Raw genomic sequence first — 71,903 nt, 5'->3', positions numbered from 1 at the left:
TCCTGATATCTGATGTCCTTCCTGATGCCTTTGTCTTCGCCTCTGCCTCCATGCCTTGGTTCCTTGATGTCTACTTTCCTGGCGTGCCATTGTCGTGGTCCGTGACCAGCCCACGGGCGGGCTGTGTAGGGTGCCTCACGGTACAAAGGCCATCTTCTCCGCAGTGCAAACCTCCAGAAGACTTCTGCTTCAGTCCTAAGTCTTGAATCCTTGAGAATCTTGAATCCTGTGCTTGAAACTTGTCCCAGTCTTCGGAGCTCCTTGCATTCGCATCCGTCCATGCCAAAGACTCTGTTCGAACCTGCTCCGCTCCAACATGGTCCGTGACCAGTCCTGTGGGTGGACTGTGTAGGGCGCGCCCCGGTGCAGGCCTCTTCAGTATCTTCGCCATGTTCCAGTATCAGCTTCAGTTTTCACTCCTAGAGTCTGCTTCTAGCCCAGCGTGGTCCACGACCAGTCCCGCGGTTGGACTGTGTAGGGCATGCTGCGTCGCAGTCTCAACCCAGCGCTTTGACCCTTTGCCTATGTCTACAGTGCCTTGATCCTTGCCTTCATCTATAGTGTCCTCACCTGAGTCTTCATCTACAGTGTCCTCGCCTGAGTCTTCGTCCAAAGTCTTCTGTGTTCTAAGGACTCCGTCTGCCCTTGTCCTCTGTCCGGCCTGCCGCCTTTTGACGTTACCCAGCGGCAGGTCTGAAAGGGCTTGGAATGGTCGGAGGACTGTTCAACGATCAACATTGTGTTGTTGGTCATCCTGGGGCGTGCAGGTCCGGTAGAGGGTCAGACCTTGTATCTTTGTCTTCACTTCAGCCTTGTCCTGCTCCTCGTTACCCATGCTTCCACCAGCTCACCTCCCGTGGTGTGTCTTGGCGCTCTTCCCTGAGTCATGCCGTGGCTCAAGGGCTTACAACACCCGCTTCAGAAACGACCGCGCTTCCGTGCTCATAACAGTAGCTGAAGGCCTCCAAGCCCTCGGTTCGTAACAATAATGACTGATAGTAACTGGGATGATGGAGATGTGACTGATGATAGTAATAAGATTTCAGTTTTATTAGCATTGAATTTTAGGTGACGATGAGTGGAGCCAGAATTTGACGGAGTTAATACAGAGAATTACCATCTTTATGGTATGAGGCCAAGAAATAGAATAAGGAATTAAAAAAAACCCTGAATATCATCTGCATAGACATTAATGTTAACTCCAAGGCATGCTAGAATTTTACACAGGAGTGCCAGATATATATTAAAGAGCTGAGAGGAAAGTACAGATCCTTGAGGTACACCATATGAAATGTTGAACCAGGTGGAATATGAACCTTCAAACTGTATTCTTTATGTGCAATCTGTTAAATATAATATGAACCCATTCAAAACTGATCCAGTAATGCCAATGGAATGTAGATGAGTAATGAGAATGGAATGAACTACAGCGTGGAAGGCAGATGTGATATCTAGGAGCAGTATAATGTAGTCGGTGTTAGCATCATAGCCATATAATAAGATATCAAAGGTGGAAAGTAGAATTTTTTCTGTGCTGAAACCTTTTCTAAACCCTACCTTCTTCAATGTAGTTAGCAAGCTGATGTAGGACAATTATTTCAATTTCTTTCTAAAGGAAGGGCAAAGAGGAAATTGGACATAGGTTGGAGAGATTACTGTGAGCCACTGAATTTTTCTTAGGTATCAGAGTGACAGGAGCTTGTTTTAAAGAACTGGGCAATATATCAGAAGATAGTGATAAATTAACCAAGGGTAATAAGTGAATGGATATATTGCCAACAGCATGTTTGAAGTTGGCTATAGGGCATCTTGAGGACAGATGAAACTTTTCATTCTGGTAATAACACGTTTTATGGTGTCTGTATTTACAGGTAAGAAGGATTCCCATTTGGCATCGGGGGAAGAGAAGTGGGGTACATGGGCATCAGAAGATGAGAGAAGCTATTGTAAATTTTTGCATTTTTTCCTATGAAGAAAGAGCCAATTTGATTACAATAATCAGCATTTACTGGAAGTCTGTAGTTGGAGCACTTATTTGTATGGGATTTGTATGGGCCATCCAGTGCTCCTACCATGTGACAGGGGCCGGCCAATGGCATGGATACCCTGTCACATGGTAAGGGCAAAGGCCATCGGCGCCATTTTTATTAGTGGCAGCCGACGGCCCGAGAGCGGGAGATCGCTCCCGGGACCCCCACTGGACCATAGGTACCTGCAAAAAGTTTGGGGGGGGTCGGGAGGGTGGGGGAAGCTAAGGGATTAGTTTTAAAGGGTTGGGGTGGGTTTTTTGTTTATCGGCTCGGGCGCAGCTGATAAACAAAACCACGATCAGGCCAGACGAAAAAAAACCAACACGATGTGAATCGGAACCGGAATCAGAACCAATTCCGGTTCCAATTCACATCTCTAATAATTTATATAAGGTTATCCACAGTGTATAAGGTTATACACAGTCCCTTACTGAGTGTATAATTTGCAATGCTGCTTATTATGTTCTTCTGTTTTCCATCAGGTACTGTTCCTTTTCTCCTCTTCTTGTTTTTCCCTCTCTTCTCTCGCCCCTTCTCTCTTCCTACCTGCTCCCTCTCCCCCACTCTGGTTTTTTGAAATTTCCTCCTTCAGTTATATTGTAAACCAGCATGATGTACCCACGAATGTCAATATATAAAAGTTAATAAATAAATAAATAAATAAATAAATAAATATTGAATTGTGCACAGTTCTTGGCAGATTGGATTTTTTTTTTCTGGAAATCCTTTCATGTGGTGTTTATTTTATTTCGATAATTATGTAATTACACTTTCCTTTCAGACAATGGATTTTTTTTTCTCATCTTTTCCATCATTTTTATGTGCTAAACATCTTTTTTTGTGTGGATGTTTGGGTCAGTGTGCTTTTTTAAACTCCTGATGCGTTAGCACACTATTAGCTTACTGCATCAAGAGTTAACTCTCTCATTGTCGTGCGTGAGTGAGTAAAGAGCATACGTGCTGAAGTTCAGTGCACTTATTTCATTCACATCTTATTCCCAGGGGCAGGTTCTGTTGGGCTGGAAGCCTGAAACAGCAGGATGAAACCATCAGACAATTAAAAAAAAACCTCATGAGGTGGACTCAAGATGGCGGCGGGACCCTAACACTGCGCTGCTCGGCGTTTTTGTTTTCTTGAAAATTTTCTTCTAAATAATCGAAATGCCGGCGAAAAGGAAGGGGAAAACAAAGATCTATCCCTCCGAATCCCCTACCTTAACCGGGCAGCCGACCATCAAGCAGTGTTTGGAGATAGCCATTAAGCAAGGGCCAGGAGGTCCGGCTGTCGAAGGCAACGGAGGAGAGTTACCTTCGACCTCGGAAGATGTTTCCCTGAGCCCAGACGTCAGACCTCCGCCACAAGAGCGAGAATCTCAGCAGAAGTCAGCCAGCCAAAGCCCTGAAATGGTGACCGCGGATTTGGTTTTGGAGGGAGCAACTGCTGAGAATGACCCCGCTCAAAAAATGCTGGAATCCTCAGCCGGAGAGAGAGATGGGAGAATGGCTGAGGAGACAACTGTGTGCGGAGGAGAAGGTGAGACGCTGAAAATTCAGCCAGCCTTTACTATGATCCCAAAACCAGCAAATGTTACCCTAGACTCTATTTGGGATGTGTTGAAGAACATGGGTAATGCTGTAAATGACTGCTCAATGAAAATAACTACATTGTCTCAGCAAATGGAAACAATTTCTAATAAAAATAATGTTCAAATACAAGAAAATCAGGAAAAATTCGCGAAAATGGAGGAGGATATAAAGGTAATAAAAGGAGTGCAAAGTTCCCTTATTCAGGATGGTGACTTCTTGAGTAAGAGAGTGGAATTCATAGAGAATAGACTGAGACATTTAAACCTGCGTTTTTTAAACTTTCCCAAGGTGGTGGGGGAATTACCACGTATCACGTTGAGGAGATATCTCCTAGAAATTTTGGAATTTGCTTCTGAACAAACCCCACCTATGGACAAGGTTTATTTTTTGCCAACTAACGCAAAATCTCAAGTACAAATACAACCGATGGATCTTGAGAATCTCACAGATTACCTTGAATCATCCCATTATGAAATCATCGAAAGAGCCACATTGTTGGTTACTTTTTTGACAGAAATCGACCTTAGTTCAGTTATGAAGAAATACTTCAAAAAAGCGAATATCCCATTTATGGGACAGCCAATAAGAATATTCCCTGATTTGTGCAAAATTACACAACAAAGAAGGAAAGGCTTTTTAGCCCTGAGACAAGAAACCCTAAATATTGGGGCTTCCTTTTTTTTAAGATATCCAGCTAAATGTTTAGTTAAAATAGGAGGAGATAATTTTGTCTTTACAGCCCCAGAACAGCTGAAAAAACTTATAGAATCTAGGAAACAGGGAATATCAGTTGGAATCAATGAAAAGACATAAGTATTTTAAAAATGGCTATGTAACCCGCTAGGTTATTTTTTCTTTAATTGTTTCTTGTTTATCTCCTTAAAAATTTTCTCCACCCCTAATGCTTTGGGGTCTAATGGATACTAAGATAAAAGTTGTATGGTTTCTTGAAATATGTTTCTAGTTTCTTGTTAACTTCGTATTGTATCATGTTTCTCAAGCAAAGTTGTATCTTTGTGGAATTATTTGAAATCAATAAAATATAAATAAAAAAAAAAAAACAAAAAACCTCATGAAATAGTAATAATATTTTTGCTTTAATTATCTGTTAAAACCATACAAATGTAGTAATAATTATGGAAATCTAGACATATCTAATGTTTAAATTAGTGAGATCTCATAAGTTCAAAATTACACATATGTAATCAACAATTAAAACCATTTTGAGTTCAATAAACAATAGAAGGCTTTTTCTTAGTGTTTACTGTTTGTATAGGTCTGTTTACATTCAAGGCAAGGTTTTGCAACAAAACATTGAACAATCACTGAAACAGACTATTTTGAATTCAACTCACTTAGATCTTCAAATATATGTAACATTTTATTGGGTATCTGACTTTCCCATGACATATGTGACTAATAGGATTATTTAAAAGAATTGAATTATGTATAGTTACAGGTATTCACCTCCTGTCAACAATGGCAAAGCATTACAGAGAAAAATCAGTTCTTAATATTAAGTTTCAATTTTCACTTTGTGAAAGTTTTCAAAAAGAAGCCAAAAACATATATATACCTTAATACATTCTTCCTTTGTAGAACAACTAAGTGCAACCAGTGACCTCTATCTAGTGTCATCCAAGACATTAACATTGCCAGCTGAGGCTACTTCAAACCAACCCAGACCATGAAAATGTTACATAAAACTGTATATTTCCTAAGTATTCACAATATAAGCACGTTATATGTGTGTAAAGCCTACCCACACCCCTGAAATTCCTGTATCCACAAAGTCCAGCTGAATAATTTTGAGATTTTTCTTTCTTTCTGGGAATATATACAGAAATCTCATGGTGCTGGAGGTGCCTACTTACACACTCTAATGGTGATCTCAGAAATCATCACCTAGGTGGCCCATGATGATTCAGACAGATCAATAAAGATTGAAGAGTTGGGGGTAGGCAGATATTGAGGATCATGGGGGTGCACTGTACCTCCTGGCCCAGTACTGTTATCTCTGCTGTGCTTCTACAACTCCTGCTGGCATTCGCATAGTCTCTGATGATGGACATAGGGCACCTGGAAGCACAGGGCCTGGGGCAGTCTGCCTGATTGCCCCCCCCCCCCCCCATTTCTAATGATGGCCCAGATTGCTGGCATGTCCTCACGCTCTCTTAACTGAAGGACAGTGGCCAGTGAAGGACAGTGGCCAGTGAAACCTCATCTGTCGCACGCACCAGGGCTCCCATCACCGAATCGCCTAGCCCGCATCCTCGTCATTCAAGCCAGAACGCAAGGGACGCTGGCTTCATACATCCCGCTGACGCCTTCTACCCCAAAGCCAGCATACGTACTGCCTGGTGACTTCCAAACCTGAATGCCAGGAGTGCCCGCTGCCCTCACTGCTCTGAATAGGTTTGCATGTCAGTAATCATGGAGGAACTACTCTGTGCCATATAAACAACTACCAGGCACAGGTGGAGGCCAAGGACAGACTTGCCACTCCCTGTTCCTGCCCCTTCTCTCACAAAAGAGCACAAGATGCCTGCCAGTTAGTTGTGTAGTACAAAACAGCCATGGCCCCTTTAAAACAGTGGTGGGCAAAACTTTTATTTTTTAACCGGGGCCACATTATTGGCTCTCATCTATACCAAGGGCAAAAAGGCCGGTGGGGGGTGTCCCCCCAGAGCTCTATGAGCATGGGGGGAGAGAGGGTCGCCTTCGGAGCTCCACAAATGAGAAGAAGAAGACCAAAGCATGACATTGCCGCTCTTTTCATGCTTTCTTCTTTTCTCTGCCCAACTTCTAGTTTTCCCAACCGACTCACATCTGTGTGTCTGCATGTCTCTTTCTGGCCGGCCACCACTGTCCTCCCGCAGCCTGCTCGGCGTAACCAGCAATCGTCCACAACGATGCGCTGATGCGTGTGACGTTGGGTGGTCGCCGATGAGGTTGGGCGGGCTGCAGGAGGATGGCAGTGGTGCAGCGGCAGGCTGGAGACATCAGAGAATTGCACGTAGGATGGCGGGACACCCCTTTGGTTAGCACCAGGACTTACACACGTCCCGGGGGTTTACGCGCGTGGCTGGGCCCTTTGAAAATTAGCCCGGCACGCCTAAGGCCCAACCACACACATAAACCTCTGGGTTTTACACGTGTAAGTTTTGAAAATCCGGCCGTTCGGGAATAGCTATGTTATGATTCTGGCTGCTGTGCAGCCTCCTCACCACCAGAGGCCCCCCATGAGCACTCTTCCCTGGCTGGCCCGGCTTTCCTTCCCTATCTGTGCCATATCCAGAATTCACTGTTTAACCCCAACTAGCCCATGCTGCGGCATCGAGTTCCTTTGGGCTCCCTGCTTTACTCATCTGTTCCTTGCCTTGCGCACCTTCGGGCATCCTGGTTTCCTGCCTTGCCATGCTCTGTGGCCTACAGGACTCCTGGTTCTTTGTTGATCTTGCTCTGTGGTCTGCAGGCATTCTAGTTTTTTCTTGCCTTCTTGCCCCCTCTCTCCCTGAATCCCTTTGTAGCTGTGCTATTACTCTTCTGTTTGCCACTGCTTCCCTTTGGGCTTCTTTGCCTTGCTGCCTTCAGGCATTTTGTGTTTTCATGTTCAGTGTAGTCCTTGTTCTGGTTTGACTAGTCCTGTCATTGTCTGTGTTCCTTGCTCTGGTTCCCCTCCTCCAGTTCACGCTCACCTGCACGCTATTCTGATTTCACCCATACCTGCACTTAGTTCCAGTGTAACAGTCCACGCGTACCTGCATTCACATCTATGCATACCCATATTCTGTTCCAGTGTTTCCTGAAGTTCACCCTTACCACCACGCACCCAGCTCCAGAGACTCCTCTTCAGCCAGCCCCAAGCTCCAGAGACCCTTCTCAGCCTGCACCCAGCACCAGAGATTCCTCTCAATCTGCTCCCGGCTCCAGAGACTCCTCTCAGCCAGCACCCAGCACCAGAGACTCCTCTCAGCCTGCACCCAGCACCAGAGACTCCTCTCAGCCTGCACCCGGCTCCAGAGACTCCTCTCAATCTGCACCCAGCACCAGAGATTCCTCTCAATCTGCTCCCGGCTCCAGAGATTCCTCTCAATCTGCTCCCGGCTCCAGAGACTCCTCTCAGCCAGCACCCAGCACCAGAGACTCCTCTCAGCCTGCACCCAGCACCAGAGACTCCTCTCAGCCTGCACCCGGCTCCAGAGACTCCTCTCAATCTGCTCCCGGCTCCAGAGACTCCTCTCAGCCAGCACCCAGCACCAGAGACTCCTCTCAGCCTGCACCCGGCTCCAGAGACTCCTCTCAATCTGCACCCGGCTCCAGAGACTCCTCTCAATCTGCACCCCGCTCCAGAGATTCTACTCAGCCTCACCAGATCACCTGCAATTGCTCCCGTCCTCCTGTCCTGTGTCACTCCTGAAGGTGGTGTTCACCACACCAGGCTACAGCTCAAAACCGTAACAAGCTACTGCTGGCATCAGTAGCGCGGGATCTTCTTGGTGTTTGGGTACTTGCCAGGTACTTGTAGCCTGGTTTGGCCACTGTTGGAAACAGGATGCTGGGCTTGATGGACCCTTGGTCTGACCCAGTATGGAAATGTCTTATGTTCTTAAGTGAGAGTAGATCTTCTTTCTATGCTACTGTTTAATTTGGAACCTGGTGGGTTTAGTCCATTAGTTAGTCTCTTCTCTTTTCCAGACCAACCCCATTTGCAAACATTGTTCCTGAGTTCATTCATTGCTAATTTCTGCTGTACTTATACCCACCTGTGTGATGCCAGCATGGAGTTCTCATAAAGAACATCACAGCAGTGCTCCAGGATCCTTAGACTCACAGTAGTGGGAACTGGCTGAGTAGTAGAAGCTTTAAAAATTTTTAAAGACCTACATGTAAATGAGGGGTCGTGCTAAAAGGAGGCTCTAGGGACGATGACGCGCCCCTAGCACCTCCTTGGCCCAGGAGAGGTGGCTCTGTCAGCGGGTTCAGGAAACAGATGCTCAATTTTACGAGCGTCGGTTTTCCGAACCCGCCGACAGCCATCGATTAGGAAAACGAATGCCAGTAAAACTGAGCGTCCGCTCTCCTAACCGGACTGGCTGGCACTTTTTTTTTTATAATGTTTTTGGTTCCTCCGACTTAATATTTTCTGCTTTTCTGTTACTTTTTTGGGATTGGCCGCACATTTTACTTTCAGTATTACGGGTGACTAACTAATAGCCTCATGAAAATGCATTTGCATGTGATGAGCGCTATTAATTTCCAGGGGGTCTGGCCGTGCATTTTCGACACGCTGAACTCCTTACAGTATAAGGGGTGAAAGACGCATGACAAAAACACACGGCCAACTGCGTGTTAAACAGTGCACACGGCCGAGCGCACTTTACAGAATTGGCCCGTATGATTGCAAAACACGCTATGCGCTGGTTTAAGTGCGTCCCATGGCTATCCCTAGGCAGGGCTATCCTGGGAGGTGGAAGTGCCAGTCGGAGTTTTGAGAAGGGGGGGTCCCGTGGTGCTGTGATAGCCCTCCTCCCTCCCCATGTCTAACTTCACTTTCTGTTCCTTGGGAACGCCAGTGGGGTCAAAACTGCTGGGCCCCAGTTATAATACCCCCCTCCTCCTATTCTTCAAGGGGTGCCATCTGGATATCTGGATCTGAATTGCTCTGGACCTCGCACTGCCCTGGGTCAGCCCTGCCCCCAGGACACAATCTTGTTTGGAATTAAAGTAACATAGATTAAGAGTTTACATTTGACCTCAGTATATACAAGGATTCCAGTTTAAAATAAGAAAGTCCACCGATGATGGGTAATTTGAGAAATGCTGTTAGATGCAAAGGTTGATGATTCTGTTTTCTTTTTTCTTCCTTTTTGGACTGGAAAACCTTATTTCATTTCTAGCTTTTAAATAGATGTACGTATCCTGAAAATGTGGTTGCTGCAGGCTGAATGGTTCGTGAGATAATGTCTGCCCAGACAGAGAGAGCAAATACATATCTGATTTTTTTTTTCCAGAAACAAGTAAGAAAAGAACTGCAGAAAAATTTTACGGGTGTGTTTTTCCTATAAAACTTAGTATTGGCAAGAACAGAATTAAAGTTTGGGTACCTATAGGCAACGGGGGCAGGGTTTCCCACCCCAGAAGTAATTGGTGCACCTTAAGAAGAGATCAGTGAAGAGTGTGTGTGATCGATGCACTCATATTTCTGTAACATTGTGAAAAATTAGTAATGTACCCATAATACACATCTGCATACACAATTAAGGGAATGATTGCAGATTATGATCCATCATTCTTATGGTATTTCAGATTCATGAATGTATCACTCGTCATTGATAGCCCTGTTAATTCTGTTGATCCATTGGTTCTGGGGATGTTAGAAAAGAAGGGATAGAGAGACGAGAGAGAGAAGGCAGGTTCAGTGGCAGAGGTAGCAGATTTATGCAAATAAAGGGAGGGTCAGGTGTCGCTCCCCAGTCCTCAAGTGTCCAGTTCTGGTCTGTGGAAAGGTTGGCAACCCATGGGCACTATTCTCTCTAAGTTGTGTGCATTTGTTGTTGTATAAAACTTTTTTTTCATGGCTGTGCACAGCTTTTACCCCCCCTCCGCAGGAATTGGATCGTGCAGGGATAAACTAAAGCCCTGCCCGATCTGATCAGTGGCATCATACCTCTTTCCGGGCAGCAGGAGTCACGTTTATCCAACGTTATCTCCTGCTGCTGCGGGACCAATCTCTCAGCTCGTACCGCAAGATCAGCCCCACAGCTGTAGGAGATTACATTCAGATAAATGCAACTCCTGCCGCTGCCCACCCCTCAACTTGGGAGGCCACCATGGGGCCTGTCCCACGGTGGCTGAAGAGAGAGGATGCAATGGCTGCCAGCAGACCCCCATCCCGCTGATGGCTGAAGATAAGGCCCAGGCCCTGTGTGTGTGGGAATCTGCTTGTGTTACGTTTAGGCAGTGGTCAGATGTAGAGAACACCACCTGCAGGGGTGCCCCTGGGGTGGAGAGAAGCAGGAGTGAATAGTACTGGGTGATGATTGGAACCTGTGGAGCAGGGTACTGGCTGGCAAGGAGGCTGGGGCTGGCTGGAACCTGTGGAGCTGGATTGTAGCTGGGTGCTGGCTGGAACCTGTGGAGCTGGATTGTGGCTGAGTGCTGGCTGGAACCTGTGGAGCTGGATTGTAGCTGGGTGCTGGCTGGAACCTGTGGAGCTGGATTGTAGCTGGGTGCTGGTTAGAGGGAATTCTATGCAGGCTGAGGGAGTCTCTGATACAAGGTGCATGGAGGTAAGGGTGAGCTTGATACACATAAGCAGCATGGAGGTATGTATGGAAGTGAGTTCGGGTAAAGATGGTCAGAACACAGAAGCAGAGTGCAGGTAAGAGTGGATACAGGTTAGTGTGCAGGTAAGAGTGATATAGACTGTGAGTATGTGTGAACTGAAACTGAGGGAACCTGGGAAAGACAGACTGACAATGAACAGACAGACAAACCAGGACAGCACTAACACTGAACACAAAACACATAAGCCCGAAGTTTACACAACAAGGCAGAAGCCCGAAGGCAACACGGCTAGGTAGCAAGGTAGAAGCCCTAAAGCTACACAGCAAAGCAGAAGCCCTAAGGCAGGGCGGCAGGGCAGCAAGGCAGAAGCCCAAAGGCAAGGTAGCAGGAGAGGCTAGGGCAGGGAGCCCAAACGAGCTCGATGCTGAAGCACTGGAGTCTTGGGTAGGCAGGATTATAAAGACGGTCCGGGACATAGAGCAGCTGACTAGGGCAGATTGGACCAGCCAGGAGAGCAAGCTCTTGAGGAACCCCTGGTGGTGAGGTGGTTGCACAGCAGCCATAGCCTTAACAGTACCCCCCCCCCCTCCTTTAAGGCCTCCCCCTCCTCCTGGGTCCCAACTCTGCAGGGGGTACTGAATGACAACAAGGTTAGATCTCTCCTGGGGTGGCATGGCAATTTTCAGCCCCTCCTGAATTACAGTGGTGGGTTCATTCCTCTCCTGGGGCAACCAAACAGTCTCAAACTCCTCCTGAGGTGACCGAATAGTCTCAAACCCCTCCTGAGGCAATGTGACGAATTGTACCCCTTCCTGGGGCGGCGAAACGGTCTCAATCCCCTCCTGGGGTGACCAAATAGTCTCAAACCCCTCCTGGGGTGATGTGATGAATTGTACCCCTTCCTGGGGTGGCAAAACAGACCATAACCCCTCCTGGGGCAAGGCGGCAGGCTCAGACCCCTCCTGGTGTTGCACGGCAGGCTTGGACCCCTCTCGAGGCAATGCAGCAGGCTCGGACCCCTCCTGGGGTTGCACGGCAGGCTCGGACCCCTCTTGGTGTTGCATGGCAGGTTCGGATCCCTCTCGAGGCAATGCGGCAGGTTCAGATCCCTCCTGGGATTGCACGGCAGGCTCGGATCCCTCCTGGAGTTGCATGACAGGCTCAGACCCCTCTCGAGGTCATGCAACAGGCTCGGACCCCTCCTGGGGTTGCACAGCAGGCTCGGATCCCTCTCAAGGCAATGCAGCAGGCTCAGATCCTTCCTGGGGTTGCACGGCAGGCTCGGATCCCTCTTGGGGTTGCACGGCAGGCTCGGACCCCTCTTGGGGCAATGCAGCAGACTCTGACTCCTCTTGGGGTGAAGTAGCAGGCTCGGATCCCTCTCGAGGCAATGTAGCAGGCTCGAACCCCTCCTGGGGTTGTGCGGCAGGCTCGGAATCCTCTTGGGGTTGCACGGCAGGCTCGGGACCCCTCTTGGGGTTGCACGGCAGGCTCAGACCCCTCTTGGGGAGATGCAGCAGCCTCAGACAGCAGAGTAATGGAGTCTGGTATGGATTGTTTACCAGTTGTGGGAGGAAGTGTAATGGAGCAAAAGGAGTCTAAAGACTGGACTGCTGAGGAGTTGGAAAACAGAGATGGATTCTTAAGGCCTAAGTCATGGTTCGCTGGTCCTGAAGTGTGGATTTGCAGCTTCTTGAAGGAACAGGCAGCTCTAGAACGCCTTGAAACACAATTCGTTAACCGTGATTGACCTGCAGCTGTGGAAGACACTGAGCTCTGCTAGGTTTAATTAGCTCTTTCTGCTTTTGTTTCTGGGGTTGTAATATAGAAGTTACAGGAGCCTCCCTGAGCAGGTGAGTTTTAGGCTTTTCTATCCACAAACTACCTGTAATAACCACTTTATTAGTGGGGCCAGAAACAGAGTACTGACTAATTAAGCTGGCTGAGTTTTCCTGTGAAACAGCTGGACCTGTAGCAGAGCAAAGAAGACAAGGTTTGCCTGGAGGTAACAGACTGGGTATACAAGGACATTTCCACCATCCTGGTCTAGGTGAGTTGCAGTTTAAACATGTTTGGTAAACTGACACATTCTTTCTATGACAGTTATTACATGCCCAGTGCTCTTGGTCAGGGAGTTGACATGCCAGACAGTTCTGATAACTTGTGTAATTCAGGGTCTGACAGAATGGACAAGAAAAAAAATTGTGGAGACTCACCGGAAAGATACAGAGTCCTATCTCTCCCTCCGGAGGTGGATGGCTTCGGTATACTGTTACATTTAGGCAGTAGTCAGATGAGGAGAACACCACCTGCAGGGGTGCCCCCGGGGTGGAGAGAAGCAGGAGTGAATAGTACTGGGTGATGATTGGAACCTGTGGAGCAGGGTACTGGCTGGCAAGGAGGCTGGGGCTGGCTGGAACCTGTGGAGCTGGATTGTAGCTGGGAGCTGGCTGGAACCTGTGGAGCTGGATTGTAGCTGGGTGCTGGCTGGAACCTGTGGAGCTGGATTGTAGCTGAGTGCTGGCTGGAACCTGTGGAGCTGGATTGTAGCTGAGTGCTGGCTGGAACCTGTGGAGCTGGATTGTAGCTGGGTGCTGGCTGGAACCTGTGGAGCTGGATTGTAGCTGAGTGCTGGCTGGAACCTGTGGAGCTGGATTGTAGCTGGGTGCTGGCTGGAACCTGTGGAGCTGGATTGTAGCTGAGTGCTGGCTGGAACCTGTGGAGCTGGATTGTAGCTGAGTGCTGGCTGGAACCTGTGGAGCTGGATTGTAGCTGGGTGCTGGCTGGAACCTGTGGAGCTGGATTGTAGCTGGGTGCTGGCTGGAACCTGTGGAGCTGGATTGTAGCTGGGTGCTGGTTAGAGGGAATTCTATGCAGGCTGAGGGAGTCTCTGATACAAGGTGCATGGAGGTAAGGGTGAGCTTGATACACATAAGCAGCATGGAGGTATGTATGGAAGTGAGTGCAGGTAAAGATGGTCAGAACACAGGAGCAGAGTGCAGGTAAGAGTGGATACAGGTTAGTGTGCAGGTAAGAGTGATATAGACTGTGAGTATGTGTGAACTGAAACTTAGGGAACCTGGGAAAGACAGACTGACAATGAACAGACAGACAAACCAGCACAGCACTAACACTGAACACAAAACACATAAGCCCGAAGGCTACACAACAAGGCAGAAGCCCGAAGGCAACACGGCTAGGTAGCAAGGTAGAAGCCCTAATGCTACGCAGCAAAGCAGAAGCCCAAAGGCAAGGTAGCAGGAGAGGCTAGGGCAGGTAGCCCAAACGAGCTTGATGCCGAAGCACTGGAGTCTTGGGTAGGCAGGATTATAAAGACGGTCCAGGACATAGAGCAGCTGACTAGGGCAGATTGTACCAGCCAGGAGAGCAAGCTCGAGGGACCCCTGGTGGTGAGGCGGTTGCAACAGCTTGTGTGTGTGTGTGTGTGTGTGTGTGTGTGTGTGTGTGTGGATAAGTACCTGAGTGTGGGGGTGAGAGCCAGGCTGTGTGTATGTGTGTGTGTGAGGGGTGACTGCCTGTGTGTGGGTGCAAATGACTACCTGGGTGGGTGAGATCCTGTGCATATGAGGTCGAGAGGCTGTGTGTGCATGTGTGTGTGAGAGGCTGTGTGTGTGTGTGTGTGTGGCTGGGTGAGATCTTGTGGGTGGGTGAGAGCCTGCGTGCGTGTGAGAGAAGCTGTGTCTGTGGAGGTGAAATTTGAGAGTCTGGGTATGTGTAGGAGTGGGTGGCTGAGTGGGAGCCTTTGTGTGTGACTGCAGTGTGTGGGTGTGGATGGATGGAGAAAGGGAAGAACACAGATGGAGAAAGGAAAAAAACAAATTAAAAAAAAGACCTTTTAAAAGGAACTGGGAAAAGACTGAGAAAGTAAACGTGGAAAAAAAAATTGGGACCAACCAATTAGAAAACTAAGATCAGATAACAAAGGTTAAAAAAACATTATTTTGAATTTTTAGTGATTGGCATATGTTATCTTTGGGAATGTGCATTACATATTTGTATTTTGTTCTTTCTTTAACATGCCACGTTTAGAGTCTGGTTTCTCAGGCTTCCCATTTAACATTGATAGGCCTTTTTTTTGCATCAAAGAAAGTGGCACTGAAAGGGTAATGAAACCATAAATGTTTGCTCAGGAGCTAAAGATTTTGCACACAGCAACCCAATCCTTACAAGGAACATTGCTCAGGGGAGATGTGGGGAAGGGTGAGAATGAAAGGTCCTAGGTGCCTGTACCCCGGATCTTTGAAGTACCTAGCAAGGCCTCTTTCTCTCCTCAGAGTGAATTCCACTTATTTATTTATTTTGAATTTTTCTATACCGGCATTCGCAATGGGAATCAACTTACACGTGTTGTCCACTCAACTATTTTCCAACCCACTCCTCCTCCTTGGGACCCACCCCTGGATTCTAAATTTATTAATGAGCTTTCCATACGAGACAGTATCAAAAACTTTGCTAAATTCAAGTTACTAGTGGTCCAATTGAATCCCTCAAAGGCTTCTTGCTTCAAATATACTTGAAAAGGTTTTTATTTGGGGCTTTTGCCTTCCAGACAAGCTTCTTTTCAAATCTCTTTTGGAATGCCTTATTAATGTTTTACACCTAACTTGCCAGTGCTTATGCCCTTTTCTGTTTGCTTCATTTGGATCCACTTTTGAGCTTTGAAAGATATTCTTTTGGTTTTAATAGTCTTTTTCTCCTCACTATTTAACCATGCTGGCAGTTGTTTGGTCTTCTTTCTAACTTTTCTAATGCATGGAATACACCTTGTCTGGGCTTCCAAGATGGCAATTTTAAACAGCGTCCATGCCTCATGCAAACTTTTAACCTTTGCAACTGCTCCTTTCAAGTTTTTTTCTAACTAATTTCATTTTCTCATAGTCTCCTTGTTTAAAATTAAATGCTACCGCAGCAGTTTTCCTTTATTTATTTATTGATTGATTGATTTTTATATACCGACGTTCATGTACACACATCACATCGGTTTACAATTGCTAACAAATGACAGTTAAGAACATTTGCGTTTCCAAAAATAAGAATAGTCATAAATACATAAAATTTATAATAAAGCATATAAAACAGACTAAAAATATAAAATTCTTAAATTGAATATTATAAATTACTAGAAGCAAAGAAATGTTAAAGAGAAATTCAATCTATGGTTATTGAAAGGTTTGCTGAAACAGCCATGTTTTAACACCTTTCTTAAAAATCCTAATGTTTGTTTCCAGCCTTAGGTTTTGTGGCAAAGAGTTCCAGGGCCGCCATCAGGGCAGTATTCTTGGGCCTGCAGTATGGGGCCCCAGGATCTACTGCCACATATGGGGGCCCGCAGCCGCTAGGCGGCAGGTGCGCTTGGGGGATGTATTAGTTCATGGCAAAGAGGCCCACTGAGGCTCTCTCCGACAGTCTGTCGCCCAGGGGCCTACTGAAACCTGGAGCCGGCCCTGGGTGCGGGCCCCAGAGAAGGGAGAGAATCAATGCTATGCGTGTCTTTTAGACACGCATAGCATTGATTTACAGAGCACCGCAGACAGAGACTCGTCCGCGCGCTCTGTCCTGCCAGCGTTCACTGTCTGACGCGGCTGTGACGTCACCGCCACGTCAGACAGTATGGGGCCTCAAAATTCCTGATGGCGGCCCTGAAGAGTTCCACAACTGAGGCCCGGCAATGGATAGGACTCTTCCTCTGACTGTATTTAGATGAGCTGATTTTGGGATGGGATTGCTAGAGTCCCAGTACCTGTTGATCTTGTTGTCCTTAGTGGGGTGTGGAAATGCAAAGTCGCAGTGAGCCATTCAGCTTTATCAATGTAGAGAGTCTTGTGTATTAAGGATAGAGCTTTATATTGGATCCGGAATGTGATAGGCAACCAGTGCAGGTCTTTCAATATCGGAGTGAAATGTTCGGTCTTTCTGGTGTTAGTTAAAATTCTCGCAGCTGAATTTTGAAGAAGCTGAAGCATTACAATAATCAGTCTTGGAGAAAATGAGGGCTTGCAAAACTGTTCTGAAATCATTTTTATATAAAAGAGGTCTTAATCTCTTTACAATGCTTAATTTAAAATATCTATTTATTATGCTGTTTGTCCATCTTTTTAAATTAATTTCACTGTCAAGGTGAATCCCAAGGTCTCTAACTTCAAAAGAGATAGGATATTTATTAGAGGCATCCAGTACCTCTGACTCTTTTTGTTGGTTCAATTTGGGACAGATATAGAGCATTTCAGTTTTCTTGGAATTAAGTGAGAGGCTCATTTGCGTTAAAACTATTAATTGCGGAGAGATAAATATTCCAGAGTTTAAGTGTGGATTCAATAGAACTTGTAATCGGAATTAAAATCTGAACATTGTCTGCATAAATAGGAGTTAAACTAAGACCTGCTAAAAGCTTTCATAATGGAAGCATATAAATATTTAAAAGAGTGGCAGACAATGAAGATCCCTGAGGGACACCATGAAGTAAATTAATTTGATCTGATTCCTTGTCATTTATTTTTACTTTATATGATCTATTAGCCAGATAAGATTTGAACCACTGAAGTGTAATATCATTTAAACCTATTTCTCTTAGTCTGTCAAGTAAGGTGTTGTGATTAACCATATCAAAGCTGCAGATATGTCGAGCATAACAATAGGTAGGTTTGTCCATTGTCTAAACCACTCAGGACAGTGTCCTGAAGGAAGACCAGGAGAGTTTCTGTGTTATAGAATTTTCGGAATCCAAACTGAGAGGGGTAAAGGATATTGTGCATTTCTAAATGTTCTGTAAGCTGTTTATTGACCACTTTTTCTAGGATTTTAGAGAGGCAAGGTAGGTTGGGGATAGGTCTAAAATTCGAAGGATCCAATGGGTTAGTTTGAGCTTTTCTCAAGATTGGCTTCACTATGACACATTTAAGGATATCCGGAAAAGAACCATGGTTTAATGAAAGGTTAATAATAACAGCTATGGGTTTGGCAATTAGATTGGGTATTGTCTTTAATAATTTGATAGAAATGGCGTCTAGAGGGTGGGTAGTGGGGTTCATATTTTTATGATGCACTCAATCTCAGTTGAAGAAATATTATCAAATGCTGACCATGACGTTTCTGGGTTTGTTGGAAGTGATATCTGGCTGGATTCCTGAATATGTATATTTTTTTAGCAAGTTGAGTGTTTTGTCTCTAAGCAATTATGTTAAATATAATTATATCATGATCAAATGCATGTCTTTAATCTAATTCTCTAATTCTCTCTGATTTGCCTCTGACAATACCATACTATATTGGATTCTACAATCCACTGGATTGTAGATAGTTCACTATTCTTTCCTTCAGCAGTCTCCATTAATTTTTCTGACCACTGACATAAGGCTAATTGGCCTGTAGTTTCCACCCTCCTCCTTATTTATTTATTTATTTATTTATTTAAAAATGTACATACCGCCTATCAACATTTGTAGGCGCTATACATAAGAATACCACTTTTATGAAGAATACCACTTTTATGAAGAAGGACTTGGCAATAGCGGCTTGAGAAACAGCCAGAAGGAATAAGGAGGCAGACTCTGACTATTTCTTTATGTGCAGTTTATTTACATTGAAAGAAAAGTCAAACAAACAAATGCAGCTCACCTTAAGTACATCACACATAGCAGGTCTTTGCATGGAATGGGTTCCTGTCTGCTCCACGGGGGGCCTCTCTAACCCTTCTAGGCCCTGAGTTCTTGTTCACCTGAGTTCTTGTTCACTTGCTACATGTACCCTCCCTGAAAACAGCCCATCTCTCCTCCACTCGCGACTGTGCCCTCTCTATTGCAGGCCCCACCCTCTGGAACTCCCTCCCCGTGCTCATGCGCCTTGAACAATGTGTGATCAAATTTAAAAAGAAACTAAAAACACTACTGTTCAAACAAGCTCATCCAGAATAGATTACCCCCTTCTCACCATCCCATGCACCACTTCTTGGTGATCACATATTCTTTATATTAAGGAGCTAATTATATTGTTAACTTATGCTTGTTCTTGTTTTTAATCTCTTCCTCCACACTGCTCCTGGTTAACCCCTCTCCCAGTTCACTTTCCCTGTTAACATGTTCAAATATAAACCGGTATGATGTCCCCATTAATACCGGTATATAAAAGTTTCTAAATAAATAAATAAATAAATAAGGGCTCCTCCCTTCATCCAGGATTCCTTGGGGTCTGGATCTTAGGGAAAACCAGGCGAGACAGCTGCACCCGGTCCCTTAAGGTGGTCTGAGGGAGTTTCCTATGGACTCCCTCACAAGTGCTATATCCACCCTTCTCCCGTCCTGCAGAACCAGGTCTCCAAAGATCTATTCAACACATCCTTCAGTGGCGCCCCCTCCGCCAGAACCTCTCTGATCTCCCTTAGTATCCTGGGCTGCATCCCACCCGGCCCCATGACTTTGCACACTTTGTTTTGCTACCGGTAGTTGCACAGACTCTTTTCCTTAAATGGTATAAGAAATGCTAGAAATGGCCTCAGTTGAAATTTCTTCAGCTTACTATGGCAAAAAGCTTTGTAAGAGTCTTGGACATCTCAACAGACAGGACTAGCTTCAGGACTTTTGTTTATTTTCTGACTGAGATTGTAGCCAAAGAGAAAAAAAGAAAATAAATTGTCTGCTTCAATAAAAGGATTTAAAAAGCATTTAAAAACCATGAAGGCTATTATACGTTTGTAACCATTTACAAGCATGAGGCACATTATTTGCACTAATATAGGTCACATATGAATGCCCTTTATCTGTCAAATTGAGACACACTTCTAGTCCCAAGTGTTTCTTCCTTCATAATCTGCAGTATTTAGAGATGTTAAACATAAATAACATGCATCACTGACCCCATGACATCTCCACTAAGCTAGCCAATAACTTACTGCCTAATTCATGAAGGCTATTGTCCCATTCTGTCGAAAAAGAGAGAGAGAGAGAGAGATCAATATGTCACTCCACTATTTAAACCACTGTAAGAGGGGGCACAGTGTACTCTATCCAGCTGGATTGCAGCTAGATAGAGAGTGCATCAAGCTAGGTAGAGAGTACACTGTACAAATCAACTTCTCCTTTACCATTTATCACTCCAAATGACAGAAAATCTTCACTGATGGCACCTTTGCTGTTCGTACCTCTGACTGTTTATGCTTTCCAAAACCTTTGCTGTTCGTACCTCTGACTGTTTATGCTTTCCAAAACCTACCCCACCACCCAAACCCAAAACGAGGTAATAGTGACCCCCCCTTATAAATAGTATAAATAGTAGTGTGTGATAAGTGTATCACGGTAGCAGGGAAATTAGCCTAACCATGTCCCTTGTATATCACGGGTGCTATTTCCGCTATATTTATAGTATTTTGATGAATCTAGGGCTAAGTTTCTGTTCCATATCTATCTCCTATTGTTATCTATTTCGTACATGAAATTTTATAAAGAATAGGATGTATTGAAGCCTACGTGATAGTCACACAATGTCTCCCTCTGTTATATTGTATTACTTCTGCGACAGGGGGACTTCCTGTTGCAGAAAGAATACAATGCTCAGGCTAATATGAGTTGTTTCACAGACACCACAGGCATAGAGTGGTTTATGCCTGAAATTTAAACGATGTCACTCTGCCATCTAGTGACCAAAGAACTGGTTTAGACTTTTATAATTTGTGGATTTTTGTTGAAGCTACAGCACCATTGATGCTCTTCAACATGTCAACTCATCTTTCTACTGCCACATCTCTGTCTTATTCATAGGTCTCCTCTTTCTCTGTTCAAATATATATATTGCTTCTTAAGGGGTAGATTTTAAAAGGTGCGCATGCATGTCCATATGCTTGCGGTTCCTGGCGCGCGCACGTGGACGCGTGGGTTTTATAACATGCCCGCGCCGGCACACGCGTGTTATAAAATCCATGGGCTGCGCGCACATGCACACTGGATTTTAAAGTGCAGGCGGCGTGTGCAGGGAGGGGGGGATTTTTAGTAAGTTATGTGCGGCGACGCAATCGGGCCTTCCCCCGTTCCCTCCCAGTCCGCTCCAATTAAGGAACGGACTGGAGGGAAACTTCCCTACCCCCCGCCTAATCTTCCTTCCCTTTCCCCTCTCCACCCTGACCCCTAACCTCTACCTAGCTACCCGCAAATCTTTTATTTTACTACTTACTGCCCCCCTGGAGCGTGCTTCCCCGGAACAGCGGCTAATGGCCGCTGTCCCAGCCGGCCTCCGGCCCACCCCTTTTTTAGGACCCGGCACTTGTGCGCGTATTGGCACTTATGTGCGTGGCTGGGCCCTTTTGAAAATGCGCATGGTGCGCACAGGGCCCAGCCGCGCGCGTACGTGCCAATTTTTACACACGTGGCCATTTTAAAATTTGGCCATATGTTTCTAGCAATAGGTTTAAAGAAATCTCCTTTCCTAAATCCACTCTCCCAGTCTTTCTGCTGGATTCGTACTTTACATTTATCAGTGTGATGTGTGAATGTGGTCTTGATGACAATCAGCACGGCAGCACCTCCAGTTCATTTGGACTGACGGTGGGAATGAATAAACAGAATGAGCTATCAAACTCCTTAAGTGCTCATCATCAGAAATGCAAAAAAGGAAAATCAGATTGAAAAAGGGAGAGTGATTGTTCTGCTGCTTGTAGCTGTCAACTTAATTATCTGTCAAGTTTTATCCTTCTTTGTGAGAAAAGGCTTATAAGATAACTCGGTGTGTGTGTGTCTCCTTCAGAACTTTGTGCTTGATGTCCTTATCCTCACCAAATGTTCAGGACATGTCAGGATGAAGGTTTGGGGGAAGACGCAGGAGGGTTCAATCAGGAATGGGGTCTTTCGTGCGCACATCTTGGAAAGTAGGTTCCATTCGTTCTGGCTAGAACTTCCTGAGATCAATATTGAGAGCTAGCCGGGTATGTAACTCAGCTGGATATAACTTATCCAGCTGCAAGGGAATGGCTCTGCCACTGAATATCTGTGCAGAAGTCGCTGCTTAAGCCAGGTAAGTAGCGCTGGCCCCAATCCGCCCACCGAATATCTGGCTTTTCAGCTGGAAAGTGGCTTATCTGGCTATCTAATGGCCGCTGAACTTAACCGGATATTCAGCGAACCCTAGATAGCCAGACAAGTCCTGGCTCCTTGAGGCTGTTATCGACCCGGTCCTCCTGCTTCTGCTTCCCACAGCAGTTTATTACCATGGCTGTGGCCCCCTCCCTCCAAAACAATTGACACCTGAAGAGATGGCCTAGTTCACCTAGAGCTTAAGCCGGGCCTGAGGTTCACGCACAGCGTTACACATGCGCTGTCCAATGAAAGGAAATCACAACCTGCAAAGAATTAAATGTAAAGGGAATGTCATGGTGACGTCTAGATTATGTCTCATGGACAAGCAACACTTCTGTTTACACTCGTTGTTCAGTTTGAGATCAGGATGTCACAGATTGGGGCAATAGTAAAAACACAATTCGATAAAACGCAGCTGCTTCTGTCTGGCCTGGCGCCCGGGCAGGAACCTGAGTTTGAATCCTGGGCCAGGACTCGGCTCCCCGGGCCAGCTGGGATTGGGGATGCCGGGGAGGGAGGTCCAGTCAGGCTTAAGATTGACACTAAGTGGCTGGATACAGGGTGGGAGGGTGTTTCGGGGAGGATGTATGGGTGAGGGCACTCTATTTTTGTCCTACCTTCGTCCATATGTGTGTGTGTGTGTGTGTATGTGTGTATGTGTGTGTGTGTGGGTGTGTGTGTATTTGTGTGTGTGTGTATTTGTGATGTGTGTGTGTGTGTGCGTGCGTGTGTGTGTATTTGTGCGTGTGTGTGTGTGTGTATGTGTGTGTGTGTGTATTTGTGTGTGTGTGTGTGTATTTGTGATGTGTGTGCGTGTGTGTGTGTGCGTGCGTGTGTGTGTGTGTGTGTATTTGTGTGTGTGTGTGTATTTGTGTGTGTGTGTGTGTATTTGTGATGTGTGTGTGTGCGTGCGTGTGTGTATTTGTGTGTGTGTGTGTGTGTGCAGCCTCCCTCACTTACACTCCCGCTATATACGGGGGCATGTTTGAGTGGGGTTGCGGGGGGGGGGGAGCGTGCATGCACTCTTTCCCCCTCACAGTCTCCATTTCTCTATCCTCCACGCTCTTCTCGTCTTCTTCCCCTCCTTTCCTCTAACTCAGCCACCTCCCCTGCTTTCTCTCCCTTCTCCCTCACCCCCCCTTCACGTCACTCCCCCTCTCCCCCACTCCTACTTCCTCCCTCCCACCTGGGGATGCTTCCTGCCCTGGGTGGAACTAGGAATTCCCACCGGCCCTTTCTATCCCCCTGCCTCTTTTGTCTTCTCTCGATAGAGTCTGGGGAAACCCCCCCCCCAACAGCTTTTCTGCTGCTGCTGCCACTGCCACCATCAATGGCCGTGCGGTGCGGGTCCCTCCGCTCCTTGCTCTGCGATGGCAGCCCATCCCCCCATCTCCGGGTGAGCGTTGCTACACACACATGCGCCGACCTAGAGTCCCCCTCGATTTTATTAAAACAGAGAGACATTAGAGAAGCAGCACGAGCATTACCTTCTGAGTTGTGGTCGCCCTAAGATTGCTGTTCGTTAGCAAGGGGGCAGGGAGGAATGTGCGTATCAGCTTCTCAGCTTTCTCTTCCAACTACCCCCCTCCTCCTCTCTCCTTGCCACCACCACTTTTCCCCTCCTCCAGGGATGACCCAACATTCTTCACTTTCCTTACTCCTTGCAGGGCCGGTGCAAGCATATTTGGCGCACTAGGCAAACCTTTGATCATTCACCCCCCATCCACCATCCTTTCTACTGGAGTCAGTGGCTCCAGCACAGCACTCCCTTCTCTGACAGTATTGGTTGTGGTATATTTTATTTACCAATTTTTATATTCTGCCACCTCTCCATTACGTTCAGCAGGATTTTGTTGCCCCCCCTGCCCCCCAAATCTGAGTGCTCTAGGCAACCGCCTAGTTTGCCTAATGGAAGCACTGGCTCTGCCGCCTTGATCCCAGCACTCTTTGCTCCCTGACTTGTGCACTCTGCCTTCAGCTGAGTTCCCTGTCCTGGAATCACCGCTGCAGATTAAGCTGCGTCCCTTGCAGCCTCCTCCAGTTTCTCCCCACATGCTGCCTGCAGTGTGTGCTCCAGGCTCACCCCTTTCATCCTATTCCCTGTGGGCTTCTTGAGAATAGGGAAAGGATTGAGTCTGGAGTAGACAATGCAGAGCAAAAAAAACCCAAAACAAACAAACCAATTATTTTGCTGCCTTCTCCTGTCCTTCCTTTCTAATTCCTTTGCAGGCTTCCTGAAGGGGAAGGGCTGGAGCAAGAAACAGAGAGGCCTGGAGGTTTCTAGTCGTCTCTATCATCAACCCCCAAAAATTCTGTATATTTTTTTAGCGTTCATGTGAGTGTATTTTTTTTATACTCATACAAAAAGTTTCCATCTCATTTCAAAAAGTGACTGAAATCAAGAATTCACTTGTACACAACCGGATATTAAATGTTTTCACCAAAAGTCCCACTCGTCTGAATACAGTCATAGAACATAACGTCCCGACACCAGCTGGTGTTTCGTAACGTTGACTGCATCGGCGGAACATTGTCACAACAACTTACCTGGAAATAGTGGTCAACTTTGGGTTGAACACCTCACATCTTACCACAACCCTGTACCATGGTGTTTCAGCAGGGAACTGGAGCAAAATCTGAATATAGTCCCTGTAGTCTAAACACTTTATTTCTCAAATGAAAATACTATTGTAGCTGGAAACTTGTTAAATTTTGAACCAGATAAGTTATAGAATTTTTTTTTTTTTTTGTTAAAAGAAATCAGTTGTTTATATACATTGTGACTCAATTTAAAATGTGTTAACTGGTTTTGTGTGAGAATTGATACTTTGCAGAAGAAAAGAATAAAGGATGCACTGGAACATCTGTCAATATCTATATTAAGTTTCGATCTGCTTTTGAGGTTATTCATGCTTTTGATAATCTGTGGCGACAGTGTGGGTTCCTTACTTCCTCAGTAACCCCAATTAAAAATTATTCATACATTTCTGCTCTTCTAGACACTCTAATGGAACTTTTTGCTGTTGCCATCATAAAAAAAATATGACTTGCTTTCTCCCATTAATACATTGCTCACCAGAAATCTTATGATGATGTTACACATGGCAATAACTTGGCAGATATACCAGCGCCAGAGCTGCAGCTCGTTCAATTCCCCAAGTGACTCCATGTTTTTAGTCACTATTAGCCAGCCACTAGCCGTAGCCAGTGTCCTGCGCCCTCCATAGAGGTTGTGGCCCTTGTCCAAGATCAGGATTTCACCTGTGCTGACATCCTCAGAGGAGGATATCGCTCCAGCTTTCTCCTTTAACTTTTGCTTTGCTATTTATCAAAGAGTGGGGGTGACGTGCTGGTAACCTCTCCCTCACTGAAGAGGATTTGCCACTACTCATCATGAAAAGCCTGATCTTCTTTTGTATCGCAGGACATTTGGGGTTTGTGGGTGTAGGGGTTTTCCAGATTAACACCTGTTTGAGCATGATGTACCACCATGCTCAAGTACTGTACAAAACAGACTGCTGGGTCTGTGGCCATATCCCTCATCCTTCTGTTGCTCATACCTTGGACACTACATGATTGTAATACTCTACAAATAATGTCCATTTCCTGGACCCAGCCTCTGGCTACTAGTGTGATTCTGATTTGGTACTTCTATGGTATTTTGATGAGGTTTGGCCTCCCTATTAGGCCTTATATGTTGCTTTGTACGTATTAAATGCTGCATGAACTTCACAGCTAAAGAAAGGCAAGGAGCATTGTTGAAACCTACACTGAGACAAGACGCGTTTAATATTGTAAGTCAAAATGGCTAGATAGATTCAGGACAGAGAACAAGAAGTTAAAGGTCTCCTGAAGATCCAAGTCTGAGGCAGAGTCATTCTAGAAAGCATGAATGGGAGGAATTATAGAAGAAAAGAATACAAGCTTTTAAGTTAGGGCAAGTGAATTAGGTGCCAGACTTCTAAATTATGGATGTACCTGTGAGTGATTGCAGGGAAAGATGTGTAGGAGTTAAAGATGTGCAAACATGCAGTGAAACAAAGACTAACATATAGTCGGTAGAGAGAGAAACTGCAAGATTTATGCTGATAGCCCTTTTCCTGACTTCTGCTAATTAGTAAGTTCCTGTTCTCCTTATCTCTGTGAGACTGAAACTGTAAGGCTAGCCAGCACCCCCATAGCTTGTTTCCTTCATGAGAGCATATAGCTGTGTGATTTGTTTTAAGCAGACTCTTCCTCCTATCTGACTAGCAGATAGAATCTCCCTGCATTTACTTGGAATTCTTATTCTTACAATAAAGATCTTGTTTCAAACTGACCTGCTTGTTATAGATGTAAGTGACCTCTGGTTTCCTTACCAGAAGGAGTGTACTAAATAGCTGGGGAGGTTCTGAGAGATTTAGTGACGAGAGGTGTGGGTTTTGCTCCCCCATGTGGGAGCTGTAGATGGTGTGCTCTAGCTGTTTATAATCAGCAGACACCATTTTCGGCTTGTGGATTTTCAGTTAGCCTTTCAAGAGGATAGGAGCTATCTTTCTCCTGTTGTCTAATTTTTGTAACTTATTTAAAGGTCTGACTGTCCATCAGCCCTATTGCTTTTTACTCTTTTAAAACAATTTTTGGGGACTTACCTTGTGAGAGCTTTGTTACCCTTTCACAGAGGATTGGACCGTCTCTGTGTAAGGTTAGATCAGAGGGTCAGGAAGATATGGCAGTGTTGTATCACACCTCCAGGGCATGTCCATGACCCAGTGCAGTGGAGTTTTTCAACTTTGAGTTGCTTGTCTTTAGTGACTATCACCTCAGCTTTGAGGCTAGGAAGTTTTTTCCACCCTTCCTGCCTCTGTTTTTCCCCTTTTAGAGTCAAAGTATATTTTTGTTCCATCTGCAACTCAGTGCCCTAGGTACCAGGGAATCAGTTTCCAGCATATTGGGAGAGAGGCGTCTTTCACTCTGAAGGAACCTGAAGTCTGGAGGAGCTCTCTGTGAGGACTGGATCACTGCACTTTGCAGAGGCGGGACGGATCTGAAGGTATCGTTTAAGGGCTGTGTATGTTGCTGACGAGTGTGCTGCATGTGAGAGGAGAGTGCCCACTGGTACTGTCATAAGGAGATCTAACATATTGAAGAAGACTTCAGGTAAAGGATGAGAATTGGGACTTCATTCTAACCATTCTACAGTGGGGAGAAGATGTATGCTAAAGCTCGGGACAGGAAGCAGGATTGAGCAATTTCAGTCTGGGTAACTGGAAGTAAAAAGGAGATCAAGTGTTAAGCAATTGGCTTCTAAAGAAAATCAAAGCGTTTACTAGAGAAGTGAGGCCACAAATTTATTAATCTTTCTTCAGCCTATTTGTTTATTGACTTTACTTAAACTTTGATTTGGGTGCTGTAAATTTTCTCCAATCAGTTAATCAACTGACAGTAAAGAAGTTGGAGACTCCATGGTCTTTCAGTGTGATTTTTCGATGCTGAAGATTGTGCTGTTCACAAAGAGGAGAAAAGGGTGTCAATGCAAAAAGGCCTTGAAGGCACGCATCCCCCCTACGGATGTGTAAAGCTATCTGTGATAGGAAAGACTAAAGAGGTTAGGACTGTTCAGCTTAGAGAAGAGATGGCTGATGGGGGATATGATAGAGGTGTTTAAAATCATGAGAGGTCTAGAACGGGTAGATGTGAATCGGTTATTTACTCTTTCAGATAATAGAAAGACTAGGGGGCACTCCATGAAGTTAGCAGGATGATATCTTTAAACTTCCAAATGGTGAGGATTGTGCCATAAGCAACTGGCATGACAGCATCTCAAGTCCCACTTGGCATCAATGAAACATGGACCATGTCAATTGTTGTAACATTTCTGCATGTGGGTAAACTGCATATAATGGCAGTTATAAACCTAAACACTTTGTTGGGAAGACTGGATGGACCATTTTGGTCTTTATCTGCTGTCATTTACTATGTTAAAATGTCTGGTCCCTTTTAATTATTACTCTAGTCCCTTTTAATTGTTTTCTTTTCAATTTGAAATGTATTGCTTGTCTTCTTTCATTTCTCAAAAAGCACCAAAGGGCCCCCCCGACCCCTCTGCCTGTCTGGAGCTCGTCGTAGGGGACACTCTCCCCTGGGCCCCTGCCTTAGCACCTGTACAGGGTATTACCTGCTCGTTGTTCTAATCTGAGCTCAGCTGCAGAGTCTCTAAATTATTCCAATAGCAGAGATAGGCAGGGCCTGGAAACCAAATTTCTCCTTCTTACAGACTGACTTGGAGAAATGTGACTTCAGATCCCTTGTGTTACAGCAGATTCAGTGATAAGCTCGAACAGCAGTAAGATAAACTTTTACACTGGGCAGTCAGAGCAAGTGGATACCGTGAAAATAGCTTTTTTTTTTTTCTTTTCATGGTGAATAATATAGACCATTCCATGGCACACATTTATTCATGACTGTAGGACACTCAAGTAAGGTCAGCTGTGTGTGTGCTGCACAGGACATGCAGATGGAGTCATCAATCACGTGGATTGCACATTATGGATTTGCAGAGGGAAAATGACAGCGCCAGCTTATAAGAATAGATGCCAGGTAGATGTATACCATCTAGCGAGAGCATAGTTTCCTCAAACCTGCCCTGGGATATCCCACAAGATAAATTTGCATGTTTTGGAGATCGAGTAGATGCAGATTTATCTCATGCATATTCACTGTGGTTTATCCTGAAAACCTGACTGGCTGTGGGGATCCCCAAGACAGGTTTGGGAAACCAGGTACTAGGGCAACCAGGTGACATACTGGACAGCATTTGAGCCAGTCCTGGTTTTGCCTCATTGTTAGAACTTGCATCAGTCGACCCCCATGGGTCTAAAATGGACCCAATTGCCTTAGCAAAATCCATACATATTAAACAGGGCAAAGCCAGTACTGGCTCCAGCTGTCCCTTGTGATTAAAGCCCTGCTAGGTAACACCCATTTACTTCTGGGGGGATTCTGGGCAATTGCGCAATGAAGAATTTTCGTAGAATTTGGCAGCACGAGAAATACTGAGAACGGTGTGATATCATCAGCACACGCGAACTGCAGCGAAGGGTCAGCACATTGTCTCGGACGGCATGGATCGGAAGAAAGAGAAGGCTGCGTCTGCATGGTCATGTGAGGGCCACAGCAGAACTGTGGAAGCTTTGGCCCAAACAGGCAGGAAATTAAGTTGGTGAAGCTGAACTGGGGAGGGAATGGAGGAGTTGGGCCTAGGAGAGAAAGAGAAAGTGGAGGTGTCAGACTTGGAAGAGCAAGAGGGAGAGCGTTGGGTCAGTCTGGAAGCAGTGATGGATTTAGGATTTTGGTGCCCCCCCCCCCCCCCCAGGCACTGTTGCCTCCTTTCTAGGGTTGCCAGGTGGCTCGAGATCCAGTCCAGGTTTTACCCCATTGCATGCTGGGACTTATTCTGATTTCCCTATTGTCTTCCCTAAGAAAAGCAAGAAGTACCTGCATGCAGGGGAGAAAAACCAGGATTGGATCAACCTGTCCTGATGTTACCCAGGTAGAGAGTCCATCAAGCTAGGTTGAGAGAACCTTGCCCAAATCTCATCTTGGAGTGAGTTACCTCACTCCGAAGGCCAGCAAATCTTCACAAGAGACCACTGTTCTGTTTGTAGGTGTCACGTAGCATGTCAAAGTGGCCCCTAACCCCCTACACTCTTACCTAATCCCCACCTTGAGTTACTAGGTGGGCCTACCATAGGGATACAAATACCTGCCTATGGACCATGATATTATGGTCTCTCTCTCAAGGCTCTGAAGTTGTCAATTCAGCTAAAATCAGACTTATGGGAGACATCGCAAATGGCGATGAAACCTTACTGCATGGTCACAAAACTAAAGTTGTTTTACACTATATTCATTAGTATAATTTATATTATTTTTATTGGAAGGCAGCGAGTCTTCAGCCAGCCTGCTGACCCCCAGATCCTGCTGCCCTAGGCACAGGCCTAGTCTGCCTATTGACAAATATAGGCCTGCCTGGAGGAGGGGGAAGGGAGAGAGCAAGCATAGGGGCCAGACCTTGGAGAGGAAGGAGGATGGGGGGAAGAGAGAGAGTAGGGTTGGGCCTAGGACTGGGTAAAACCAGAGGGATTAAGCTGGTTGGGGTGAGTGTGGAGAAAGCAGAGGGTTGGGAGGTATGGGGCAAGAAAGGAGAGAGAATGGAGAGGTAATTTTCTAAATAATAAAAAGTACCCAGTGGGCACCAGCAGCAGCCTGCGTCTTCCACTCTAGCTGCAGCGGGGAAAAGGAAGCAAGCTGAGAAAAGATCCAGGCCAGCATTGCATTGCACTTTAAATTCAATTACCCAAAGTCCATGATTTATAATTTTGTCAAACATAACGTGGGCATAATTCTGCATAATTGTTTTTATACAGAATTCCCCCAGGAGTAATATTTCCTGCCCTTTAGATAAACCCAGCACTAGTTCTGACTGCCTGAGGATATAAATAAGGATAATGTTTTTTAACACTTAATTTTTTCTTTATACAAAATAACCCGCATCTCTTACTTTATGCTCAAAGCTACCTGGCCCTTCTCCGTTAGATATTCAAGTCACAATATAATAACATAACATATTTACAGCCTTTGGGAAGGGAACAATTCACGGAGACACAGAGCAAGGCAACGTTGTCCTCATTTCTGGCAATACTTGAATTTTTTTTATCATTTTTTTTTTATTTTAAGATGTTCTTCTGACTTCAGTGATTCAGGATTCAAATGGCATCTGATAAGCGCAGTGTCCTTTCCTTCCAGGAGCAAAAATAAAATAAACGTACGGTTAGTAAGACAGAAGGACAAGAAAAAGACTTCATAGCAGCAGTAAAATGAAAAGGATGCTAAATGAACAGGTGGAGCCTAGCTAGAGGCAGGCAGTGTGGCACAAACCTGACCCCACCACATCATTAATTTCTCCTGAACCCCGCTTACTTTATGATCCTGAACAAAGTGCTTAACCTCCCCGGACTGTATGCTTTTTAAGGGCAGGGAGTTTGTGATGGGTTATGATCTACATTTACATTTATTGGATTTATGAATCTCTCAACACAAAATAGGCCTGAGCAATGAACATAGGAAACATACATAATCATAAAATTAACAAAATTAGACAAAGTTAAAAAAGAAAAGCAGACACAAAATTAAAAAAAAAACAAAACCAAAATATACAACATCACAGAATAAATATTATAATGAGATAAAAACAACAAAATAAAATTTAAGAATAAAATAATTTAAAATAAGCTAAATTAAACAAAAAGTTTTGACCTGTTAACTAAAATGTTTTATTGAATCTGATTGCCTCAAGTCAATAGGGAGTGAATTCCAAAAACTAGGTCCAGCAACAGAAAAAGCACACTCACGGGTTGTATGTAAACGTGCTATGAGTTATGTACAATTTTGAATTAATCGTGTGCATTTTTCACATTACCTTTTTATATTGTATTGAGAGAGGGTATTTTTAATTTCTTCCATCCTCTCTATGGGGAGGGAGTTGGTGTTAGTTAGGGGAGCCTCTGGGCTAGAGCATTTTCAATTATGGCTCCGGTGCTGTAGAGCTCATTACCAACTGAGTTCAGAATGGCGAGAAAGACCTAGTTATTTTCTTGGTAAGAAGGAAAACATTGGATTAGGTAAATAACAATGTATCAGCAATGTGGTCAGATAATTATGAAGTATTAGCAGTGTGATGGTTGTGGAAGGTTATCAGTGTTAGGTGTCAGATTGTGGATCACCATTGGTTCTTTATAGGTTGAATTTAATGTTTTTACGTTATGTGTGGGTTTTTCTGTAAACTGCTTTGGGTAATTCTATTCTGGGAGTTAGGGAAGCGATTAAGAAAACATTGTCAGTAGATACATATTTGTGGGAGATACAATGTTAATTATGATTTATTGGATTTTATGCTTGATTGGACATTGCATTTTTGTCTGGGTTGTAAGCCAATTCAAGTCTATCCATGATTAGGTTACTTCAATTAGTTTCAAAATAATAGAATATTCCTTTGTTCAATTTACGTCCTGTGACTTCTACCAGCGCTATTATTGAATATTATGCTCTAAAGTTGTTGTATTAGTTCATAAATGATTTTTAGTTTCATCCGAAATCAGTTATTTGTATGTAAAACATTATATTAATTTATGGTTTACTATCTGTACTGCCGGTTATCGTATATACCTGTTATCTGTAAAGCCTGTTGCTAATTTTTGTTAATTGTAAACCGCGGTGATGTATCTTTTTACGTACTGCGGTATATAAAAACCTCTAAATAAATAAGTAAGTAAGTAAATAAATAAATAAATAAATAAATAAGTAAGTCCTATTCTGGAAAAGATGGGGTATAAATGGAAATAGAAACAACTGGGTTATCATATAAAGGGCCGTGTATACAGATGGAAATATATAAACAGCAAACATTATTCAGAGTCCCGTCTGATTTCTGAATTTTGGGTCATTCATTAAAAGAAAGATCGTGTGTTGCATGTTACCTCTGAACAAACATGTACCCCTGAATAGCAAACAAAGTGTGACACAGTTCCCAAGTTTAAACAAACCTCGATTTCAGCCAAGAAACATTTCCATTATAATGAAGCCTTGACCAGCAGAACTAACCAGCAATTCCCAATGCACGTTTTGCAAAGGGCAAAGGGGGGTGTCCTGTCCACCCACTCCCGCCCTCCATTTGCAAAACATACATCAGGGTTTGCAGACTGAGACTCCAGTGCTATGGAAGGTTTTCTTAGCTGAAAAAGAAAAAAGCTTTTTGATCTTGGAAGCTGAAAACAGAGAGAATGGCTGAGAACAAGGAAATCAAGGAGATGGTATTCTCTGGATTGTTGGTAGTAACTGTATTTAAACTAAGCTTGTACCATGACTATTTTATTGTTAAATATATCAGCCACTGCAGGGGGGGGCATTACATATCCAGCAAAAAGTATGACAGACAGAAACATTGCATGTTTATTTATTTATTTCAACTTGATTTCCACTAATTCAGGGAATCCCCTCTAAGAGTTTAGAAATAAAACCACACAAAAATATCCCTTTCAACTGATGTCCCCCTTTCTAACCCATCCAAAGAACTACCTATTGATACCTTAGCTATCCCCATTAACATCCAGCTGCCCACCCACCATTTACAAAACAATTAAGTTGAGATTAAAATTAAAATCAAGTAAAATAAAAATTGTTCCCCACACCAGCTGATGACCACTACATCACCTGACCACTGGCTGGCTACTAAATTCACACTACAATCAGAACTAATTTTCAGCATGGGTTTTGGTTTACCTCATTTGCTAGAACCCCACTCTAGAATGCAGTAAGGCAGCAAGCTAATAGCTCAGGAGTAAAACAAAAAGTGCTAAATGAGGGATGAAAAACCATGCTAAGAATGTGAATTAACTTGAAAATCCACATGAAAGCAGAAAAGTGCCTTAGAAACAGGTGTGAGGGGAGGCAGGTGCTGGGAGTTGGAAGGAGTGTGACCAAAATGGCCTTGCATGTGAGCTTGGGTTGTGCATCCCAAAATAGGCACAATCTTGTACGCAAGGCCATTTGGTCAAGGCATGCCAAGCCAAATCAAAAGGTAGGCTCTCTGGGAAAGGCACCTAGAGATGAACAACATGCAAGGTGGCGTCGTGCATCCTGCCCTGGGCACAAGACTGCGCACTGTTCAGCTGTAGGTGCTTTTCCAAGGGCGTTTACCCTTTCATTTTACTTGGCATGTCTTGCCAAAATGGCCTTGCATGTGAGGTTGGCACTTGGGCACAATCTTGCCTGCAGGGCCATTGTGCCACACTGCCAGTGTGTTGAGATCAAGAAGAAAGTTTACAAAACTGTATCGGGCTTAGGTAAACGTTTACTGTTCGGGGACGCAGAGCACCAATCCCGCATGCAAGGCCACGGTGGCAAGGCATGGCAAGTAAAACTGGCGTGAGCACCCCCTGAACAGCTCCCATTTTGGCACGGTGCATCCTGACTTGGGCCCGGTTTTGTATCCAAGGCCATCTGGAAGGGAAGAGAAAAGGAAGTGAGAATAAGAGGAGAGGAAAGGGAGAAGGGGGAAGGGGAGGAAGAGAGGGAGCAAGACTATATTAAGTGGGCTGAGTGTGCACCGCACGCAGACTCCCACCATTCATCCATTCCCATTTCACTAGGCGGTGCTGGGGAAGGGTATAAGGCCAGCGGCAGGTTGCCAGCTTCCTAGAAATATTATAGTTACACATTTGGTTTTCTCTCCCCTTCCTGCGCCTGAAGCCACAAGGGTTCATGCGGGAAGGGTCCAACAACTTTATTTCATATTTTCTTGTGAACGACTGTGCTGCAGCTGGCAGAGTCTGCTCACTCGTGGTCTTAGGCCTCACTGTTCTCCAAAGTGAGAGCTGTGCTTCAGTCTTTTTGTGCTGCCCCATAGAACAGCAGTTCACTTGTCCCGGTTCTCAGTCACGGGCACTGGCAGGCCTGGGCGAATACCGCCAGCCCTTCCTGAGTACAGCTACCCCTCCGGGCCCTGCTATTGGCTGCTCCTTCCAGCCTCTTCGCACAGGGCCGGTGGAACCACTAGGCGAACTAGGCCTAGGTTGCCGATCATTAGGGGGCGCAAGCCTTATGGGGCCGCCGGCCGCGAGCGGCGGCAAGGAGAAGGAGTAGAGTTTCAGCTGCTTGTGGCCCAGCGCGATCGGGGCCGAGATCAGGGGGTCAACGCGACCAGGAGGGCGTGCGACTGGAGGGGGGGGTACGCGTGACCATGGGGGGGGGGCAGCGGGCGCAAGGCAGAGGGTGCCTAGGGCGCCTAATCCCCTTGCACTGGCCCTGCACCGCAGCATAGGTTTCCCTAACTAGGTGCAGGGACATCTCCTCCAGAGGATCCTCAGCCACCCACCCACATACAGAACTTCAGGCTTTCCTGCCTCTAATTTCCAATAAAATAGCCCTAATCTGACATTAAATACACAATAACTAACAGTGCAGCAACTTTCTAGTCATGCTCACATTTTCATGTCGCTCTCTTTCAGCTTTTCCGGTTAGACTGTGTCTTCTGAGACTCCCTGACATGCACATCTTCCCCACCCCACCAGGTCCTGCTCCTCGCATTGGCTGCATCTTGTGTCTCCTTTTCCTGCATCAGCTGAATGATAGGGAGCTAGAGGGCTGGTTATAGGAGCTAGGGGTCTTGCTCTCTGCCTGCAGTATGGGAAGCTACAGGAAGTGTAGGGGACCAGCACAGCAACAGCAGCTAATGAGTGGCAGGGGCACAACCACTCCTGCCCGGGTTGACATTATCACTGCCATCTACCTGCCAGTTCTTTGGGATCCCTACCTCCGGCCTCTCCCTCCCCCTCCCCCAGCATCTCATATAAAGACACTGAAGAGAACTGGCCCTAGTACTGACCCTTGTGGCACCCTGCTAGCCACTTCCATTTCACCTGAGTGGACCCCCTTGACCAACTCATTTTTTGAGGGCTGTGTGCAAAAAAACGTTCTCGTGTGCAGTGTAATGTTCAGAGTGCTTTCTAAACAGCATTCTATTTTCCTTTTCTTGTTCATGCCATCTTCCTATGTGCGCTTGTTTCACGACCTGTGTGCGTGTGCACAGCTTACAGGCAATATTTGCCTTGACTACCACTCTTTGAGTTCTGTTGCCCTCTGGGGATAAGGGAAATACTTACAGTACCTACATAGTAACATAGTAATGACGGCAGAAAAAGACCAAAATGGTCCATCTAGTCTACCCAGCAAGCTTCCCAAGGTAGTAACTGCCGCTCCATGCAGGTTACCCCCATGTTTCTCTTAAGGGTAGTAACTGCTGCTCCGTGCCGGTTAAGCTTTTTTATATATTCCAATCCTTTAGCCTTTTAGGGATCCACAGTGTTTATCCCATGCCTCTTTGAAATCCTTCGCAGTTTTAGTCTTCACCACTTCCTCCAGAAGGGCATTCCAGGCATCCACCACCCTCTCAGTGAAGAAATATTTCTTGACATTGGTTCTAAGTCTTCCTCCCTGGAGTTTCAAATTGTGACCCTTAGTTCTACTAAATTGTTTCCAATGGAAAAGGTTTGTTGATGACCATGGATCATTAAAACCTTTCAAGTATCTGACGGTCTGTATCATATCACCCCTGCTTCTCCTTTCCTCCAGGGTATATATATTCAGGTTCTTCAACCTCTCCTCATAAGTCATTCAATGGAGCCCACCCACCATTTTGGTCACCCTTTTCTGGACCACCTCCATCTTGTCTCTCTTTGAGATATGGTCTCCAGAACTGAACACAGATCTCCAGGTTGGGCCTCACCAAGGACCTGTACAAGGGGATTATCACTTCCCTTTTCTTACTAGATATTCCTCTCTCTATGCAGCCCAGCATTCTTCTGGCTTTGGCTATTGCCATGTCACACTGCTTCATCAACTTCAGGTCGTTAGACACTATCACCCCAAGGTCTCTCTCCTGCTCCATACACATCAGCCCTTCATCCCCCAGCGTATATAGTTCTTTTGGATTACCACACCCCAGATGCATGACTCTACATTTCTTGGCATTGAATCCCAGCTGCCATATCTTCGACCACTCTTCCAGCTTCCTTAAATCCCATCTCATTCTCTGTACTCCTTCCAGCATGTCCACTCTGTTGCAGATCTTAGTATCATCTGCAAATAGACAAACTTTACCTTCTATCCCTTCCGCAGTGTTGCTCACAAAGATGTTGAACAGAACCAATCCCAACACTGATCCCTGAGGCACTCCACTTCTCCCTTCAGAGTAGGATTCCATTTATCATCACCCGTTGTCTTCTGTCTGGTGTAATCCACTTTGAAGTGTCACAAAAAGCCAAATAGAAACATAACTAACTTCTCAACCAGTTTATACTTTTAATTCCAACTCCAAGAAGGGCTAGTTTGTTCACCAGACATCGCTGTGGATCAGTGTCAAAAACTTTACTGAAATGACAAAGTGGTTGTTGGCACTTTATGGACTGATAGATTTATTGAAACATAAGCTTTTGAGGGCAAGTTCCACATTGACAGATACAACAGATATCTTGGCCTCATTGCATCTATAAGGGAATCACCAAAATGACTCTTATTAATGACCTCGGTGTCTCCAAGGACACTGGTAGATGAAGTCAAAGAAACAAGTCTTGGTGTGTCTTATACTTGCCAATGGGAGGTGTCTCTCTAAAGTGAGTAGTTTAACAAAACCCATGAGACCACTTGGCCCGAAGATCAGTCATGTTCCTTCTTTCTCGTCTTCTGAGTGGGTGGCTGGCGGACCAAGGGAGGGGGTTTCCCAGGCTCGTAGGGTCAAAGCGTGAAATCCTGAGATATTCCAAGGAAACAGAGAAGAGGTTTCAAAGAAAATGGGAGCTAGTCCCTTTAGCCCCAGCTATCTGAGAAAGATTTCTTCAGCGTTTTGGCGAAAGCGGATCTTATTGGTGGGGAGTCCAAGGTAGAAGCTCCCGGAGAGATGCTGCTTCAGGAAAGCAGCAGCACAAGAGCTTCTGAAGTTTGCCACAGGCAATGAGTCTGCGTCCAGTTTATAGGTCCCATTGGGACGAGCACCTACTGCCAGGGAGCGCTTATTTGCCAGTGGTTGTGTCCTCGATTTTCTTCATCAACTTTAAATCTGTTAGTGTATAAAGTACCACTAACTTTGGTGTTGTTTTTGCCACTACAGACCAACACAGCTACTCTTGTGGTCATTAAATTCTTTACTGAAATACAGATGGGTCACATCTACTCGTCCTTCCCACCCCACTTCCCCACCAATCCACTACCCTGATCACAATCATCAAAGAAATCAATCAGGTTTGTTTAGAAAGATTTTTCTCTTGTGGTCGAGAAATGTTCTAGATGAGAAGGGATATGTATTTTTGGTAAAAAAAAAAAAAAAAAAAGACAAAATAAATGGTCATTGTTTTGGTCAGAAAGGCAGAATTTAACCATAGACGTTGATAATAAGGCTAAAAAAGGAAGCCTTTGTTTCTTTTATGACTATAAAGTTAAAATGAAGAAACTGCTGTAGGCTGGGGCAGACATGAGAGGAAAGGGAAGAAGCTAATGAGTAAGGCCTCAGCCGCCAGAGAGGTAGATTAGGATGATAGCCGGAGAGGTCAAGGAAGACCCAAGTCTTGCACATAATCCCCAGTGAGCAGGGGTCGGAAATTCCCCCCATCCTGTTGCCTCCTCCGAGGCTTCTTTGGTGCGTATTGTAAAGCTGTACCTGCAGATTTTGGTGGTGCACTCTAGCCCCTGGACGCAGTATGCCCCCAGGGGTTTGCTGCCAACCATCCTCCAGAATGGAGTCATCCTGGCAAAACGCTGGTGCAAACGAAGTCCCTCCTGTAGTACGCTGGGCATCCGCACAAAGGATCCTCTGCCTGATTCGGTCTCAGACAACCGCCTGTCCTGTGAGATGGGGCTTGAGAATACCTGCAGGAAGAGAGAAGAGGGGAAATCGGAAGTGGAGAAACAAAGTTCATCAAAGCAAAATAAGAAATTAGGCAGTGGATATTCGCAGACATTTACCTGGATAACTTTTAAGTTATGCAGATAAATGCTGACTTTTATTTATTTATTTATTTTATTTATATTCGATCTTTCAGTCTTTCAGGTACTGGAGGCATTTTTTGAGTATCATCGGCACGTAGCCAGATAACATTTATCTGGATAAGTGAGAGCCATTTTGGGGGGCGCTCCAGGATAGATTTGAACTTACCAAATAACTTACTCAATTAACTCTGATATTGGGAGTTAGCCGAATAAGTTATTTGGCTAACGCAAGATGTGGAAAACAGCAGGATTACAATGTTCCAGGAATGTGTTCCCAGATAACTTTAACCTTAACTGGTGTTTGGGTTTCCTACCGTATTGATGTATTCTGGTTGTTTTTATTTAATAACAAATAAAAGTTGAAAAAAAAATAAAAAAGATTTTACACTACCAATGAAGGTTTGATAAAGGAATGGTAATTCCCAAATGCTGACTGAGTAAATATTTTGAGTGCAGCTTGTTTAATTCCTGTTTTGCTCTGCGTCTTCTCTCTGGACATGACGCTTTGCGTTCTTATTGTGACAGGTTTCTGCTCAGCTGCAGGGAGGCACAGGATGCTCGCATTCCTTTCACGATCATGATTATTGAGGCTCAGAGCTGCCAACCTTACCCATGTCATCTTGAAATGGTAATATAGCTTTAATATTATTAATGATTCAGTTCATGGATCATATTTACAGAATAGCCAATGAAATTTGCAAAATTGCATACAGAGGAAATTTACAACGGGCCTGATTTTAAAAAGTGGGCTTTTGAAAATTGCTGCAATATGTGCTATTGAATTGTCCATAGGACTTACTCATGGAAGTGCGCTTTACGTGACTAATTGCCTTTTGAAAATTGCTAGGATGGTATGTTACATTTACACAGCAATTTCTTTGAAAATTACCTCTAATATAAATAAAAGTACAATATTTCTATAAAATAACAAGTACAATCAAATCATAAATAACATGGACAAAAATGTTAGTATACAAGGCATTTAATCAACATGTTTCCGAAAGAGTCAGGCTTTAACTTGCGTGTGAAAAGTACAAAGGTCAGAAATTTTCCTAAGTTCTACATGAATGAGAATTCCAAACTTTAGGCATTGCCATAGAAAACATTCTAACTCGATTTGTCTCCTGCCTATCACAATTATCTGGCACACCGAGCAGAGTTGAATGTAAAGCCCTGCTTGGCACATTTTGAGTAATCCTTTGGGCCAAGTATAGCGAATGCAGCACTTAAGAGTCCAAGTGGGAGCAATACCTATTTCGTCGATCCCCAAGCAAAGAAACATTTTTAAATTCTTTATAATCTGAAAACCACATCTTCGTTTTTAATCATAGGTCACTTATGTGGATCTTATCCAAAATTTTGTGCTAAAAGAACTCAGTGCTTCCGAAACAGTCAATTGCAATATCTCACAGTCTGTGTTATAAAAAAATACCACAAAAAACTTTTCTTAATCCCACAATAATCTTTTCCTAAAGTTTTTTTGTGGTATTTTTTTTTATAAAACAGACTTTGCTATTGCAATTGACTGTTTCGGAAGTACTGAGTTTTTTTTTGCTCAAAATTTTGGATAAGATCCACATATATGACCTAGGATTAAAATGAAGGCAATGGCACTGTTTAAGCTTTTGCCAATTAGTGTCAAGTCATCATTTTTAGATTTTAAGAATTTAAAAAGAAATACATTGTTTAATGAAAATGTTTGTTTGGAGATCAACTGAATAATATAGCGTTCCCAAGTATAGAGAAGCCAGTTCATACTGTATTTTAAATAAAAGAACTATAATTTGAATTTTCACATGACAGTATACTGGTAGCCAATGCAATTTATGGAGAACAGATATTTCAGAATCCCATACTTTGAACCTTTCTATAAATCCAGCTGCAGGGTTCTGCATTAATGGTAGGTGATTCAGCATCTTTTTTGTTAGATCAAGTAAAGTTATATTTCAGTACTCAAGCCTAGAAAGTACTAATGCCTGAACAATGGCTCTAAGATTTTCATATGGAAAATAGGCTAGAAGATGACAAATAGTCCTTAAATGAAAAAACACTTTTGACAGTAGTAGATAGCTGGGCATGCATTGATACATCAGCATTGAATAAAACCCCCAAATTACAGTCTTACTAAAGGAAAGAATCTGCTTATTTAGTTCAAGGCAAAAAACAGGATGCAACTGAGTGGTCAAACCACAACATTTCTGACTTGCTAGGGTTCAGTTTAAGATTATTCATCTTGCACCCAACATAAATTTCAGAAAGAACAAATTAATTTGTGATTGTTCTTGCAATCTATCTGACTCAATAGGAAAAATAAACTGTACATTGCCAGCATAAACAAAAAAAAATGGTTTTCCAGTTTTCATCTCAAAAATGTAAAGGGAGGGCATTAGGAAAACAAGAATGAACTATGATGGCATGCACTTAAGTTGGCAATATTAGGCATAGGCAAGATGTGTTTGCTGTCTACTTACATCTTAAAAGTGGATCGTTAAGAAAATGTTAGTCCACAAATCAAAGTAGCATTTCAGATGAGAGGGCATGTATGGGACGACAATGCACAGCTGTTTCCGGAGACCCCAGGCATGCAATGCCCCCATTTCCAGCCCTAGCCCTACTAAGGGAGTACCCCTTGTGGACTGTAGACAGGAAACAGACTAAAGAATCAGATTATGAGAAGTCGCTAATTCTGTGCCTAGGAGAAGAATGCTATGGAATGCCCAATCCGGAATGTTTTCTCTTTAAGATAAAAGTTGTCCCTGACTGGGTAGTCTGGCTCTAACAGCAGTTCTTCTGTCCAGGAACATTCAGATCTTGTTCATGTTCTATGCATTTGTGGAAATGAAGAAAACAGTGACAAAATAGCTTTGAAAATGGTAGAGCTGCCAAAGACCTCCCTCTCCAAATCTCATCCTCTCGGCTGCACGGAGGGCGCTGTCCTTACCAAATGCTTCATTTTACAATAAAGGCCCTGCCCTTTGTCCCCTGGTTTTGTCCTGATTAGACAGCAGATACATTCTACTATGCCAAGCTAACAAACAGGGCATCAGCTAATATGACTTGTAAGGGTTTCATTTGCTTTCCTGAAATCCCAAAACACACTTAACCTTTACCCAAAGCCCAGGGTAACGCTGCAAGCAACAGGATGGTTTGTAGACGACTGCACAAGACAATGAAGATTAGGAAAACTCTGCCCGCAGAGCTAGACTGAGTTCTATTCCCTAGTACCAAGGCGAGCTCTTGAGCTTCTTCGAAGCCCCAGTACTGTCATCAAGCTCTCTGTGTTGTTATTCTGGTTTTCCCTTTCTTCGTCTTAATTACAAATCTCCTTTTCTTTTTTTTTATGTCCAAGTCTATTTTGCTTTTTATATTTCAGCATTCTCATAAGCATGCACCTTATTCTTTTGGTCACGTTTCCAATTTCTTTGTTGTTTGAATTTTGAAATTTCTTTATTTTCGGTCAGCATAGAAAATAAAAGGATAATGAATTTTATCTTTGCGAATAAGTCCCTCCTTCCAGGAAAACAGCTCAGACCCTGAGAATGTACAAGTAAGTTAACTATTAAGATGCACCTCGATTTTGAAAATAATTTATTCAATTGCAATATCGCAATTTACGTGGATCAGCACAATCTGCACTTAACACTTCAAAGTATAAATGCACCCCATTTTAAAACAAAATCCCATTCTCCCTTTTCAGCTCTCAGTACTGTGCTCACATTCACATAGGACACTGCAGGAATAGAGAGGTTCAGCCTGCACACATTTCAGATCACAAACAGTACAGCAGTAATTTGATTCGCCTGGATATGGCGGGGACAGTTAAGCAGGAAAAGCTATCAAAGCCTTCAAGCCCTTTCTTTCCTGAGGAATGAAATGCATATCAGGAAAAGAAGAGTTAGAAGTCTGCTGGCATTGCTTCTAATTATTACCAGTGGAATTAATCATTAAAGATATGTTCAATCTCTCCATTCACCAGAAATGTTTGGGGACTGGAGGATGCAGGGTTGGGTGCAAACTAGTTATCTCAGTTACTGCGGCTAAGTGGGTCTTACCTGGGAGACACAGAAGAGAAGGACGAGGCAGCACGCCGATGCCCCCTTGAAGCCCACGCCGTGCCCAGGGTAGCGGTTCATGCCGGCCATGCCTCCTCCTCACGTGCGGCTGTCTTCAGGAAGAGAGGGTTATGTCTGCTGGCCCCCTCATGTACACTGCCCTCCTCCCTTCTAACACACGCCAGCCCCCTCTTCTGCGTCACACAGACTCTGCTCAAATATTTGACAAAAAAAAATCATCCTGTTTAACTATTACTTCACCCCGTCTGATGTCTTTTATCAGATTTTCCACCTGTACCTTGAAATTGGGGCACTAAACATCTAAGGTCAGTGTCCTGGCCAGAATAAGGAGTTTCAAACTGATGACCTGGGTGGATTCAATGTGCATTGATAGAGTGAGCCCATCCAGTGGTAATTTTCTTTAAAAAAAAAAAGTTACCAGGTTGGGGCCTGCAGCAGCCTCCAGCCTTCCACTCTAGATGGCAATGAAGAAAAAGCAGGTTCAAAAAGTTAGCAGGTCAGTGACAAAAAGATTCCAGGCCAATGACCTGGCAGATAATCGCAACCACCCATCTGATAATCGGGGGGATCAGTTTCCCCCCGCCCCCATTCTGTGCCTGCCACATGAAAAAATAAATCCCAGAAAAATGGGTAAAAAAAAAAAAAGAGCAGGTACATATTGTAAAGAGCAAATACTCCTGCGTCCGTGTACACATCGGATTCTGTTATCATGCCACTGGAAGAGGAAGGCTCACGGGAAAGAATCCTTTATTGAGAAGGTGATAGATGCCTGGAATAGGCTCCCAGCAGAGGTAATGGCCACCAAAATTGTGACAGAATTTGAGCATGCTTGTGACAGGTTCAAAGGGCAGCAGTAAGAGCAGGTGGGGCATGGGATTGCCCAATATAAAGTAACCCACAGTGCACCCACAGCTCTGTGGGTACAGTGGGCAGAGTGGCAGAGCAGTGGAATGGGTGCAGCCAAGGGAGCGGCTCTGTGCGTCAAACAGGTATCTCAGTTATAGTGGCTCAAGGGGAAGAGCCTGGGTCTTACCTGGGAGGTGCAGAGGAGAAGGATGAGGCAGAACGCTGGTGCCCCTTTGAAGCCCACTGCACTGCCGCTCTTATCCACATCACCCACAGACCTGGCATCTATGGGTGCACCCCCTTCCATTGCTCTCTACAAGTTGGTTTCCTCATCTCTGCTTTTTGGCCCGCCACTGTTCCTTGTGTTCAATCGTGCACAGGGAGCAGCAGGAGGGTGCCTGGGTGTCGGACCAGTCATGAAACCTATACAGTGGTGGACAGGAGCCACACTCACGGGTCTCGTCTGCTTTAGGGGCAGGGAGGAGAGGAGGGTGAGGTTTCCTCTTGGAGCTCCCAAGAAGCAGGGGGAGAGGGGAGGGGGTATCCTCTTGCAGCTGCAGACATCGTCTTCATCATTTTTTTTTAAATCATATTTTTTCAGCTGGAGAAGGCAAAGCATGCTACAACAGGTTAGAGTTAGAAAGGGTGCAGAAGGGGAGTTCAAATTACAGTGGGCACACAGAGCTTGACATTCAACGTCACTTCGCCGGATAAGTTCCAACTTATCTGGCTAAGTGACAGCGTTTGAATACTTGGGCCACATTTAGCAGCAACCACTTAGCTGGTCAACCACTTGTCCAGAAAGTAGTTAGCCAGCTGAGTGGTGGGAGGGATGGGGGTGTAACGGGGAGGAGCTACTTATCAAGATAACATGCATGGACAAGTGGCGATATTCATACCCATCCAGCTAGGTTAGCCGGTCAAAGCAGGTCAAAAGTTAGCCAGATATACTCATCCAGTGAACCTTAAAGTTATTCATGTATACTTAATGGCATGGCTGTGCCACTGAATAGGCCCGATAAATTCATCCTATTAACTTAGCTAGCTGGTTAGTCTTTCTATATTGACCTCATAGTAGATAGGGTAAATGGTGAGTGCAAGAACAATGATTAAAGTGCAGCTGTGAGGATCTGTGGGCATTTATTACCTCCCACCAGCAGGGGCCCCCAGTGGGCACCATGCACTAGCCACCTATGCCTCTATGGCTTGCAAGTCCAGCTGGTAGCCATACTAATCCAGTCAAGTAGAAATCCCTTCCATAAAACATACACAGACCCCCATCCAAGAGCAGGCTAGCTTTGCAATGACTCTGTCTTCCACTTCTGTCTCATAGACTCCTCAACATCCTTTCTTCCCCCTTCCTGTCCCATAAGCTTCACCAGGCAACACAAACCCTCATTCCCTGACTAGTTCCTTCTTCTTCCTCCTGCAGCCATCCAAGACTGTGTCTCCAATGTTGGTGGTTCCCAGGCTGTGACTGAGTTAGGGAGCTTTGGACCGTGGGGGAGTTCAGCAGAGGCAGCTGATTCAGGGGTGCAGTTGCCACGTCAAAGGTGGCAAAACAAGGGCTGTAAGTGGTTACCAGCACACAATATAGACACATGGAACAACCCCTCCTCCTTCAAGTGCATTTTCCACTGCTTCTGCGGCCTCCAATTAGATGTTTCACGGCTGCAGCAGAGAAAAAAGGCACCGGCAGGAGGAGAATGTCAGCTCACATGGCCATGAACATGTCATCATCAAAGACCTGCTAGGACGCGGTGAGACTCATGTGATGTTGGATCTTCAATGTTTCCAGGGCAGCTCCAGAGTTAAGAGTGTCAGTGGGCTACACATTATTAATTGAAAGTAGACTTCATGAGCCAGAACGAAGAATCTGATGAGCCAGTTTTGGTCCCGGGGCCAAAGTTTGCCCACTCGTGGTGTAGGGGGGTCAAAGTTGTACAGTTGACTGCTGGGAGATATCCTTAGCTAGAGTAGTATAGGCAGGGACAACCAAGCAGACTGGATGGGCCAAACGATCCTTTATCTGCTGACATCTACTATGTTACTGTCTTAATTCTTGCTTTGATTATTAGACTGGAATGGAAGTATAAAGACTGTACTGAAAATTATGTTTCCATGAGTGTCACCCGTACTGCCCAGAAAGGCTTCTCTCAACTAGGATATTTATTCACTCTATCGGGGTTCTTGCTTTGCTGAAATACAATAGAAGGAAATGCAGCTTGAGTAGATGTTCGCTAGTCCTAGAAATTCATCATAACCAGACTTCTACTCCAAAAAGGAAACTGATGACTCTTTTACCTTAATTTCTAGAAGTAAAAGTCAATAAAGAGGTTTCAAGTAATACCTTTTTAATTGGATTAAGCTAATACCTTTCTGACTAGAGTTTGAAGTTTATACTTCTTTCATTGAATCACTGCAAACTTTGAAATTACTTTGTGGAGAATGAGCATCAGAAATGCTCTTTAGCCAGTGTGGTCTAATGGCCCTGCAGCAATGCTGTCCCCTGCTAAGCAGGAGATCTGGCTTCAAATCCTGGGCCCAGACTGAGGGCTGGCATTTGAGGAAGGCAATCTGTATGGTTGCACAGGGTGCCATCCTCTAGAGGGTGGCTGAGCCCCTTCCCAATGTGTTTATCAAAAAAAGCTGCCTTTCCCTTCACTGATCCTGCCCTCAGGGCTGAGGAGTGGTTGCCGTCCTAGGGTCAAAGACGTGCAGTTGCTCCTGTATTTCCCCCCTCTCCTCCCAAGATGGTCTTCAGGGTCAAAGAACTGGTACTCCCCGGCTTCTACATGGCTGAAGACGAGTTTGCTGCTCCTACTGCTCTTGCTGTGAAGTTCTGCTAGGCAGTTCTCACCAGCCCCCCAGCAGGGGCCCCTGATCTAATCATTCCTCCCAGCTCTGTGGCCCAAACGTCTTTCTGGCAGCCATTTTGGTTCTTGTGTGGACACAGTTATTTCCAGGCTTCCAGTCAGCAGGCTGTCAGAGCTTAGCTCTCATTCCACTGCCCTCTCATTGGAGTCCTGCTTTCAGAGTTCATCTCACCGTGTGGACTCCAGCATGTTCCTTACTTCTTCTGATCTTCTGATTTGTCTCATCTTCCTGTTTACAGTGTTTGCTTGGGCTTTCAATTATGTTCCTGCTTAGACCTCCTATCTAAGCCCTGCCAGCCGCCAGCACCCTTAATTCATGGGGAAGGTAGCCATTGCGGAGAGAAAATGCCCGGCCTCCATTCCAGTTGGAACCTGTAAAATGCCTTGCTGCTGTCCTAGCCACTCTTGGCCTTGGAGTCCCACCTCCGGCTGACCATGTCATCACATCAAGCTGTGACCAAGGGATCCCTGCTGAACTAGCTGCACTGTGTCCAGCTATGGGAAACACCTGGGCAAATTAAACCACTGCGTGGCAAAACTGGAGGAATAGGTGAACTCACGTATCCCTAATCCTCCAATCCAGGCCCTTGGAGGCACAAGCTCCCACACCTCCTGCAGTTTTTAAGTGACTACATTAGGTCTCCCCTGCATTTTTCTGGGGCTGCAAAACCATGTAGAGGATTTTTTGAATCAAATGTTTAATTGTTTTAACTATCCATGCTTCTTTCTCATAAGTTCAAAGTAGCTTATATTATCTCACTGTTTAACAGGAAAAGCCATGGCTTGGGCCTCACCACTCTGGAGAAACAAGATCCCTTGATTTTTGATTCTGAGGCTTTTGTTTCAACTTCCAAATGAGTCATTGATGACCTAGGCAGTTTAGTTTCTGCTTCCACCTCTCTCTCTCCTGCGATAACCAGAGGCAGGGCCGGTGCAAGGGGATTAGGCACCCTAGGCGAGCCTTCTCCCTTGCGCCCCCCCCCCCCCCCCCCCGGTCTCGGCCCCGACTCCTACATCGTTCTCGATCACGCCCGCTGACTGTGTGGTTTTCTGGGTCACGAGCAGGTTGGGCGCTGCTCCCGGCCCGCCAAATCTCCACTCCTCTTTGCCGCCGCTTGCGGCCCCATGTGGTTCGCACCCAGTGGCGCACCAAGGGTCTCCGGCGCCCGGGGGCCAATGCATTTGTATGCATTTCCAGCATCCCCCTCTTAATCCTTCTTGTACTAATGCTTAAGGTCACAGAAAATCAGTGGCGTCGCTAGACAGAAGAATTTGGGGTGGGGGGGGGGGAGCCAAAATGACATTTCCTCATCACACCCACCTCTATAGCATGGATCCTGCTTTAAAATTGGTTTAAAAAAGTGTTAATAAAAAAGTCCAAAAGGTTTTCTGCGAAATTTTAAAAAGCTGGCCAGTTTCACACCATAAAATTATTTGATAGCCTCATTAAACTAATTCTATATGGCTATGAGAGTGAAGTCTGGAATATATAGGAAGGGACAGAATGTCAATACAAATCCTGCACCTCCAGTTCTATAACTCTGTGCATCCACTGAAATTCCCCCAAACAATGGAGCTTGGATGATTCCCTTACAGCTCCTCATAGTAAAAACATGGGATACTGCCCTCACTGCCATTAGTAACCTCCTTACTAGCATCAATCTGGCTATTAACCCTGATAAAACAGAACTTATGGTCATTTCCCCACAGAATCACAAAAACACAATTGCTGCCACTCACACATCACTCACTCCTCCTGACATCACTAACACTCTTAAAAACCTTGGAGTCACATTAGACAACCACCTTAATTTTAAAAAGCATATCAACAACACCATTAAAGATGGGTTCTTCAAACTACACACTCTAAAGAAATTAAGACCATTACTCTACCAACATGATTTCCGTACTGTACTGCAATCCCTCATTTTCTCGAAAGTTGATTATTATAATGCCCTTCTTCTAGGCCTACCCAAAACTACCATCCTTCCACTACAAATGCTTCAAAATGCTGCAGCACGCATACTCACCAACACCAGAAAATCGGAACATATTACTCCCATACTCAGAGATCTGCACTGGCTCCCCATTGCGCAGAGAATCATGTTCAAAACCTTATCTCTAATACATAAGACCCTACACAATGAAAACATGACATGGTTCAATAATGATCTTTACTTCCACAAACACTCCAGAACCCCTAGAACACAACATGCAGCCACCCTACACACCCCCACACTTAAAACCACCACTCTTGAGTCAACTAGGAAGCGTGCGATAACCATAGCCGGGCCAAGCTGCTGGAACAAAATGACACCGGAGCTACGGCAAGAAACATGTCCAATAAAATTTAAGCAAAAACTGAAAACATGGCTTTTCCTACAGGCTTATACTTAACTTTACGCTCTCCTTTCTCCCACTAACTTACTTAAGTGTACATCCCCGTTCTCTCTCACCACACCTATCATCTTATTGGCAACTACTCATATCTATTGTATTTCAATTGGTCATAAGACTTCTATCCTATTTCTTTCTCTCAGGCCCAGCTTCTCTCTTTTCCAATTGTGTTTTATAAAACTCATTCTATTTATTTACAGACATAAGTTCAGTGAGAATTTGCTATGTACCACTATTTGATTTTTCCCTTCCATTGTATCCACTATTACCCCTCCTCCCCCCCCCCCCCCCCCCCCCCCCCGGTTAAATAAGTTTATTGTAAAACACTGTTGCATATTTTCATTAACAAGTTTATTGTAATGTTTATTGATTATTGTAAATGTTTATTATAAAGCATATTTTCGCTGCATATTTTCATTAACAAGTTTATTGTAAAGTTTATTGATTATTGTAAATGTTTTTTGTAAAGCACTGTTGCATATGTTTGTTCTAGTTCGCACAGCTGCAATGTTTCTGTTATCTGTGAACCGATGTGAGGCTTCCACTTTCTCCATGCTGATCTCGTACATTGTGAGATCTGCATAGAGAAAGTGCTATTCTTGCACATTCCCAAAGATTACATGGGCCAATCACTAAAAAGTAATTTTTTTTTTTTTTTACCTTTGCTGTCTGATCTTAGTTTTCTAATCGGTTGGTCACAGGCTTTGTTTTTCCACCTTCCCTTTCTTATTTTTTTCCACCTTCCCTTTCTTATTTTTTTGCCAATTTCTTTTATATTGTCTTTTTTTCTATTTCTTTTCTCTCCATCTTCTTCCCTCAAACACACAGTCAGGTTCTCATTCTCACATGCATTTCTCTCTCTCACACACCCACACACACAAGCTCTCACTGTCACATGCTCTCTCTCATACAATCATTCGTACCCACAGTCTCTCTCTTGCACATGCTGTCTGACTCACACACCCAGGCTCTCTCTCACTCCCACATGCTGTCTTGCTCAAGCACAGGCTCTCACTGTCACATGCTGTCTCTCTCACACACACAGAGGCTGTCACATGCTTTCTCTGAATTCAGGTCCTCACTCCCACACACAGTCTCTCAACTCATCTCATACACACTCTACAGACCCTCAGCCTCTCTCTCACCTCTGGGCCTTCTCTTCACGGGTCGCCGCAGGATGGGCTCTGCAGCGGCCCTGCTACCGGGCCTCTTCCTCTTCTCGGGCCGCTGCAACTTGGGATTCGCAGCGGCCCGTAAGCGCTGCTCCTCTTCTGCACGTGCTGATGCTCCTCCTCCTTCCTGCCCAAGCGGCTCCGGCAACATTTACTTCCAGGGCCACGCAGGCAGGGAGGAGCATCAGCGCGTTTAAACGCGATCTTTTTCTTCGGGCCGTGGTGATGTGAGCTCTACCACGGCCCTGCCGATCTGCCTGCTATGTGTCACTGCTCAGCCGCCAGTGGGATGAGGTCCACTGGCAGCCTCATGAGCCTCCCTGCGTCCGGGGGCATTGGCTCTCCTCGGGATACCACTGCTCGCGGCGCCCCCTAATACTCGGCGCCCAGGCCTAGTGCTTACACCGGCCCTGTCCTTGTAGAAATGCTTAAGATCACAGAAACAGCAGACATTTCAGTTAACACCCTCTTATTTATTTATTTATTATTTATTTATTGAGTTTTATATACCGTCATTCGGTAGAGCCATCAAAATGGTTTACAAAAATATACATTTTTCTTAGCAGTTGTGTAACAGAAAAAACAATGTGAACGTTATACATTTTCTTAGCAGTTGTGCAACAATAAAAAAACAATTTGAACAATATCAGAAATAAGCATATCAAGTCCAGAGAGCATTATTAGATTCATTGCCTTCTATCTGCATGCAGCTGAAAAAAATATAGAAAAAGAAGCCTCCGGGTGCCCCCTACAGTCCAACACCCAAGCGGCTTTGACCCCTCCTTGCTACACCACTGTTTCTGCATCACTTTATTATACAAGTTAAGGGCATATCGCAGAGCATGATATTTGTAGTGTGCATAAGAGGGCCTGTCAAGTGCATGTTCAAGTTTATTGCATGGGTCCTATGGCCTGTAATATAGAGAACCTCAGAGAGAACGAGCCAGCCTGGACCGCATGCCATGCCTAAAATCGTACAACAGGGGCTTGCCTGATGGCACGGTTAATGCTGTATGCGGCCATGCAGGAGATCAGAGTTTGATTTCTGAACTCAACGTCTGCTTCTCAGGCTGGCTGGGTCTGGGGATACTATAAGAGCCGCATTCAGAGCCTTGGGGGAGCTGGTGGAGAGGGGGGGGGGGGGGGGGGGGGGCGCGGTTGGGAGAGGAAGATGACCTGTAATAGATTCGGGGTGTACACAAAGCAAGTTCCAGAGGGCCATGGTCTCTGGGCCCTGGCCAAAGAATTGTGGCCGCAGTGGTTGAGCTGATGTGGGCTACAGAGCTAATTGGTAGAGGAAGGAGGGCATGAGAGAAAACGAGATGGTTCAGCCCAGGTGGTTGTGGGCTGATCCTGAATGAGCTAGAAGCCCAAAGGAGCTGGAGATGTCCCTACCCACAAAAAAAAACCAAAAACACCCAATTGTGTATATTTGATTTTGTTCAGGAAGATTATGTACTTTTTCAAAATTAATAAACGTAAATGAAAATTAATAAAAGGCAAAGTCATTGTTAGATTTCATCTGACATGATTCAACCTGGGTGCACACAAATAACTGGGATGAGATCATGAGACAGATGCACAATTTCTATCTGTTTTTGTTACCAGGTGTCTAATATATGCACACGTATTTATCTGGTTTTCTGTCAAAATACTTTGGACAAAGAACACACTGGAAATTACATCATCTGCCTTTCAGATCATTTGAACTCTGTACAAAGGGCAACAATGGACTCTGAGTAACTTTAGCTGGGATATTTAGCAGGAATCGTAACCTGCTGAATATACCCAGTTAGGTTTAAAGTTATCCAGGTGGGTTCACTTGGACAACTTTAGATCTGCTCTCCACCATGACCAGGCTTACCTGCCTAAGCATGGATAGGTAGCGCTGAAAATCAGCATTGCCTAGAGTTAAAAACTTGGCTGTTTAAACAAGCCTTTTACTAAGTCCACAGACAGTCTCTGTTGGGGTTTTTTTCCCGTGTGATCTTTTGTCTTCGCTGATTTCGATTTGGTGTTTATTGCTGTGTCTGTTTTTATGTACATCGCCCAGGATATGCACAATTAATAAATTCAATAAAAGATAAAGGTAAATGTAAGCTCCTCCCCTGGAATAAGAAAATGCCATACTGGGTCAGACCAAGGGTCCATCAAGCCCAGCATCCCGCCTCCAACAGTGGCCAATCCAGGCCATAAGAACCTGGCAAGTACCCAAAAACTAAGTCTATTCCATGTAACCATTGCTAATGGCAGTGGCTATTCTCTAAGTGAACTTAATAGCAGGTAATGGACTTCTCCTCCAAGAACTTATCCAATCCTTTTTTAAACACAGCTATACTAACTGCACTAACCACATCCTCTGGCAACAAATTCCAGAGTTTAATTGTGCGTTGAGTAAAAAAGAACTTTCTCCAATTAGTTTTAAATGTGCCCCATGCTAACTTCATGGAGTGCCCCCTAGTCTTTCTACTATCTGAAAGAGTAAATAACCGATTCACATCTACCCGTTCTAGACCTCTCATGATTTTAAACACCTCTATCATATCCCCCCTCAGCCGTCTCTTCTCCAAGCTGAAAAGTCCTAACCTCTTTAGTCTTTCCTCATAGGGGAGTTGTTCCATTCCCCTTATCATTTTGGTCACCCTTCTCCATCGCAATTATATCTTTTATGAGATGTGGTGACCAGAATTGTACACAGTATTCAAGGTGCCGTCTCACCATGGAGCGATACAGAGGCATTATGACATTTTCAGTTTTATTCACCATTCCCTTCCTAATAATTCCCAACATTCTGTTTGGCTTTTTGACTGCTACAGCACACTGTACCGACGATTTCAATGTGTTATCCACTATGACACCTAGATCTCTTTCTTGGGTTGCCTCCATACCACTTTTTTTTTTTTTAATCCAGGTAAGTTTCAGCTGGTAATGACCAAAACAACTAAAATATAATCTACTGCAAGCAGCGAGAAATTGAAAACTCTGGGATTATCTGATTAAGTTCTGCATTTAGCTGAACAAGTCCTTTTGAAGATGGACCTTTATGTATTTATAGTGTAATTCTTTGCTCAGTTTGGCAGTATCATTGAAGCTATTTCTGTCCGATAATGTACCATGGGCAACCCTCAAATTTTGTGATTACCAACAGGCAAGGATATGCTGCAGGGAAGGCTCCACTATTAGGCGAAACAGGAGTTTGCCTAGAGCATCAAGATTTGGGGGAGGGAAGCGCCAACAAAACTGTTGCACCAGAGCCACCAACCAAAGAGTCAGAGGAGGAGCTGTCAGGCAGAGTGAGATGACTGCCAGAGATCCCCAGGCCTTGGAAGAGCCACCAGCAGCTAGAGGTGGCTGCCTCAGGTGAACCTCAGGGGCCTCTGACCCCCTCACATTTGGCTGAGGTCCCCCACCCCTAGCAGCAGGGACCATGTCTCATCTGTGTCAGCTCTTTATGTTGAACATGTTTGTTGATTTTCCATCAAAGAGACTTTAAGTATTACAACTCTTAATGAAAAGAACAAAGAAGAGATTATCGTGTGCTTGCTCATGAATTGGACTACTGCAATTCTTTATTTCTGGGCCTCCCTCTCTCTACTATCAAACCCCTCCAATTATTACAGAATGCCATGGCCAGAATTCTCACAAACACACGTAAATCTGATCCCATTACCCCTATCCTAAAAGACCTCCACTTGTTACCTATAGCCTCCTGCATAAAATACAAAACACTCACCATTCTCCACAATCTATTGTACAATCAAAATCACACTTGGCTCAAGAATGCACCACTTTTCCAATCATCAACCCGCCCCTCCAGATCCAGCCTTGCTGGACCTCTATACACCCCCTCCCTAAAAACTGCCCACCACACCTCAACCAGAGAAAGGGCTTTCTCCATTGCCAGCCCTTCCCTATGGAACACCCTGCCCATGGCCCTCCGCCTAGAACCTAACCTGTCTAAATTTAAAAAAGGGCTCAAAACCTGGCTTTTCACACTAGTGTATCCAGATGTTGACCAAACCAAGCTTGCACTCTAACCCCTCAGCCCTCTCACCATCCCCTCCTCCTATCTGCCTCTCCTTTCTCTCCCCTTCCCCCCAAGCAAAGTCTCCAAAATACAGTGTTTCTTCCCCCTAGCAAAGACTACTAAATACTGTGTTATTAGCTCCCCTCCTCCACCCTTAGCTTATCCTTCCCTCCCCCTCCCTCCCCCCCTTCTATCCCTTTCACTGACATCAATGGCCCACCTGTACATATATTGTCTATTGTTAACTTATATTTTTCAAATATCCACCTGTACATATATTGTTTATTGTTAACTAGCCATTAAGCCCGTAACAACGGGCTACATTTAAAAAAAAAATTTCGGTCCATTTCCTTCCCCCTCTTACCTCCCCCCTCTAGTCTCCCTCCTCCCTCCCCTCAGCTCACTCTCTCCTCCCTCCCCCCCCTCAGCTCACTCTCTCCTCCCTCCCCCCTCCCCTCACTCTCTCCTCCCTCCTCCCACTCTCTCCTCCCTTCCCTCTCAGCTCACTCTCTCCTCCCCTCTCCCCCCACTCTCTCCTCCCTCCCCCCTCCCCTCACTCTCTCCTCTCTCAATCCCCTCCCCTTTCAGCTCATCCACAACCGGCAGACAGGGGGTGTCTGTCCGTCCGTCCATCCGTCCGTCCGTCCGTCCGTCCATCCGTCCCTCGCGCGCGCCGCCGCTCCTCCCTCCCTCGTGCTCGTCGTCGCCGCCGCGGCTACTGCTCCTCCCGCTCCTGGCCGCCGCTCCTGCTCACAACCGGCAGACAGGGGGTGTCCGTCCGTCCGTCCCTCGTGCGCGTCGCCGCCGCTCTCATCGCCGCCGTGGCTACTGCTCCTCACGCTCCTGGCCGCCGCCGCCGCTCCTGCTCCTAAGGAGCAGGCGCCATTTTTTTTTTCGGGCACGCTCCGCTCTGGCCAACGTGCGTGCATGCGCGGTAGAGCTGCTCTCTACTGCGCATTTGCGGCACGTCGGTCAGGGCTCCCTTATCTACTAGATTTATATTTCGAATGTTCCTATAAAATCTCCTTCTCTATCCTTCCTACTGCTGTCCTTTCTCCTCCTTCATTGCTGCTCCCCCTTCCCTGTTTATTGTATTTCACTCTCTTGTTAATTTGTTACAATGTAAACCGGCATGATGTTCCGATGAATGTCGGTATATAAAAATCAACAAATAGATAAATAAATAAATGAATAAACAAATAAGTAATTTAAACGGCAACTACTACGAAAACATCACAAGTGATACAGTCTAAATGAAATACGTTTCATTGATATGCTATACACCCGCCCCCCCCCCCCAATGGAAGGCATTCTCAGGTTGAATAAGCAAATAAAAAAGGTACTTTAAAAAATAGCCAATCAGTACATACAGGGAAAAATCCAGGCACTTACTTACATTATAGGAACAGCTCAAGATACAAGGTTAGGCGATTTGTAAGAAAAAGAACTTACAGTCACAACAATGGAATTAAACAATGTATGATTATAAATTCATAATCGTATTTCTGTGAGAGGGAGATAACAAATCAATATATTCCTGCCAAACCTGAAAGGCTGTTCTATTTTACGGTGGGATGTGGCTTTAGCTGTCATAGTTTCAAAAATGAGCAATTTAAGCATTCTGTTCTCCCAATTCTTCAAAATTGGGGGATTCTCTCCCACCATACTGAAAGAATAGATTTCTTCGCCCGTAATACTGCCTTATCTATAAACAACTTACGGTTTTTGGAAATCGGACTTGGGAGGTCCGAATAGCACCCAAATAACCAAACATTGGGAGTAAGTGGTAGAGGCGACTGAAATAAAACACTGATATTTATTTATTTGTTCTGTTTTATATACTGTCATTTGGTGCAGCCATCATAACGGTTTACAGAAATCAAACAAAGAATATACAATTAAAACATAGTTGCATAAATTAACAGTGGGAGAGATGAAGGGAAGGGGGAGAGGTTGGTGGTGAAAAAGAGAGGACAAGGAAGGAAAAGGAAAAGGAAAAGGAGGAAGGTAATAGTCTTGGTATTTATTCATCTTTGGAATGGACTTCTAGCGTTGTTAATTATAAGTTCATATTGCTGCTACAATGGCTGATGCCAGATGCTAATTCAGTATCTCTCTTGCATGGGTCTGGTTGGTAATATTGATTGAAGTTAGATTGTTGAATTAAATCATTAATGTACACTTTGTGAAAAAGGAAAGTCTTAAGATCCTTCTTGAACGTTTTTATATTAGTTTGAGTTCTTAAATAAGGTGGTAGTGAGTTCCATTTTTTAAGACAGGCAATGGAGAATGCTCTATTTCTTGTTGTTGATAGATGGGCATCTTTGATGGGAGGAATTAATAGACGAGAGGTGTTATTTGATCGAAGATTCCTATTGTTATTCTGTGGAGTGATTTTCAAGCTTGTTTGTTTATGGTGATTGGAATGTATTAATCTGTGTATAATGGTCAAAGTCTTCTATTCATTTCGGGATTTAATAGGAAGCCAGTGTAGTGAATTTAAAATTGGGGTGATGGGATCATTCTTTTTTTTTCCAGTTAAAATTCTGGCTGTTGAATTTTGAAGAATCTGCAGAGGCTTGATGTTAATATATGGAAGGCCAATCTTGAGGGAATTACAGTAGTCAATGGTTGAGAAAATTATTAGTTGTAAAACTGTTCTGAAATCTACTGAATTTAGAAAAGGTTTTATCTGCCTTAGGATTAGGAGTTTGTGATATCCTTCTTTGATTTTGGTAGTTATGTGGTAATTGTAAGATAGGTTATTATCAATTATTACTCCAAGGTTTCTGGCGGGAGTGACAGGGGATATTGGGTTAATTTGATTGTTGCAAATAGAGGTAGTGGTGTTATATTGGGTTTTTTGTTCATGATAAGTAATTCAGTTTTATCAGTGTTAATTATGAGTTTTAATTTTGTAAGGAGTTGTTTTATTGATTCAAGTAGTATAGAAGTGTCTTTATATGTTTCATCAATGGAGTTTTTTATGGGAATTAAAAGTTGTATGTCATCTGCTTAGAGGTAGTGGGTGATTTGCAGATCATTTAGTAGCTGGCAAATTGGTAAAAGGTATACATTGAATAGAGTGGCAGACAACGCTGAACCTTGTGGAACTCCAGTATTGAGGGTAATTTTCTTAGAGAAGTTATTGAATGAAACTTGGTAGCTTCTGTTGGAGAGATAAGATGAAAACCATTGAAGTATAGTCTCAGCAAAACCAATTTCAGATAGTCGTTCTAGAAGAATTTGATGATTTACTGTATCAAATGCTGCAGAGAGATCAAGGAGTACTAGAAGAAATTGCTTTCCATTATCAAATCCTCTTAGAATGATGTCATTTAAAGAGAGAAGGAGAGTCTCAGTATATAGGACTATCTGTGTCCAAAAATGAAAAATTTTGGAACAGTCCCAGAAACTATGTATATAAGTCCCATGGGCTACCCCACACTTCATACAAAGTGGTGATGTATTAAGCTTTGCCTTAAAAGCCTTATCCATCGCCAAATAGATTGATGCAAACATCTGTATTGAGTTTCTCATAAAGCAACATTTTCTGTTACTTTATTTATTTTGGAAAAGCAAGATTGAAATTCTTGTAAAATTCAGAATTCAGCCCATTTGTGAAAAAGAGTAGAAGAAGCATTAATCTGTGCATAAAAAAGAAAGAGTGGAAGAAGCATTAATCTGTGCATAAATTTAGCACAGGTTGGGGTCCCCCTATTCTCCCTACTATCTCCTCAAGCTGTCCTAAAAGGCCAAAATTCAAGTGTGTTTTCAAGATACCCAACAGGTAGTGGCACACTTGCAGAAAGGCTTAGAAATCTTTAGAAGGCAGTTGAAACTTACTGGGTCATTCATCAAAATGCGTTATTGGCGTTAACGCATGCGATAAGAACAGTAATGGATGACGCAAATGCAATTTTTGGGAGGGGTGGGATCAGAGAGGACTTTGGGTGGGATTTAGGAAAATGAGGGGCAATATCACATGGTTTTAATGCTTGAAATAACTACACCTTTTATCCTGGCGTTAGGCTGTGCGATATGGCTGAAATGGCCATAACACAATTCACAATAAATTTTTAGAATTGCATTTTGGCTATTTCTGGGAGGAGTGGAGAGGGAGGGAGGGGGGATGGGAGAGAGAGAGAGCACATCTGGGGAGGGCCTCACAGTGTGCAATTATTTATATCTTTATAGGAGGGCCATCTGATAGGTCGAGGTGAGGTGTTGGTGGTGGTTTAAGGTTTAGGGACCAATTTCTCATGTAGAATGATATGCATGAACAGCACAGTACACCTTGGTGAAGATTTGACACCATTTGGAATGAGGAAAGTCTCACAAAGATGTCATTTTGTACTATGTTATCTCACCGTAGCTTGATGGTACCCTGAGGTACCTCACCTCGATCTATTAGATGGCCCTCCTATAGAGATATAAATACTTCACTAGTAGGAGGGCCTTGTAGATAGTGTCTCTCTCTCTCTCTCTCTCTCTCTCACACTCACTCACTCAGCACAAGATGTGAAAAATAGGGATTATCACAGGGTTCAATAAGTTTACTGCACCATACGATACTACCGATGCGAAGTGGTATGTTATTGCGTGGTGTGGTAATTCTAAAATTTTCCTAAACACACCCCTTTTTCTTATCACCAGCATTATCAATGCATTAGTAACGCATTTTGATGAATCTAGGGGTTAGATTGTAAATCCTGAAAGCTCAATAAGGTATTAGAATTTGGCATGAAAAATTGATACAAAAAGCAGAGGCCCTTCTCAGATCAAACCCACAAGATTGAATTGGTTAACCCAGGTAGAAAACAAGCGTTACCCCTCACAGTAAGAAATGAAGAATATGTCTATGCAGCAAGGTCTTGCATAAGTAAGCCCAGGCCGAGTGACAAGAACGAATAAACAGCAGTCCCTTCAGATCCCCTGGAATACCTATCCCCAAAATTTGGATTATAGAATTCAATGAAAAAGGACCCAACCAATGGAATGTGAGGAAAAATGAGAAATACTAAAAATCTCATCAGATATATGACATAGCATGCAAGCTAGATTATAGAATTGCATATTAGGACACTTCAACCTTCCTTGCTCCACTGATCCAGCTAGCAGTTTCAAGGGAATCCGTGCTCTCTTCCCCTTCCAAATAAAAACCTTAAAGGCCCGATTTATGTCTTGAAGATCACACCTGTGCAACCAGATGGGTAACATTTGTAAAACATATAACAATTTAGGAACTACCATCATTTTCACAAACTGTATTCTACCCATCACAGAGAGTGGAAGGTCATGCTATCATTGCAGAGAGAATTTCAAATTTTGCAATAAAGGTTGGACATTTGCTTCATAGTCTCAATTGATGTCTCCTGGTATTGTAATTCCCAAATACCTCATACCATGAGTCACCCTCCTTAGCAGGAAGGTTCCTTCCCAAGAGCTCTGCAGAATACCTGAAGTATCTAATACTTCTGACTTGTCTCTATTAATTTTTAACCCTGCAAAAACTCCAAATTGAGTCTGAACCTGAAGAACCTTCTCCAAAGATGTCTTTGGCTTTGTGAGAAAGATTAGAACATCATCGACGAAGACCATTATTTTAAATTCATGGGATCCCTCTCCAAACCCTTTGATATATTCTTACATCATAATTTTGAGTCAGCTCTTTAAATGTACAGGAGTTAGAAGGCCTGGAGGCATTGGATCACTGCCACTTCATGATCCCCTGTGTCTTTAAGAGGAATAAGTTGAATAGGGAAACACCACTGCCTAGGGGTAAATGTATGAGGCCATCAAAGTCTTTCTGTTTCATTATCCCCCTTCCTCTCATCCCCTTACACAAATTCAGGAATTCCTGGGCTGGGTGGAAGGCTGGAAGCCTATTTATACAATTGCTGCTCAGCGGCCTAAGAGATCAACACTTGTGAGGGCTCCCCCTTGATTTGGACTATGAATTACCCTTATGCTTAGGGTGGGAAGTACCACATGAGAATTTATATTTATTAATATGATTTATCTTCAGGTTCATAGCCAGAGAGGGGGATATGACAGGGTCCCGGTCACCCAGATACCTCAATTCTGTGCCCTTCCCCAACAACCTTTCACTTGTGGCATCCACAGACCTGATAAGATCATCACACCAGAATGACACAGTAAATAGCCCTTTTACTAGCATTGTGTAAGTAGACAGTAAATCCAACCAGAACATTAAATGGGGAAATTACAGTACTGAAGTGTAAAATAAACTTGCAGTTTTCTTATTTTATATCAAGCAATGCAAAGATAACACTGGGCGACCAACAACCTAATGTGGATGGAAATAGGGAACATTAATAGAGAAAGGTGAGGTAGGCAGCTTCCAAAAATTGTCTTTACCCCCGAGTACTCAAAAAAAAGGGAGGGGGGGGGAGGGGAAACAGATCCACCCCAGTGTCACCAGTTTGTAAAGGGTGCACCTTGTCCCAAACACAAAATTATGTGGACAAAACAATCAAGAAAATGAAGAAGTTCCTCTTGATGGTGGAGCTGGCTAGATGAGTACTGCAGTGCATGGAAGGTCTCTCTCTCACCTGGGGAGCTTACACAAATGGTACTAAGCAGAAAGTGGCCTGGTTTCAGTCTCTTACAGAAAGGCTACAGTCTTGATAATTAGCTCTTCAAGGTTGCCAGATGCACTCTTCTCTTCCTGGCTCCAACTCCTGGCTGTCCTCACCCCACACACACACAGACAGAGCCAGCCAAATTGTGCCTTTTCTACCATAAATGGTCTCCCAGCATTCCTTTGGCTTCCTCCTCTGCTGGCTATGTAGTGCTGTTCTCTGGGCAGGCTAAACAGTACAGCCCTTTTCCCAACTTGTTAACACTGAGTGCTGGATGCCGGTCCTTACAGAATATTTGTCATTCACAGGAGAGCACCAGGGGTTTTGCCATATTTTTGTATTCCTTCACCTTGAGTGCAGCGGTTTGAAAACCCCTTTCCGACAGGTCCAAAGCATATCACTCAGATCCAGATGCAGCTCGGTGCACATTGTAAGGCTCCAACACATGATAAGCTTGTGGGGGCAGGAACCTGGTTTATGGTAGCTTACTATAATTGTATAAAGTAGATACATTGGAGACAGAGAGTCAAAAACAGCAGTGACAGAGCAGAGAGAGAGAGAGAGAGAGAGTGTGTGAAAAGACAGGAGATAGAGAGTGTTGCTAGAAATATAAAGGGTTTTGTAGCTAGCCACTGCCTTGAAGACCCACATAAGATGGCACGGGAACTGGATAGGATGAGGCCTGGCCACAGTGCTCACCTTGGGGGGCCCCCCCCCCCAAAAAAAAATTCAGTTCTGGCTATACTGCTATCTGCTCTCCGCCAGCTCTGTGAGTTTTGAACATGTTTGCAGTGCCAACACAGAATGGTGGGGGCAGTACCAGCACAGGTTCCTGCACCTCAGTTGACCGGAATAGAGGAAAGAGAGACCCTGGGGGCAGATGCTTGGGGAGAGGCAGGGCACAGTTACTGTGGAAGTGAGGAGAGGAAGGCAGATGGACACTGGGGAAGAGATGAGAAGAAAGCAGGAGTAGATGCTGGGAAGAGAATGAGAGGGAGGATGCTGTGCTGGAGCCAGTGCTGCCAAAGGTCTGTGCCAGTCACTGGGTTGGGTCAGAGAGAGAAAAAGGGTGGATGTTGATGGGCGGGGAGAGAGAGACAGAGAGGATGCTGAGAAGACAGTGAAGGGAGAGGTTGTGCCAGATCCACCATCAGTAGGAGGGAGTGAGTGTTGGAGCTGCTGCCAGTAGGTAAGTGCAGGGGGAATGGGAGAAGATGGGCTACAAGCTTGAAGATGCACCTGGGGAAACCTCTGCACAAATACTAGATCAGGCGTGGTATTCACCTTGCATAGCCTAAGTTATAAGTCAGTGTACTGAGTGCCAGTTTGAAGTGTTGAAACTTTCAGTTGCCACCAGTTTGGACTTTTAGTTAAAAGAAAGCAGCAAAACAGATATTTTCTCTCCATTTTCGTTTTGTTGTTATTGTTTGTTTTGTGTTTTCCAGCTGTGGTGAAGTAACCAGCCCAAGGGATGGCCAGAAGGTAGGCTTGCTACAGTTAATTTGAATATGAAAAGACTTGGACTTTGCTGGGATTGAAACTCAAAATGCTCAAAGCTGATGATCTGCTCCCCCAAGAAAGCTAGGACAACATTATTATTTTTTTTTTTTAATTATGCTTAGTTTGCCTAAGAATGTATTATCCAACCTCTTCCAGTAAGCCATTCAGTGCTGCATATATTTATTTGGGATGTTCTATAATACTTCATGATGGCTATGCAATGGTTGACCATTCCTGAAAAGGAAAAAAGTTAAATTTTTTTTGAGAAGTTGATGAAGATTTTGAAAATGTTCCAGTTTCTGTCATTATTTCTTCCTGTGACTGATTTATTCTAGTGTAATTTCTTTCAGGTTACACGAGTTGCCCCCACGGTGATGAAAAATGTATCGCATGGAAGAAAAATTGCTTATTTCTGCAATTCACAAATTTTCTTTTTTCAGGTGGGGGAGGATTATAGTTCAATAATCTTTGGAGAGTGTGGAGTAAGGGAGATAAAAGGAGAGATGAGGTGGGGATTCCAAGCCTGGATGTGTGAGAGGAGAATCATCTTAAACCTCCCATCAGCTTTTGGAAACGAGAGTGATCATGATGTGGAAGTTGTGTGGCAGAGTGGAAAGAGAAATTGTTTTGGAGTTTGGGATTTAGACAGCGGACCCGTGGAAGGGAGGCCAGCTGGAGCTGGGAAAAGGGGTGCTGGACTGGTTCTTTCACTGCAGCGTTTGGACCCGGCCTTTGCCCAAAGGGAAGCGGGGACATCGTTTTGGAGCTGCCCCTGATGTACGAGGACTGAATTTTGAGCTGCTTCAGTTGTGCGAGTACTGAACTACAGGATGCACCAAGGGTCCCAGAAGGGAGAGACTTTGGGGTAGGAGAAGTAAGAGAAATTGCCCCTGAGGAGAAGTTGTGGAAAGACACTGGGAAAGTGAGCGAGAGCTGCAGCAGCGCTAGGGAATAAGGAAGAGTAGAAGCTTAACAGCGGGGAAGAGGAAGCTATTGGACTGTGATTTATTTTTTATGATTTGACCAAGATGATAAAGTGACTATGGAAATGAACTGTGATTTGAAGCAGAAAAACCTTTTTGCTACTGCCGTTTTTTGTGTGTCTTAAAACAAATATGTTTTAATTTTTGGAGCACAAGTGAAGGGTGGACATTGGAAGGTTGGGACTTTTAAGAGTCTCTTCAGCCTAGTTTGGGCCCTGCAGATTTTTCTGGCCCCCAGCCCACAATGCCCTGAGAGACTGTGACTACCCCACCCTGGCAGAGTTACCCTAATGCTCTCCAGCACTGGGAAGGTGACCCCTTGAGAAGATGGGGTTACCCATGTAACTTACTTTTTGTTACCAGAGCATTCACCCCATGATCCTTTTTTCCCACTGGTATTTTCATATTGGCTTCAATATTAGAAAATGCAGATGTCTATTAAAAACAAACAAAAAAAAAAAAACCATGCATCAAGAGATCTAAGAAGATGTCTCAAAAACATTTCCATTCTACTTTCAAGAACAGACCATAGCAACAGTATAAGCTCAATACTCAGCAGTATAGCGGAAGAAAATGATCCCTTGTAGATTTACTCTCCCCCTCCTTAATCATTAAAAAATATCAGATTTCAAGTTTAGTTCTTTGCTACCTATATTATGTCATTCATCATGGATATGGTTGCCAATTTTCCCATAGACCAGGACTGGAAACTTGAGGACCGGGGGGTGGGGTAGGGGAATGGTACCCCCTCATTTGCATACATTTTAGATCCTGCCAGTGAGCTGCCTAAACAGTTTATCTATGTATCTGCAGAGCCACTGGGAGCTGAGGGCTGTGCTGTCCAATCACAGCACAGGAAAGGAGGCAGGGATACAGCACAGCTCGGCTCCGACCTGCCTTTCTCTTCCTCTAACAAAGAAGCTGTGGGGAAAAAGGAGGATACATCTGCAAAACCGGACATTTAGCATCCAGTTGGTACCACTGACTGGACACTGTACAGAATGCCTGAAGACCTGGATGTCCGGTCCAAAACAGGACAGTTGGCAACCCATCCTTCAACACAAGACTTCTTCTCAAGATGAGCGCTATCACAGAGCACCGAACTGTGGCAGCCAGCTCTTGAGTTCTCAGGACACTGACTCAATGTGCATTCTTTGGTTTCTAAATGTATTCACATCTTTGCTTTTTTCTTTTTATAGTTTACATATTTTATGTATCACAGAACCTTGGCAACAGGCCTTCTAAAGGAACTCCATTGGTTGCCAATACTATGGAGAGTTAAACTTAAGATTTTTGTTTCTCTCAAGTCCATTCATGGAAACATCCTTTGTTCTTACCTAGTTTACTAATACCATCCACTCTCCTCTTTGCTCTACATAAATGGACCCACTTAGACCACTCTCACTAGGAGAGCATCCTGCCAGCCAAGCTCCACTTTTCTACAATTCACTTCCAGAGGAGATCAGTTAAAGTTTATAAAAACTATTAAGACCTTTTCTTTAGGCACATTTTTGTGTCTTAAGAGTGTGACGATCTTGTTTAGTGTGATCTGTTTCTCTCCTATTTTTTCACTTTTATGTATGTTGGGTATGGTTTTAAACCATGTTCTAGGATTTTAACCACTGTGACTTGTTTTATTGAAAGACGGTATAGTAAGTCAAGTAAAACTTAGTAGATGGCACTTCCTTGATAAAGGATGGAACAAATGTTCCAAATAGACACACAATAGGAAATCCCAAGAAGCCCAACTTCTCTCTGCAAATGGTAACTGTCCCTCTGAAGAAAAAAAAACACAAAAACTAGTTGCAGTGCTCGGCTATGGACTCAGATCGCTGTCAACACTGGGGGGTGACCTTTAGGGTGGGGTAGACAACCTACAGCTCAGTCAGAACCAGCTTGGCTGTCCATTTTTATTCAACCATCTATTTCTGTGCATTCTTGAGTGGCTCCAGCCAACCACTCCTATCCTCCTGCAGCTAGCCCAGCATCACATTAATTAGCACACCCTTAAGAGAGACATTGTTAATGTAAAGCAAGCAGCTGGAGGATGGGAGCAGCAGGCCAGAAAGAGAAATGGAGGCACACAGAAGCAAGCTGGTTGGGGAAAAGAGAAGACATGAAGGAACAGCATAGTCATGCTTTGGTCCTTAGTAGGGCTCCCCCTCCTAGTTGTGGCACTGCAAGAGAAATGGCCCCCCTGCCCGTGCAGATGGAAGCCAGTAATATGGCTGTTCACTAACCACTGTTTTAGGGAGGCAGGAGCAGACACAATTGGCGTCACCCCTGATTAGAAACCAGAATCTTAGCCAGCGAAAGGCTCTCCAGCAGCTGTGCTCATCCCAGGGAACTGCCCCACAGCCTATGGGGAGAGAATTCACCCGAGAGCGTTCAGGCAGAGGCCCCATCTGTTGGAATTATCTGCCCCTGCAGAGTGCAATGGATGGTGATGGTTACATTTTAAGAAACTGGAAGCCATTACCCTTTAGCCAGGCCTTCTCAAAATAGTGCCTAAACATAGGGAACACCATAGGAGACTTAGAATGTAATTCATATGGGGGGGGGGGGGGGGGGGCTTGTCATATTATATTTACTCTTTGTTAAAGTGTTGTTGAATGTAATATTGAATGTTTTAAAAGGTCATGCAATTGCCTAAGAGGTGGCACGAAGGCAGGTTATAAATGCTTCACAGAAGAATGGAATGGAATGCTGGTTCCTCTCTTGTTTCTTTCCACATTACACCAGGTTTGCCGAAGTGTGAATCACAGCTTCAGAGCACACATGCAGCCTCCAGTCCTGGGGGAGGGGGGGGTGAGCTGCTGGCCTTCACCCTGCCTCGTCATGTTTACCCTGCTGTTCCCATAGCTTATCTCCAGGCTGGACCATCCAAAAGGCCAGCGCTTGGCTCAGATGTGCAAATATTAAAAAAAAAAAAAAAGCCATGGGGGGGGGGGGGGGGGGGGGGGGGGGGGGGGGGGGGCAGGGCACAGGCTGACTTTTTAGGTTATTTATTATTTCCAACACCTTCAATAATAATAATAATGCTAAGAGGACATGGTGCCTTTGTGCTGCAGTCAAAAAGAGAAAAAAAGTATTCATTCATCTGACACTTTGTGAAATAGGAGAGAAAAACCCCCTAACTACAGCAAAAATAAATAAATAAATAAATAAAAAACCCAAGGCCATCAAAAATGATTTTTCCACACCTGCAGATTAAAAATCCAAAATGTGGGTGTGCGCATCCCCAGAAGCAGGGCCATCCTTCAGGGGGGAGAGAGGCAAACCAGGGCAGTCACCCTTGCTCCCACACCACCAGGCTAACCCCAACTCTGCGGTAATACTAGGCCTGTGCCCAGCCAGCAGGGGTGCCACCTCTATCCCCCCTGGCTCTTCCCCATGGTGGGAGGAAAAAAAAAAAAAGCAAAAACCTTCTGATCTGACCGGCACAGGCGGAAGAGAAACCCACACAGGAGTGGCAAGAGACAACCAACTGCTGGCTAGAAAATGCAGCAGCTCTCTCCCAGCAGGAGGATCAGGGGATAACTCTGCAATTTCCTGTGTGAGAGGGAGCAGTCAGCTTTTTACTAGCTGAAAAGTGTTGAAACCACTCAAATGTGTTCTACGGGTGAAAAATGTTTAGGACATTCAGTCCTGGGACAGCCTGACTACTATAGCTTACCTTACCTGCAGACCTTCCCGGAGAAGCTATTCCATGTTTTGCGGCTGATTCGACATACGGCCATGCACATACTTATGGGATTGCACTTGCACTGAAGGAGCTACACTGGTTGCCAGTAAATTTTAGATCAAAGTTAGAGACTCTCACCTTCGTACATAAGCCTTTACATATTGATGAAGGCTGTGCAGTGAGAAAAAAAAACAAAACTCCCAAACTCCTTGCAATCAGTCAAGAATGTTATTGAATGTTCGGGCAAATTGTAATTATCAATTACAAAAAAAAAAAAGACAGAGCTAGGCTTTTTGTTGTGCACCTGCTGTAAATTGTAACTCTTCTGATCAATTCAGGATGCAAACTGATGTAAGGGAGTTTAGAAAGCAGTTAAAGGCTGCCTTATTCAGGGAGGCATTTGATTGCCATCAATATACTGTGCTTATTGTGTCTATTTATAGTGGATTATGTACTCAGCACCTAACTTTGTTCAGTTGGAGGATGGGGACTATAAGCTGGGGCTGAGGGATGAAGCTGAGGAGAGAGAGAAGGAACTGAAGGATGAAGCTCAGAGAGGGGGGGGAGGAGGTGAAAGCAGTGACTAAAGGATTAGGTTGAGAAGCAGGGCTATCCTTGTGGGGGTCAGGAGAAAGGTGGTGCAACTGCTCCCAACATAATTTCCAGAGGGGCAGGAGGTACTTATAACCTCAGGTGTGGAGAATCAGCAGGGGGGGTGTAACCCCTGCTGGGAGGGTATTCTGGCAGATTCACCCTGGCCCCGCACCCCTTAGGGTCAGCCCTGCCCAAAAGGATACTTAAAAAAAAAAAAGTCTTCCTGCATGGTGTGTGGCAGTCATCCAGGGGCATTGCTTTCCCAGTGGTCTAACCCTGCCTCTCCCAGCCATGGGCCTATTGGTGCTCCAGATGCAGCATGTCCCTAGGCATAGAACAGTGCTGAACTCCCCCAGAGAGAGGTCAGAAGAGTTCGCTTGGCACAAAGAAATCAGGACTACTCCCATTTAGGAACAGGTCTCGCATGGGTAAAGTACAAATGCACCCAAACCCCTCCATGCTCTAAATGCACCAAGAGACATCCTCAAGATCACATGCCGATGAAGACATAGGGATGGCAGGAGGGGGGCTCCCTGAATTTAGCTAGGAATGCGGTTCTTAACTCAGATATATTGATATGCACCCAGAGGATTTTAAAGTTTAAACTACAGATTAAAATAGTGGTACTGCAGAATATTACTGGTTAAGATGTTGCCACCACCATCTGCATTCACACAGCAGCATCCAGGCTGTTTGTACAAAGGCTGCAGGGACCTCCACATACTCTCCTCTAGCAGCGGCAATGCAGAAAGACGTGCAGCGTCTCACCCCTGGCCACGATCGAGCGTGTGTGGTTGCATTTCACACTGCACTAAGACCTCACAGGAGTCTCCAAGCAGCAGCTCCGCACTTTAACCCTGTAGGCTACAGACAACCCCCCCCAAAGAATGCCAGGACTCGACTCTTCTAGCAAAACAGATCGATTTAATGAATAAATGCTTCTACACACTGCTTACAACACAGACAACAATAAATAGAAAAAGATTCAAAATTTTGGGAGGCTCACTCAGCATCGAGAACTTACACAGGAGGGCAACAGAACTGCAAGGGGGAATTAGCAAATCAAACTAAAGGACATTCCATATAAATACAAGTTACAGCTATCCATGTCAAGGAGGGGGTGCCTAACCCCCAATTATGTGCTCAGGATACTGAAAAAAAAAATGAAGTCAAGAATACACCCATTATATATTCAGGTCACCCTCCAAAAGTGCTAAGAGCCAAACAGTAAAACACAATAATGGGCAGGTATATTGCACTAAACCCTATGTTTACATCCGTCTTTTGATTAAAGTGCAATGAGACCCTCTGACTGCTGGTGTGGGTGCTCCATACATCTAGTTTTTAATCTGCTCAGTTTATTGCAAAACATTTTTTTCTTTCCCTAACAGATACTGCAGAAAGTGCTCTATAGGGCTCAGGCTGTGTTTGTTCCTTAAATGCTGGCCACAGGTGGTTAAGTTCCTGAGGGAACATCTCCCTTCCCCAACCAGTTCTGCTGTGCAAGAAATGCACAAAAAATAAGACAGTATTGAACAGGCACGCACACTAGTAACCAATGACCGGGCTCTCATGTTTAACAAGATACTTTAGTTTATTCATCTAAATGTTAAATTGAGAGAGCGCAGCTGACAGCATTACTTCTCTCCAGCTCTCTCCAATATCTGCTTAAGCCTGCGTTTTTGTGAGCAAACCTATTTATTTATTTTTATTTATATCTTTTAGGTTCTCTGCTCCTGCTGTGGGGGCTGTAATGCGAGTCTGAAAATCCAGACTCTAGGTATCAAAGGTTTTTTTGGGGTTTTTTTTTTGTTTTTTTTAAAAAAAGTCCTAAGTTTATTAATTTTATTATAAGTTTTATTTCCAGAAATGCTCTGAAAGAAAAAGTGCCTTTTTTATTTGGGGGGGGGGGGGTGTGAAGGAACAAAGGGTGGCCAGTTTCTCTGTTCCAACTAAGTTTCAAGACTCAATTCTGCAAAGATTTTAAAATAAAAAAAAAAGTTTGCACAGTGAGCTGAGGAGTAGGGAGAAAGGATTTTTGGATGTTGCAGGTTTTGCAGTTAGGGAGATGGAACATTCCCAAACCCAGCATTTCTACATTTAGGGACTAGAAAGCAAGTTTGTAAACCTAAGGATTCAACTGGTTTAAAGCACCCTTTGCCCCAGCCCCAATGATAGCACAAGTAGAGAGAGAGAAAAAAAAAAAAGGCATGCCCTGAAACGGATACGGAGGATGGAACTACAGAGCTGTCCCTTTCACATGCCAGATAATCCCTCAATTTGTTAAAAGCAAATCCAGATCATTTTTGTTCTAAAGCTTGCATAATGTTCGTTTGATCCCATATATTTAAGAGATTTAAAACATGTCTTTTATGCCTCCCAAAATGTCCCATTATATACTCTGTTCCAAAGTGCTGACAGCCACAGAAAAGACATCTTTCAGATAGCTTCAACGTCCAGGGGGCAGCAGCTCATGGATTAATACTGCAAGCTGCAGCATGCACTAGTGCAGCTGCCTCTTCAAATCCCCCTACCAGACGAAAAAGTGGCACTTCTTTGGTTTTCAGTCAAGACTTCAAACCTCAAGTCTCATCTTCCAAAAAGGTCTCCTTTCTCCTTGAGCAATCAGTTGCAATAACCAGGTAAAGTTGTTTCCAGTTTGTGCATTTCTAAACAAAGACAACCATCATCAGAATTCAGCTATTCCTGGAGATCATTTGTTGTTTTAGGACAAATGCATCACCATGGGTATGAGGTTCATTAATGTTAATCAGAAAAAAAAATTAAAAAAAAAAAAAAAAAAAGAGGGGAAGGAAGTGATGAATATGTTCCAGAGAATGGCTAAGCCCTGAGAACAGCTTCAGAAAGACATCCAAAGTATGGATAGCTTGGACTGTTGTCCCCTTAGAGCTCTGATAGGCATTAGAAGGTCACATCCAGTACCACAGAGACCTTTGTAATTCTTTTCAAAAAAAGACCCACCCCAAGCTATTCTGTCACAGCAATACTTGCACTTAAGCAGGTTTTTCTGGAGGCCTCACCCCTTGTAAAAACTGGGGAAATCTAACCACCAAAATGTAAGTAAGATTCTCCATCAAGAAGGAAAATGCTGTGGGAAGAGCACCTCAAGCATTTACTTAGCAACAAGAACAATCCTATGACATGGGTGCAGGCAAGTTTTGGGTATGCCCCCCCCCCCCCTATTTTTCCTTCTTCCTTAAAATATATATATGTTACCATTCTCCAAAGTTTGCAATAAAAAATTACTTATAAAAAACAAACATTCTGTAATTGAGTGAGCAGGGGAAAAAAAAAAGTGACTAGACCAAAGAAAAGAAAAGGAAAGCCTTAGAACCTTTAAGATAGGAACATTTTCTCATGTGGTTTTCAAAAAACACAAACAAGAAGAAAGTGGTTGCATAATGGTCTTAAAGGCATGCATAGTGAAGTGGGGAATTGAGGGAGGGGAGAAGGCAAAACCTATACAAGATACTTTCCTGAGAAATTATATACCAGGGTCAAGACTGTCACTTCTTTATATAAAGATTGTAACAGAGTTGCCAACTTGAGCTTCATGTCAGCATGGAATACTTCTGTAATCCTGGTAGATCTATGTTCTGATGCACTTTGGACAACAGGTGGGTCATGCATTGGAGACAGCAGTTTCAACATCAGTATTAGCTCCGGATCACATGAGATCTAGGCTGGCAATGCCACCACTATATATGCTCCTGTCCTTGACTCAGCTAAAGTGCTTTTTTATCTGCATGTGCAAGATTCTGCAATCATGTTCTCATACTCTTTGTAGAGAATGCTACCATTGGGTTCAATCATCAACACACTGATGGGGCTGTACTTGTATGGGACACACGAAGGCCGTGGGACGTTCTGATCAACCAATTCGTTGATAAAATTTTGGACAATGGCATGGTTAGGCGAGTTGTAGCCGTAGCGCAGGATGCGAGGACAGTCACCTTTGCAGTATTTTGGATTGTATTTGTGGGGAGCAATTATCCAGTGGTCCCACCCAAGCTGCTGGAAGCTGACCCGAAAGGAATGAAGGGAGCATTGGTTTTTCACGATGCTGCTCTTCTGATGGAAACTGGGAAGGTCCAAACCAATGCTGCCCACCTGACGAGTTTTCCGAGAGAGTAGGAGCCCTGTTGAAGAGTCTTTTTCTAGGGCAGGTTCTTCCAAGTCCGTATGCTCCAAGATGGCCTTGGAGGAATTTTTTTGAGTGTCATTGAAGTAGAGCAACAGAAAAGGAATGTTTAAAGATGCCATCTTTTTCCATTCTTGCCTGGAGAGTTGACTGCCAATCTTTTTTGCCACACTGCACACATGATGAAGATAGAAGTGTTTTAACAGATTGTTCTTTGAGTCCTCAATCAGTGGTTGAACATGAGAAGTGATGTCCAGCTCTACCCATTTCTCATCGGAAAATCTCTCATGAGAAGCATAAATATTTCTGTCGGTGAATGATGGCTTTGAGGTCACGTGGCTACCTGGCAACAGCTCCATCTTGCAGAAGAACTGGAAATCTCCCATAGACCAGGTCCGACTACAAACTGCAGCAGCTCTG

The 71,903-nt window shown here is 44.4% G+C and overlaps 2 protein-coding genes across 2 annotated transcripts in view; both read right to left on the bottom strand.

Moving 5' to 3' along the window:
• Nucleotides 1–30,655: 30,655 nt before the first annotated feature.
• On the bottom strand, nt 30,656–42,761 carry LEAP2 (liver enriched antimicrobial peptide 2). The gene is made up of 3 exons (XM_029607495.1): nt 42,616–42,761; nt 38,235–38,443; nt 30,656–30,765 (listed from the first exon to the last, which is right to left on the bottom strand). The coding sequence occupies exons 1-3, from the start codon at nt 42,703–42,705 to the stop codon at nt 30,726–30,728; spliced, it is 339 nt and encodes a 112-aa protein (XP_029463355.1). The 5' UTR covers nt 42,706–42,761; the 3' UTR covers nt 30,656–30,725.
• Nucleotides 42,762–68,225: 25,464 nt separating this feature from the next.
• The window catches only part of LOC115094440 (bone morphogenetic protein 15-like), an 11,928-nt gene continuing 8,250 nt past the window's right edge, over nt 68,226–71,903 (bottom strand). Inside the window, exon 2 of the mRNA XM_029607494.1 lies at nt 68,226–71,903. This exon is cut by the window's right edge and continues 64 nt beyond it. Coding sequence (XP_029463354.1) covers nt 71,081–71,903 — 823 coding nt within the window. The 3' untranslated portion in view covers nt 68,226–71,080.

Source organism: Rhinatrema bivittatum, chromosome 6 (genome assembly GCF_901001135.1).
Source record: "Rhinatrema bivittatum chromosome 6, aRhiBiv1.1, whole genome shotgun sequence".
Lineage (NCBI taxonomy): Eukaryota > Metazoa > Chordata > Amphibia > Gymnophiona > Rhinatrematidae > Rhinatrema > Rhinatrema bivittatum.
Note: the sequence above shows the minus strand (reverse complement) of the source record. Positions and strands in the feature narration are given on the sequence as shown.

What these genes read in the sequence shown, in the direction of transcription:
- LEAP2 (XM_029607495.1), bottom strand. Translation starts at nt 42,705, where the DNA reads ATGGCCGGCATGAACCGCTACCCTGGGCACGGCGTGGGCTTCAAGGGG. An exon ending in TTCTCTTCTGTGTCTCCCAG is followed by an intron (nt 38,444 to 42,615) that starts GTAAGACCCACT and finishes CTCTTCCTGCAG; the next exon opens with GTATTCTCAAGCCCCATCTC. An exon ending in TGCACCACCAAAATCTGCAG is followed by an intron (nt 30,766 to 38,234) that starts GTACAGCTTTAC and finishes TGCTCCTGGAAG; the next exon opens with GAAAGGACACTGCGCTTATC.